The sequence below is a fragment of the Eutrema salsugineum genome, unplaced genomic scaffold (assembly GCF_000478725.1).
Source record: "Eutrema salsugineum unplaced genomic scaffold, Eutsalg1_0 scaffold_16, whole genome shotgun sequence".
Lineage (NCBI taxonomy): Eukaryota > Viridiplantae > Streptophyta > Magnoliopsida > Brassicales > Brassicaceae > Eutrema > Eutrema salsugineum.
In genome coordinates, this window is record NW_006256858.1 from 3,076,848 (window position 1) to 3,144,332 (window position 67,485).

General features: G+C 36.6%; 11 protein-coding genes and 1 long non-coding RNA gene across 16 annotated transcripts; 7 read left to right on the forward strand and 5 right to left on the reverse strand.

The window, feature by feature from the left end:
• Positions 1–8,338: 8,338 nt before the first annotated feature.
• LOC18021431 (stem bromelain) lies at positions 8,339–9,852 on the forward strand. The gene is made up of 2 exons (XM_006404092.2): positions 8,339–8,847; positions 9,107–9,852. The coding sequence occupies exons 1-2, from the start codon at positions 8,409–8,411 to the stop codon at positions 9,682–9,684; spliced, it is 1,017 nt and encodes a 338-aa protein (XP_006404155.1). The 5' UTR covers positions 8,339–8,408; the 3' UTR covers positions 9,685–9,852.
• Positions 9,853–20,378: 10,526 nt separating this feature from the next.
• Positions 20,379–24,319, forward strand: LOC18021433 (UPF0160 protein MYG1, mitochondrial). Of its 3 annotated transcripts, none has more exons than XM_024158080.1 (9): positions 20,379–20,734; positions 20,804–20,952; positions 21,899–22,023; positions 22,313–22,459; positions 22,535–22,633; positions 23,005–23,196; positions 23,518–23,637; positions 23,763–23,834; positions 23,907–24,319. In XM_024158080.1, the coding sequence occupies exons 3-9, from the start codon at positions 21,964–21,966 to the stop codon at positions 24,129–24,131; spliced, it is 915 nt and encodes a 304-aa protein (XP_024013848.1). In that variant the 5' UTR covers positions 20,379–20,734; positions 20,804–20,952; positions 21,899–21,963; the 3' UTR covers positions 24,132–24,319. The 3 variants fall into 3 exon arrangements, with proteins under 3 accessions (XP_024013848.1, XP_024013846.1, XP_024013847.1); XM_024158078.1 differs by having other exon boundaries at positions 20,619–20,734; positions 20,804–20,888; XM_024158079.1 differs by lacking the exons at positions 20,379–20,734; positions 20,804–20,952 and adding an exon at positions 21,778–21,811.
• A 323-nt stretch (positions 24,320–24,642) lies between these two features.
• LOC18021434 (molybdate-anion transporter) lies at positions 24,643–27,944 on the forward strand. Its single transcript, XM_006404095.2, has 8 exons — positions 24,643–24,878; positions 25,512–25,656; positions 25,747–25,915; positions 26,313–26,583; positions 26,722–26,987; positions 27,068–27,283; positions 27,382–27,484; positions 27,650–27,944. The coding sequence occupies exons 1-8, from the start codon at positions 24,728–24,730 to the stop codon at positions 27,709–27,711; spliced, it is 1,383 nt and encodes a 460-aa protein (XP_006404158.1). The 5' UTR covers positions 24,643–24,727; the 3' UTR covers positions 27,712–27,944.
• A 727-nt stretch (positions 27,945–28,671) lies between these two features.
• Positions 28,672–29,692, forward strand: LOC112087883. The gene is made up of 3 exons (XM_024158015.1): positions 28,672–28,791; positions 29,257–29,309; positions 29,495–29,692. Exons 1-3 carry the CDS (start codon positions 28,737–28,739, stop codon positions 29,591–29,593), a joined length of 207 nt encoding a protein of 68 aa, XP_024013783.1. The 5' UTR covers positions 28,672–28,736; the 3' UTR covers positions 29,594–29,692.
• Positions 29,693–31,938: 2,246 nt separating this feature from the next.
• LOC112087884 lies at positions 31,939–32,612 on the forward strand. The gene is made up of 3 exons (XR_002900292.1): positions 31,939–32,091; positions 32,222–32,274; positions 32,369–32,612. It is a non-coding gene; the product is annotated as an uncharacterized LOC112087884 (long non-coding RNA).
• A 554-nt stretch (positions 32,613–33,166) lies between these two features.
• Positions 33,167–36,294, reverse strand: LOC18021435 (protein ABIL2). 3 transcript variants are annotated; one of them, XM_024157750.1, is made up of 11 exons: positions 36,165–36,284; positions 35,417–35,509; positions 35,026–35,176; positions 34,739–34,821; positions 34,493–34,643; positions 34,260–34,359; positions 34,087–34,179; positions 33,933–33,975; positions 33,763–33,854; positions 33,554–33,678; positions 33,167–33,462 (listed from the first exon to the last, which is right to left on the reverse strand). In XM_024157750.1, exons 3-11 carry the CDS (start codon positions 35,101–35,103, stop codon positions 33,289–33,291), a joined length of 939 nt encoding a protein of 312 aa, XP_024013518.1. In that variant the 5' UTR covers positions 35,104–35,176; positions 35,417–35,509; positions 36,165–36,284; the 3' UTR covers positions 33,167–33,288. The 3 variants fall into 3 exon arrangements, with proteins under 3 accessions (XP_024013518.1, XP_024013519.1, XP_006404160.1); XM_024157751.1 differs by lacking the exon at positions 35,417–35,509 and having other exon boundaries at positions 36,165–36,294; XM_006404097.2 differs by lacking the exon at positions 35,417–35,509 and having other exon boundaries at positions 36,192–36,285.
• A 4,586-nt stretch (positions 36,295–40,880) lies between these two features.
• LOC18021436 (protein IQ-DOMAIN 1) lies at positions 40,881–44,900 on the reverse strand. Its single transcript, XM_006404098.2, has 7 exons — positions 44,792–44,900; positions 44,444–44,534; positions 42,751–43,074; positions 42,182–42,404; positions 42,016–42,101; positions 41,852–41,917; positions 40,881–41,676 (listed from the first exon to the last, which is right to left on the reverse strand). The coding sequence occupies exons 2-7, from the start codon at positions 44,519–44,521 to the stop codon at positions 41,038–41,040; spliced, it is 1,416 nt and encodes a 471-aa protein (XP_006404161.1). The 5' UTR covers positions 44,522–44,534; positions 44,792–44,900; the 3' UTR covers positions 40,881–41,037.
• Positions 44,901–47,753: 2,853 nt separating this feature from the next.
• LOC18021437 (protein DEFECTIVE IN MERISTEM SILENCING 3) lies at positions 47,754–50,100 on the forward strand. Its single transcript, XM_006404099.2, has 6 exons — positions 47,754–47,880; positions 48,263–48,542; positions 48,659–48,890; positions 48,978–49,169; positions 49,256–49,576; positions 49,682–50,100. The coding sequence occupies exons 1-6, from the start codon at positions 47,860–47,862 to the stop codon at positions 49,893–49,895; spliced, it is 1,260 nt and encodes a 419-aa protein (XP_006404162.2). The 5' UTR covers positions 47,754–47,859; the 3' UTR covers positions 49,896–50,100.
• A 1,165-nt stretch (positions 50,101–51,265) lies between these two features.
• Positions 51,266–53,554, reverse strand: LOC18021438 (pentatricopeptide repeat-containing protein At3g49240, mitochondrial). Its single transcript, XM_006404100.2, has one exon. It carries the CDS (start codon positions 53,330–53,332, stop codon positions 51,470–51,472), a length of 1,863 nt encoding a protein of 620 aa, XP_006404163.1. The 5' UTR covers positions 53,333–53,554; the 3' UTR covers positions 51,266–51,469.
• Positions 53,555–55,411: 1,857 nt separating this feature from the next.
• On the forward strand, positions 55,412–57,275 carry LOC112087822. Its single transcript, XM_024157832.1, has 5 exons — positions 55,412–55,429; positions 55,557–55,563; positions 55,663–56,432; positions 56,514–56,966; positions 57,027–57,275. Exons 1-5 carry the CDS (start codon positions 55,412–55,414, stop codon positions 57,273–57,275), a joined length of 1,497 nt encoding a protein of 498 aa, XP_024013600.1.
• Positions 57,276–59,048: 1,773 nt separating this feature from the next.
• Positions 59,049–61,426, reverse strand: LOC112087823. The gene is made up of 5 exons (XM_024157833.1): positions 60,566–61,426; positions 60,274–60,477; positions 60,052–60,124; positions 59,760–59,947; positions 59,049–59,444 (listed from the first exon to the last, which is right to left on the reverse strand). Exons 1-5 carry the CDS (start codon positions 61,424–61,426, stop codon positions 59,049–59,051), a joined length of 1,722 nt encoding a protein of 573 aa, XP_024013601.1.
• A 1,693-nt stretch (positions 61,427–63,119) lies between these two features.
• Positions 63,120–67,219, reverse strand: LOC18021439 (probable pectinesterase/pectinesterase inhibitor 34). The gene is made up of 3 exons (XM_006404101.2): positions 66,214–67,219; positions 65,906–66,042; positions 63,120–63,977 (listed from the first exon to the last, which is right to left on the reverse strand). The coding sequence occupies exons 1-3, from the start codon at positions 67,185–67,187 to the stop codon at positions 63,280–63,282; spliced, it is 1,809 nt and encodes a 602-aa protein (XP_006404164.1). The 5' UTR covers positions 67,188–67,219; the 3' UTR covers positions 63,120–63,279.
• Between the last annotated feature and the right edge of the window lie 266 nt (positions 67,220–67,485).

Consider the following 67,485-nt stretch of genomic DNA (forward strand, 5'->3'; position numbering starts at 1 on the left):
AGGTTGTGGGCTTTGATGGTGTATCATTTTTGAAATTGTGAATGAATTTGACCCATTTTAGATATACATTTATATTTTATGTTTAATTAATTCATCGGTTTATTGGCGTACCATTAGTTTGTTCTATATAATTGATAAAGTGTTGGGATTTCATTATAATATAACAAATGTTTGGTCAAAAATGTGATGGGCTTTGATTGTTTAACATCTTTAAAATTGTCATGGGTCTTTTCATGTGTGCACAATCTTAATGGGCATGTGTTATCAATATTATCCTCATACGCATTCCAAACTTAATATACATTCACATATTTCGTACTTTTGTTTAGCATTTACTCATAATCAAAATCATTTAATAATTGTTTAGATTTTATTTAATTACTCCATTAATTAAATATATAAAACAAAACAAAAAATCACGCCCGTCCACCAATGGACGGGTTAGAATCTAGTAATTATTATTGTTCCTTTATCGTCTTCTCTTGATGATGTAATGACATTTTACGTCATCTTTTAACGTTATTTAAAAAAATGATATTATGGTATATGCCAAAAATGGAAAAAATATATTAAAACTGTTGTGAAAACTTAGAAACTTTATTAATCACTGGAATGTATATATAGAGTACATAGGGAATCTAGGTTAAGTACAATGCCCTGATGGGCCTAATAGGCCGGTATAAGAGTCCATATATGATATGTGTTATAACACTCCCCCTTGGACGAGTGAACCGGGTCAGCTACTCAATCGGGATATCGATAATGCGCTGGGGAATGTTGCCTCATTAAAACCTTACCAGGAAAAACCCAGTGGGACAAAACCATGGTGAAGGAAAAAGAGTACAACACGCATTACTCCCCCTGATTGTAGCATCACTGCAGATCTCTAAGTCTATACATTCCTATCTGTTTGACGAGCTTCCGGTGTGTTGAAGTAGGCAATGATTTGGTGAAGAGGTCAGCTGAATTCTCACTGGATCGGACCTGCTGAACGCTGAGAGTACCGTCCTTCTGCCAGTCTGAGGTTGAGAAGAACTTCGGTAGAATGTGCTTCGTCCGATCTCCTTTGATATATCCTTCCTTGAGCTGAGCTATGCATGCCGCGTTGTCTTCATACATCACCGTGGGCTGTATGTCTTCGTCCATACCACAATCTCTGCGGATGTGCTGAGTCATGGAGCGCAGCCAGACGCATTCCCTACTAGCCTCATGAATGGCTAGGATTTCAGCATGGTTTGATGAAGTGGCAGTGAGTGTCTGCTTCATTGATCTCCAAGAGATGGCTGTTCCTCCATGCGTAAAAACGTAGCCAGTTTGAGACTTGGCAGTGTGCGGATCTGATAGATATCCTGCATCGGCGAAGCCGACTAACCCATCTTTATTTTGGTTAGTATAGAAGAGTCCTAAGTCTTGAGTACCTCGAAGGTATCTTAGGAGATGTTTTATACCGTTCCAGTGCCTCTGAGTTGGAGATGAACTATATCGAGCGAGGAGGTTCACGGCGAAACATATGTCTGGTCTAGTGTGACTAGCCAGGTACATTAACGCTCCTACAGCACTGAGGTATGGCTTTTCAGGACCAAGGATTTCTTCATCATCCTTTTTGGGACCAAGAGGGTCATCACTTAAGCTTCTAACTACCATTGGGCTGGTCAATGGGTGAGCTTGGTCCATATTAAATCGCTTGAGTACCTTTTCGATATAAGCCGATTGATGCACAAGGATTCCTCCTTTGATGTACTCAAGTTGTAATCCCAAACAGTACTTTGTTTTGCCTAGGTCTTTCATTTCGAATTCTGCTTTTAAGCAGTCGACTGTTTGGGAGATCTCACCAGATGTTCCGAGGATGTTTAGATCATCCACGTATACTGCTATGATTACAAATCCTTTGTTTGAGTACTTCTTGATGAAGATGCATGGACTGATGGGGTCATTTTTGTAGCCTTCTTTGATGAGGTAATCGCTGAGGCGGTTGTACCACATACGCCCACTTTGTTTCAGTCCATACAAGGATTTGTTCAGCCTGATGCAGTATTGATCTCGAGATGCATTTTTGTCTTTTAGTTCAATGCCATCTGGGAGTCTCATATATATTTCGTTGTCCAGGGGCCCATAGAGATATGCGGTTACAACATCCATTAACCGCAGATCAAGATTTTCTCTATGGCCAGACTTATGAGGAATCGGAATGTTGTTGCATCCACCACTGGAGAATAAGTCTCCTCATAATCGATTCCGGGTCTCTGTGAGAATCCTTGTGCTACAAGCCGTGCTTTGTATCGAACGACTTCACCGAGTTCGTTCCTTTTGCGCACAAAGACCCATTTGTGGCCCACTGGCTTGATGTGTGATGGGGTCCGGATGATCGGACCGAACACGTTTCTGAGTTTGAGACTCTTTAACTCCACGTTTATGGCTTCTTTCCATTTTAGCCAATCTGTTCGATGTGTACACTGTGTTATTGACGTGGGTTCTAGATCCTCTTGCGTGAGCGCAACATCAAGTGCTACTTTGTATGCAAAGAGTGCATTTAAGTCGACTTCTTTTCGATTCCATTGTATTCCGGACATATTGTAATTGATGGAGATCTCATTGTTATCTTCTGAACCTGGAGATTCGGCGTCCCGAACTTCCATTGAGGGTTCATTAGATTGAGTCTCAGCCGCGGCTATGTCTGATATTGCAGGAATCCCGGTTTCGGTTATTGCACCTTTTTTTGATTTCCGGGGATTCTTATCTTTGGAACCGAGAGGTCTGCCCCGTTTGAGACGTGGTGCAGACTCTGTAGCAACTTGGGTCTGTCCCGTTGGGACAGCTATTCGTACTGGTGCATTACAAGCTGGGATGTACGATTTGGTTACTTTGGTCAGGTCAGCAAAGGAATGTGGCAATTGATTAGCTAGCTTTTGATAATGAATAATCTTTTGGATCTCTGAATCACATTCTAGAGTCCGAGGATCTTGCCAATTTAATGATGTTTGATTCCATGAAAGATCTTTGACCAGCTTGTTTGTCTCACCACCTAAAGAGGGATATACCGATTCATCGAATTGGCAATCCGCATATCTGGCCTTGAAGAGATCTCCAGTGGTTGGCTCGAGATATCTTATGATGGTGGGAGAGTCAAAACCAACATATATTCCCATCCTTCTTTGAGGTCCCATTTTGGTTCGATGTGGTGGAGCAATGGGTACATATACTGAACACCCAAATGTTTTGAGATGGGAGATGTCTGGCTCATGACCCGAGAGTAGTTGGGATGGGGAATATTTGTGTTCACTAGATGGCCGGATGCGTATGGGTTCAGCAGCATGTAATACTGCATGTCCCCATGCTGAGGCCGGGAGCTTTGATCTCATGAGTAATGGTCGGGCTATCCATTGAATGCGTTTAATGAATGATTCAGCCAATCCATTTTGAGTATGGACATGTGCTACAGGATGTTCCACGGTTACCCCCATGGCCATACAGTAGTCATTAAACGCTTGTGAGGTAAATTCACCAGCATTGTCAAGGCGGATAGTCTTTAGTGGGAAGTCAGGGAAATGGGCCCGCAATTTTATGATTTGGGCCAAGAACCTAGCGAAGGCTTGGTTCCGAGAGGACAAGAGACAAACATATGACCAACGGGTCGATGCGTCTATAAGGACCATGAAGTACCGGAATGGTCCGGAAGATGGATGTATAGGTCCACAGATATCGCCCTGGATTCTTTCTAGGAAATGAAGTGTTTGTTTAGAGATTTTAACTGGTGAAGGCCGAGTGATCAATTTGCCTTGAGAACAAGCTGTGCACATGAGGTGTTGAGGATAAGCTCGGTTTTCTTTGAGGGTATGCCCTTGAGAGTTTTGAATTAGTTTACGCATCATATTTGCACCGGGATGACCGAGCCGGTCGTGCCAAATAGTATAATCAGTAAACCGGGCTTTGAGAGTGGTATTAGCTTCAATCATACTGACTTTAGCATGGTAAAGTCCAGTAGAGAGCGCGGGTATGGTTTCGAGGATTTGTTTATGGCCGTCTACGGTTTTAGTGACTAGGAGGGATTCTTTGTTCCCTTGACCTTGGGTTTCTATGTGGAAATCATTCTGTCTTATATCCTTGAAGCTCAGAAGATTTCTCTTCGAACTAGGAGAATATAGAGCATCTGGTATTTCAAGTTGTGTGCCATTTGATAGCAACACATAGGCATGGCCATATCCTTCGATAAGGTTTGAGGGACCCGCGATGGTGCTAATATTTGCGGTTTGATAGGTTAGGTTTATGAAGTAACTTTTGTTTCTTAAGATAGTGTGGCTGGATCCACTATCTACGACTATGGTTTCCATTTGCTGGTGTGCTTCATTATGAATAGAAGATAGAATTCAGTATTGAGGAATTCAGAAAATGTGATAAATCATAAAGTAAAGCAGTGTCTGAGGCAAATGGAAAAAAAAATGAAACAAATCCCAAAATGAAAAAAATAAAGAACAAAATCAAATTGTATCAGAGTTTCAGATGATTGAATTAATCGAGGAGATCAGCTGTTCCATAGTCCATGGGGTCGGTCTGCTCGTTTGTGGTGTTCTCATCATCAAGGAGGTCGTCACCTTCCAGGTTAGCAGCATCGACTGGCTGAGTCATGTTGGCTTCAGCAGGAGCTTTTCCGTACTTCTGGTATAGATCGCAGTGGATCTTGGGGGTGCGACATTGCTTTGTTGGGTGGTTGAACATCCCACATCTGGTACAAGCAGAGTGATCTGGGTTGGTGTGGCGGGTCGGCTTGGTGATGCCTCGACCACGACCAGGACCATAACTGAGGTTAGGTCGGTTGCCACGACCATGTCCGCGTCCACGTCTTCCACGTCCATGTCCTCGGCCATTACCACGTCCATTACCACGTCCACGGCGGTGATCTGAGGATCTATCGGGTTGAACATGGTAGGACTCTTGACGAGAAGCTGGGACAGGAGCCGATCCCGGGGGCCTCATAGCGCTGTTCCTCATAAGCAGCTGGTTATTCTTCTCAGCGAGGAGAAGACAGGACAACAAGTCTTCGTACAATGTGTGTTTCATTGCACGGTATTGTTGTTGGAGCACAACATTCTCTGTGCTGAATGTGGATAATGTTTTCTCGAGGAGATCATTATCTGTCACATCCTCGCCACAGAGTTTCCGGATGGCAACAATACGAAAGAGTTCGTTGTTGTAATCATCTACGGATTTGTAGTCCTGGAACCGAAGGTTCTTCCAGTCGAAATCTGCCTGAGGCAACTGGACCATTTTCTGATGGTCATATCGCTTTTTCAGCGCTTGCCACAATTCAAGTGGATTCTCAAGAGTGAGATATTGCTGCTTAAGGCTCGGGGCCAGATGATGGCGTATGTGACATATCGCCTGAGACTGTCCCTTACGGGATGCGGTGTTACCGTCGGTAATACACGCATCGAGTTCTTTCGATGCAAGGAACAAGCGCATGTCTAGGGCCCACTCGAGGTAGTTATCCCCGGAGACGTGAAGGGCCTCGAATTCACATTTCTGAATGTTTGACATCTGAAACATGAGATTGATTTTGTTAGGGATTGTTTTGAGAAAATTTTGAATGCTGATGATGAAACTTTCTATTTTGAGAATATTTCTATTTTAGGAAAGTTTCTAAATTTGGAAAGTTTCTAATTTGGGTAATTTTCTAAATGAAGAAAGTTTCTATGTCGGGAAAATTTCTATATGAGGAAAGTTTTTATATGAGGAAACTTTCTATTAGAGGGAACTTTCTCGGAAATAGTAAATTTTAAAGGGTATGGTTTTAGTTACCCCGAACATGATGTCGGTTTAATAGCTGTGATTTAATCGGTTAAAGCCGAATATAATTTCGGTTAATGAGAAGCAGGTTTAGCCGGTTTTAGGCGGTTTAGGAGGAACCCTAGGGGAGCCGAATATGATTAGGGTTTTATCTAGGGTTTTAACGGTTTGGAAAACATATTTTGGATGTGATTTCGAGATCTATAGGATCTGTGGTCGATGGTTTTAATAATTTCACAAGGACAACAAAGAAATCACGTGAAAAGGACTAGGGTTTAAGCATTATGACTTACGATTTTGAAGATTACAAAATCGTGAATCAAGCTTAGGATTTAGGGTTGATTTTCTTAGTTTATTCAATCAAGTGTTTCAAGCAAGAGAATCAACAATCAAATAAGCTGCAACAAGCTTATTAAACATGAAGAAAATCGAATAGGTTTATGCCATAAACATAGCTTGTTAGGTTTTTGTAGATTAGGGTTTTATAAAACGAGTTTAAAATCTTTGAACATGCATAAACTTGTAATTTAAACAATCAATCAAAAAGTTATCAATCAATCATCAGAGTATCAAACACTTTCAATCAATTAGAGATCGATTTTTTTTTTTTTTATAGGGTTTTGAAGTGTTTAAACAACAGGTTCTATGGCTCTCAGTTTTAGAAGATACCTTTTCCACCTTTGGATTTATGACAGGCTAATGAAACTGGGAGCTAATAGACCTCAGTTAGCCGCTACAAATTCCAAGGATTGATCACCAAAACTGGAGAAGCTGCTGGTTGAAGAAGGGAAAACTCGGATCTGGTTTTTTTTCGGTTGATCGTCGTGTACTGTAAGTGTGCGTGAGGGCGCGTCCGACGTTGGATCGACAAACGGTTTTCACCAGTAGATTTGTCTCGTCGAGGGCTTCGATTTGATATGTAGATCGTCTTCTGGTTCCTCACGGTTTGGAAGATATGCGTCTTTTAAGTTTCGACTTGCTTTTAGGGTTTTGGTGGTGGCCGAATTTATTAGGGTTTTTCGCTCAGAGAGTCTTATCGTGCTGATAACGTGTTGTGAAAACTTAGAAACTTTATTAATCACTGGAATGTATATATAGAGTACATAGGGAATCTAGGTTAAGTACAATGCCCTGATGGGCCTAATGGGCCGCTATAAGAGTCCATATATGATATGTGTTATAACAAAAACGGATTACACAAACTATACAAGAGATGAGTGGAGGTAAACCTGTGGAGACTAGTCAGTCAACCGCTGCTTGTGAGAAGAATCCAAGAGGCAAAGAAGAACGACCGACTCGTTTATTTGAAATCATGATTGTGAAAGAATGAAGATGAGTCAATAACTGAACCATAACCCATGGTTTTATTTACTTTTTTTTTGCAGTTAGTTAAACATTGTTTTTTTTAGAACCTATCAAATAATTTAAAATTCTAAACCAACTATTCAACTGAAAATTAAGTTGATTTGACCAATTATAACCAAAAATAGAGACCAATGACCGGATTTATCCTACCGATTTTAATAAAATTGGATCAGTTATAAATTTTAATAAACAGTTAAGCAGATATAGTTTTATCGACTGATCGGGTCGGCAACATGCTATAAAGTGAACTTTTCACTTTGATTTAACGATTCAACTGACATCATAAGTTCCAAGCGAAATCGAATCAACAGGCCATGAAATCCATGAGATTCAAATGAACCATCACACTATCTGTTCCAAATTTGAAATGCTTCCGACTAATGTTTAGGATAGTCAAATTGTGATTATCGTATAACCTATAACCTGGCCAAACCACTTCCAACATAATTATATTTTTTTTAGGGAATCAAAACTGGGTGAAATAGTCCTTCTACACAATCTTTCTTACCACTAGACCATAACAATAGGGATTATTGGGATCTAATTCTCCGTTATTATTTATCACTGTAACTCCATTAATAGTTTTTCAACTCTGTTCTGGTTATTTTTTTCCAAGTCTCCGCTCTTATTTTTTTTTCAAGTTTGCTCTCTTGTTTTTTTGTCAGATTCATTTTCTTTCTTTTTTATTACTCCACCGAATCAATGTTTGATAAATGGCTATTTAACGACAACAAAGATTTTTGTTTTGGGTTTAATGTTAAGAACAACAAAGGTTTCTATTTTCATTGTATGACCAATTCTGTTTTATATGCCCATTATTTATCAAATCTAAGTGTAAGAACAATTTTGTAAAAGTTAGAAAAAAATTTATACATAATTGCATTAGTAAAAAAACTAACTTCATCATAACATATACATAATCACATCGTCGTCAATTTCGCAAATACTATTTAATAGCTCTTCTCACACTAATCGAATTACGGGCCCAGCCTCGCGCGTTATGATTCATGAGATTCGATTAAAACAAAAAAAGTTTTATGTAATTTGATTGGCCATTTACTTGCGTATCGAATTTGGCAACCATAGCTAGAAATGTCGTTAGAATATTCAAAAGAAGAAAACATGCGACCATACACACTTCGAATTAAACCCCTATATAAACACCACCTTCTCATACTCGTTTCTTGGCAACCAAGACATATAAAACCCAAACAATCATATTAAAAAAAAAAAAAACATTTCATACATTTTCTCTTTAAACAATGGCTTCGATCATTTTCTTGATCCTAGCAATTCTTTTACTTTCCACAACTTCAGGAGCCACTTCTCGTGGGGATTTCTTTGAAGTTTCTGCTGCCACGGAGAAACATGAGCAATGGATGGCTCAATTCCATCGCGTTTACCCCGACGATTCTGAAAAGAAGAGTAGGTTTGAGATCTTTAAGAAGAACTTGGAGTTCGTGGAGAGGTTCAACATGAACACGAACATGACGTACAAGTTGGATGTCAACGAGTTCTCTGATCTCACCGAAGAGGAATTTCAGGCGAGGTACATGGGGTTAGTGATTCCCGAGGGTATGATCGGAGACTCACCCGACAAAACGGCGTCGTTTAAATATGAAAGTGTCAGTGAAACCGGTGAGAGCATGGATTGGAGACAGCTGGGAGCCGTTACATCCGTTAAGAACCAAAACCCATGTGGTATAATTAATATAATATAGTTTTTCCTATATCACATTTCAAAAGAAAATATACAGTAAAAATTCTATAAATTAATAATGTTAAAATTCTTAATTTATATTAATTTATAGAGATATTAATTTATAAAGAATTAATTAGATTAAAAATTAAATTTGGGACTAATTAAATTTATTAATTAATCGAATTTATTAATTTATTAAATATTAATTTAAAAAGTTTATACTGTATTAATAAATAAATATAAATTATGAAAAATCAGGATGTTGCTGGGCTTTCGCGGCGGTGGCAGCCGTAGAAGGCATAACGAAGATAGCGAAAGGAGAGCTTATATCGCTGTCGGAGCAGCAACTGGTTGATTGCAGCAGAAACGGCATCAACAATGGATGTAAAGGAGGGGCAGCATTGAATGCTTTCGAGTACATAATCAAAAACAAAGGAATCACAAGAGAGGCTAACTATCCCTACAAGGCATCACAACAAACATGTTCTTCGTCAACCAATTACGCTGCTGCTACCATCAGCAATTACGCAATGGTTCCTCAAAATGACGAGGAAGCATTGCTTAAAGCGGTGTCTCAACAGCCTGTTTCCGTGGCCATAGCCACAGGGCCTGCGTTTAGGAGTTACTCGGAGGGGATATTTGGTGGAGAGTACTGTCCGAGGAATCTGACTCATGCGGTTACTATTGTTGGTTACGGGACGAGTCAACAAGGGACTAAGTATTGGTTGTTGAAGAACTCGTGGGGACCAAGGTGGGGAGAAAATGGTTACATGAGAATCAAGAGAGGCGTGGGAGCGTGTGGTTTGGCCAGTTTTGCTGTATATCCACTTGCTTGAAGTCCTATTATCTGTTGTTCAAATATATATATGTAGTAGATGGTTTTTGTTCAGAGTAATTGACAACACCCATATCTAATCTTATGAAAATGCATGGTCCCACGTTGTCGTTGTTGGAGTCATATATATTGGAATAAAGTTACGTTTTACGTTGGTGTAATAATAATATACATAAAGTTCCTATATACATATATGCTTATTACATCTTATAGCCAAACAGATACAGAGGCAAACGTTACCAATGAGTTAGAACTTAGAAGTTAGAAATATTAAAACAGTAACTATATATATAGACAAGCATGTTTACACACTGATTAGCTTTTCTACCGGTGAATTTGAAATCAATAATTACGCTTAATTAACCACTTCATAAATCTCTTATAGAGTATTAATTAAACAAGTTTTATATTCATTAGAAGGCATCTAGATGCATAATAAATATGAGGATCCATTCACTTATATATATGGATATTTTTAGACATGTGCATATTTCTCTCTAGGGTTTAGAGCATGTCCAGATCCTGATGGGTCTTTACCTTTTTTTATTATTAAAATGTGTTGTTTTAGTATTAGAGAGTTAATAAGAGAAACCTGATTTTTTTTTAAAAGTTCAATGGGAGAAATCTGAATTTTGTCAGGTTAAAAAAAAAAAGAATGAGTACCCAAAACAAACTTTTTCTCATTCTTCTCTTTTATCCAATGAAATTTGGACATGTGCAGCTCAAGAGATATTTCTCTCATCTCGGAAAATTGGCTTTTTCAGGCTCGAACTTTCTGAAAATGGTAAATGTATATGTAAACTTATGCGCAATGCTTTAACATATTTAATCTATGTTAACATTTAAAGTTCATCTTTAAACGTGGTTTTAGTTTGAATTTCAACCTTAATCTTTTTCATTTGTGCTAAAAACAATTTCCGACCTAACTCTGTTAATTCTCCGTCAAGATTTAAATTGTTTAAGTTTTGCATGACGGAAAAAGTGGATTAGTATCTCTTGTGCATTGGTGAGAATTTTCTAGACTAAGTTGTGGATTGATGCACTATCTTTGGTCCTAGTTTAGCAGTTCATGTCTATGAGATTTGTGCATTCTCTATTTTTGTTTTCACTTAACCAGTTTAGGCTTTTGCTTTGTTTGAGGACAAACAAAGTTTAAGTCTGGGGAGTTGATAACACCGTATTTTGACCACTTTTATGGATCGTTTTGAAATATTATTTCTATGTTTTTAATTGCTTTTAAGTACTTTTATCACGTTTTTCTAGTATTTGTAGTTCCAAGACTCTTTTCAGGAAACTTAGGGAAAAGCTTAACAAAATGGATAGAAAACCAGATTTCAGCTCAGAGTCAAACCGTCAGAAGTTCACCCCTGATTGAAGGCCTTCTCACCGTCTGATCCAGCTCAAATTTGGAGACCTTAAAGATGGAAGTATCAGCTTTCCAATGCACTTTACAGCTTGGCAATCCAACGGTTCAATCAAAAGATACGCGAAGAGCAAGATGTCCCGTAAACCAGTTGACCAGCACTTCCACCCGCGGCCAACAAGCATTTTCCCGCGGTCAGGAGCATCCCGACCGCGGCAAACCACTCATCCACCGCGGTCACACTTGTCCCGACCGCGGCCTTCAACCTCCGAGCCCAAAAAGCCCATTTCTAAACCCCACATTTGGAGAAACCCTAAGTGACGTCCAAAGAGGTCTTGAGCACTATAAATACATGTCTTAGGAGCCCTAGAAATCGTGTAACCTATCACCACCGAAATATTTACTTCATATTCTTATTGTTTTTGCTTTAGCTTTTAGGGAGAGAGAGATTTGTTCTCTTGAACCCTTGTTCTTTCTTTTTCAATTTCGGTTTCTATTCTACTTCTTAATATTATGTCTTTGATTTCGTTCATTATGTCTGAGTAGTTTTATTGTTGGGATTAAGGGATTTTCGATGGGGATTTATATGTTCGGTGAGGATTCCATTGGCTTTTGAGCTGAATCTTAGAACTTTTTCTTCTGAATTCGTTTTTACTGCATGAGAGTAGCGTCATGAACTACAATCTGATCCAGATGCTTGGTGACACGAAAGTGTTCATCAGGTATCAGATCTAGTTTGGGAGAGCAAAACAAACATAGGAGTGGAAACCTACCTATGGGCGATTTGTGAATTAGGACGAGTCTTATACATAATGCATCTCTTCTCTTCCAGGGCCAGAGTGGAAACCTACTGGTCAGGGTTGAGAGAGATAGTTGTCTATGATCACGACAGTGGCGTATTCATACGTCCGTGACTCCAGTTCGAAAATTTTAAGCTAAGATCTTACAAAATTTCCTCTCTAGCAATGTTTTGAATCGTTCGTACCCCTGAGAAAACTTCCCTGAACCCCAACGCTTTCTTCTCCATTGTTTTACACCGATTTTCTTTAAGCTTTAATTCAATATGTCTTTCCTTTTTAGTTCATTTTCATTTAAGCATTAGAATATCCGTTTTTATCATTTTTAGTTATTTTCGTTAAGTTTAGTTATTACGCCATTTAATTTCCGTATTCTCTTTTAAGATTTCGTTTTTAGATTTTAAACACACTACCAAACCTCCACTAAACCGTTTTTGTTCTAGACTTCTTTACTTTAACTTATTTCAAAGGCTTTTTGCAGTAAAAGATCATCCTTCCCTGTGGATTCGATCCCTAAGTACTACAATCGATCAGCTGTGCACTTGCGGCTATTGATTTCAATTAGGGTAAAACTTGACAACCCTCGACACCACACATCAGGATCACCATCAATTTTTTGGCGCCGTTTCCGGGGAAGGCACGCATTTTCTTTTCTGCAAAACCCCAAGAAAGGTTAGTAAATCGACTCTAGAACCCCTTTTCTGCAACTTTCCATTTTTTCGGTTATTTTGTTTCCATTTCAGAAGATATGGATCCTATAAATCGAAATAAACAAAATGAGGAAGGTTTCTATAACACTCCTCAAGCCACAAGACGCAGAGAGAAGCATCTACGCGATCTCTACGAAGAAACTCAAAGCGAAGACAACAGAACGCCCCAGAAGGAACCCTGCGCACCTCAAATGGCCAACCCTGAACAACCTGCTCGTCGGTTGCCTCACAAGAATGAAAACGTCAAACCCATTCACCGATTGGAGCTACTAGAATTGGCGGTCTCGCACTTACTCGACGTTCAAGCAAGATCCACAATTGACGAGAGAATTGACGACTTGTCAATACTCTTTAACAGAAAGCTTGAAGATCTTTCAGCTCAAGTCAAAACCGTCGAAAGCAAGCTAAACGAAGGTGCTGAAACCGTCCAGGAGAGGATGAAAGCAATCGAAGAAGGAGTTGGAGCACACAAAGTTCGCATTCGCAAAGCCGGTTGGAGCATCCGCACCTTAGAGATCAAACTTGGTGAAGCAGAAGAGACTATTAACTACCACAACAACCAAACCTATTCCTATGTGGAAGAGATTTGGGATGGAGTACACAAGGTTCAAGAGAAAGCAGAGACAATAGACTCAACTATGGACGAAGTAGTCTATACCCTCAACGAAATCGAAAAGAAGGTCGAAAAGCTTATGCAAGGATGTGAAACGAATGGTTCGACGCTTCTCATCGAAGATCTTAGCCTAAAAGAGGAGAATACGGAGTTAGAAGGTGCAAAAATCAGTTCAGATGGCAGAGGAGTAGACGAAACTGAAGAAACGATTCGGAGCCCCATTCCCGCGGTCGGAACTCACGTGACCGCGGCCAACAAGCTTCCAGCCGCGGTCGTGAGCATCCTGACCGCGGCAAAGCCCTCTTCACCCGCGGTCGTGGAGCTTCTACCCGCGGCCAGCACTCCTTCAGATGCCCTTCAGCCCTTTTCAACTCCTACAGGTCAATACTCATTTGATACATCTGCTGGGATGGTCAAAACCCTTCTTCAGGAGCAGACGGTGTATGCTATCAACTCCAAAACATCTCAAGAAGAAAATAAGGTACTCCCTTGCAATATAGTCTTAGCATATGAAGATGAATATGAAGGGCACTACCTCGAAGATGAAGACTATCGTCTGTTCATAGAAGGAGGGAATCCAGACAAAATGGTGGAATTAGGAACACCAATCTCCAGAGAAAGGCTCATTGAATTCAACAAGTTTGTGAAATCAATCCCTCTTTACACAAGTTTCGATGATATATGGCATCTTGGTTGTTTGCAAGTTTTCTTTAGGTACAGCAAGGAGACAAAGGATGATATTCGAACCTACTTTGGGAGGGCCAGACGTCTGACTTTTCCCAGAACATCACCTGATGCTGCTGTTTATTCAATCCACCTCCAAAGACCGGAAGAGTGCAGCCACTACACCAACAGAATCAGCAAAGAAAAGCTCGATGAATTTAATGATGTGGTTCAAAATTTGCCTGAAGGAATCACGTTTGCTAGAGCTTGCAAGGACTTCATGATAAGCCACTACTTCTGTGAGAGCAAAGAATCAATCCCTGAGATAGAGGACTTGTTCAATCATGCCAGAAGAGGTAAACCTGTTCGAACACTTCATAAAATAGAAGGAAGAGGTCAGTTTCTTATCTCTTGTTCTATTAGAGGAGAAATGTTTAAAAACGTGCTATGTGATTCTGGAGCTTGTCTTAACATGATGTCCAAGGCAATTGCTTTGAGACTTGGTATTAGACACCTGCGCAGGACTAGAGCAAAGATTAGTCTAGCTGATGATTCTAATGCAACACCTCAAGGAATAGCTCATGAAATTCCTTTGAGAATAGGAGATTGCATAGTGCCTGTCGACTTCTACATTGTCGAGACGAGAGATGCAACATATCCAGTGATTCTCGGATGGTCTTTTCTAGCAACTTCCGGAGCTATAATGGACTGGCCAAACCGGAGGATTTTATTTGCTAATATCGACAAAGATGTCTTCATAGAAGCTGTTCTATACAACAGCAAAGCAGGAAAACGTCCTGCAACAGAAGAGTTTGAAGAAGAACTTTGGAGTGACGAAGAACCTGCTAAGCAAAGCAAGGAGATGTCGAAAAAGACTTGTCTCAGGACAAGGTCTTCTTCATTGGAATAAGTCACGTCCAACACCAAAAGTCGAGCTAAACGACTTAAAACAAAAGCGCTTAATGGGAGGCAACTCATTTAGGTATTGTTTTCTTTAGTATTTTTCTTTCTTTTTCTTTTGATCTTTTTCTTTTTCTTAGTTTCAAGTGTTTCTTATAAAACAAAAAGCCAAAAAAATCAAAAAACCAGAAAAAAACCAAAAAAGAGGATGGTACCTGACTGCTCGGCCCAACAGGAACCAAGGAGAAGCAGGAAGAGGCCGCGATATAAGCCCCAGCGGTCGCAGACGTTCTGACTGCGGGAAACTACTCATCGACCGCGGTCGCGTAGTCCTGACCGCGGCCAAGTGCTTGATTGCCGCGGTCGTGCAGCCCCTGACCGCGGCACTTGGTCGTTGAGATCCAAACCCGACCCAAACCACCCCTTTCACCCCATTCCACCTCACCAATCACCCTCCACCTCATTCATCACCTTCCACCACATTCATCACCACCTAATCACCTTCCCAAACCCCTTCGAATGAATCCGGTTCATCTCCACCAGCATCCCGGATCCAGGTAAGTTCTCTTTGTCCTTACCAATTCGATTATCTATGCATTTTTCTCATCCAATCTCGACTTGTTTCACACTGAGGACAGTGTGATTTAAGTCTGGGGGAGGATTTCATCCCTTTCTAACCACTTTTCTTTCATGAGTCTTGCATTATCTATACTTTTTGCATTTTCTTTAAAGTTTTTCAAAATCGGTTTTCAAAACAAAATACGTTTAAAAGGGAATGATGAACATGAATCAATGATAGTTGACTGTGTGCTTTAGACTGTTCCTAGTGATATGCTCATTCATGATTTAGGACTAGACTAGGCGGTAGCTAAGCACATTTGAAATGAAGTACCCCAGAGGAATTTGAATGATTTCGATTTAGATGAAGGGATACACTAGCTCTGTTTTATTTGGACTTAATTTGGACTTAATTTTCTCATTGAAGCATTAGACCAGGGAAACGAATCATACATTCAGGACTCCTTTATCCTTTTACCACTCTCTGTTGATCCTGAATGGCTAGTTCATCTTTAGCTAGTTCCCCACCTTAACCAATCCTCTTTCAAACCACATGCACCCTTGTTTTCTATTGTCTTATATGCAGATAAGTGCAAAAACGTTGGAGAGAAAGAGGAACGACGCAGTTTTCAGTCACCAAAGACAGAGACCTGCGATTTGCCGGAAAAGTTCCCGGAAGGATTCAACACAAGAGAAAGCTCAGCTTGCCTTAGAAAAATCTCAAATTTTGGTACAATCTCGTCCTCTAGTCTCTCTCTCTTTAAAAAGCATTTCCTTTCCAAAAAAAACAAAAAAAAAAAACAAAAAAAATCCGAAAATAAGAAAAAAAAGGAGATAAAAGCCTTAGAGAGTCTAGAGAGGTCGAATTTTAAGTCCCAAGGCAACTGGAGTTCGATTTTATGGAGTTTTGGAGATTGTTTTCTGATTCCCGAAAAGAATCTAAGTCTGGGGGAATAGCTGTTTACAACAAAGGAGGAAGGATTATGCAACAACATTTGGCAAGAAGAAGTGACTGAAAACTGTGGTCATCAACAGGTCCTTATCTCTCTTGCGGTTTTGCATATTATCTAGCATCCTCCAGATCTTCAGGTAACCCGAAACACTTTAACTCCACCACTTAAATAGCCCTTTAATGCCAAACGCCGTCTACCCTGGATGATGTCTTTAATGAGAACTCACTATTGAACTTAATGAATGTAGAGAGCTAGTTGACTGAAATCAAGATTTAAATTGTTTAAGTTTTGCATGACGGAAAAAGTGGACTAGTATCTCTTGTGCATTGGTGAGAATTTTCTAGACTAAGTTGTGGATTGATGCACTATCTTTGGTCCTAATTTAGCAGTTCATGTCTATGAGATTTGTGCATTCCTATTTTTGTTTTCACTTAACCAGTTTAGGCTTTTGCTTTGTTTGAGGACAAACAAAGGTTTAAGTATGGGGGAGTTGATAACACCGTATTTTAACCACTTTTATGGATCGTTTTGAAATACTTTTTCTATGTTTTTAATTGCTTTTAAGTACTTTTATCACGTTTTTCTAATATTTGTAGTTCCAAGACTCTTTTCAGGAAACTTAGGGAAAAGCTTAACAAAATGGATAGAAAACCAGATTTCAGCTCAGAGTCAAACCGTCAGAAGTTCACCCCTGATTGAAGGCTTTCTCACCGTCTGATCCAGCTCAAATTTGGAGACCTTAAAGATGGAAATATCAGCTTTCCAGTGCACTTTACAGCTTGGAAATCCAACGGTTCAATCAAAAGATACGCGAAGAGCAAGATGTCCCGTAAACCAGCTGGCCAGCACTTCCACCCGCGGCCAACAAGCATTTTCCCGCGGTCAGGAGCATCCCGACCGCGGCAAACCACTCATCCACTGCGGTCACACTTGTCCCGACCGCGGCCTTCAACCTCCGAGCCCAAAAAGCCCATTTCTAAAGCCCACATTTGGAGAAACCCTAAGTGACGTCCAGAGAGGTCTTGAGCACTATAAATACATGTCTTAGGAGCCCTAGAAATCGTGTAACCTATCACCACCGAAATATTTACTTCATATTCTTAGTGTTTTTGCTTTAGCTTTTAGGGAGAGAGAGATTTGTTCTCTTGAACCCTTGTTCTTTCTTTTTCAATTTCGGTTTCTATTCTACTACTTAATATTATGTCTTTGATTTCGTTCATTATGTCTGAGTAGTTTTATTGTTGGGATTAAGGGATTTTCGATGGGGATTTATATGTTCGGTGAGGATTCCATTGGCTTTTGAGCTGAATCTTAGAACTTTTTCTTCTGAATTCTTTTTTACTGCATGAGAGTAGCGTCATGAACTACAATCTGATCCAGATGCTTGGTGACACGAAAGTGTTCATCAGGTATCAGATCTAGTTTGGGAGAGCAAAACAAACATAGGAGTGGAAACCTACCTATGGGCGATTTGTGAATTAGGACGAATCTTAAACATAATGCATCTCTTCTCTTCCAGGGCCAGAGTGGAAACATACTGGTCAGGGTTGAGAGAGATAGTTGTCTATGGTCACGACAGTGGCGTATTCATACGTCCGTGACTCCAGTTCGAAAAGTTTAAGCTAAGATCTTACAAAATTTCCTCTCTAGCAATGTTTTGAATCGTTCGTACCCCTGAGAAAACTTCCCTGAACCCCAACGCTTTCTTCTCCATTGTTTTACACCGATTTTCTTTAAGCTTTAATTCAATATTGTCTTTCTTTTTTAGTTCATTTTCATTTAAGCATTAGAATATCCGTTTTTATCATTTTTAGTTATTTTCGTTAAGTTTAGTTATTACGCCATTTAATTTCCGTATTTTCTTTTAAAATTTCGTTTTTAGATTTTAAACACACTACCAAACCCCCACTAAACCGTTTTTGTTCTAGACTTCCTTACTTTAACTTATTTCAAAGGCTTTTTGCAGCAAAAGATCCTCATTCCCTGTGGATTCGATCCCTAAGTACTACAATCGATCAGCTGTGCACTTGCGGCTATTGATTTCAATTAGGGTAAAACTTGACAACCCTCGACACCACACATCAAGATCACCATCAGTGGTGCAGGATCTATTATCAGAACCTCGGAGACATATCAAAGCAGCTCTGTTTTCAGCACCATTGTCGTTGTTTTGATCCACACCATCATGCAAAGCAGCTCTGTTTTTCTGCAGGGATTTCATCATGCAAAGCAGCTCTGTTTTCAGCACCATTGTTGTCGTTTTGATCCACACCATCAACTCGTTCAACGAAATCTTTACGTTCCAAAAAAACATCTACAGCTTTCGTCCAGAACACAGCATCACACATTCTTCGAAAGTTTGTAGTCCCATCCCTAAGAACCTTCAGTTCCGTAAGTTCCTAAAACAGAAGTTTGTACCAAATCTTCTGTCCACTCAAAGAAATGTTCAATGATTCCATCAGATTAACAAAAAGTGATGTCGGGTTGCTTATGAGCGTGTGGACTTCTCCTCCGACATATGCTGTTCCGTTTTCGATCGAGATCTCAAACTTTCCATTGTGATAAACTTGAAACACACCCTCGTTCTCACTAAAACAACAGAGTTAGAACAAAATAAGAATCGAACATCATATATAGCCCTTGTCGAAGTCAACTAAGATACTGACTTAGAACAAATAACGTATCTACGTCGCGTAATTCTAAACCGATCTAATCGAAGCCACAAACTAGAAAACATTATCATGCAAGCCGTCTAAACCCTAATCGATCCAACAATAGAAAGAAAAATCATTATTTGAAAGTTTACCTCATGTTTCCAACCTGTAAGTGATGATAACCAAAAGCTTACACCACCTAAACACTGAACTCGATGTTTAGGGTTTCTAAACTCTTGATCGCTCTGTTACTTCACGTTGACGAAGAAGACGAGCATATGAAAGGTTGTCCCACTGTTTAAGTATTTTTCCAAGTTATATATATATATATTTTTATTATTTTTAAGGACCAAACGACTACGTATTTTTTTTTTTTTAAATCGATTTGTGATGAGTCAAACGATGTCGTCTGTGTTTTCTTCTAAAACTAAGACAGAATAATACGATGTCGTCACTTACGTGGACGCCACATAGACCATAGTTGACAGAATAATTAACAGAGTTGAGACATAAATTGCTTTTAGCACAAAAAGAAAAGATTAAAGTTAAAATTCAAACTAAAACAATGTTTAAGGATAAAATTCAAATGTTAACATAGATTAAGTATGTTAAAGCACCACACATAATTTTAGGTATATATTTAACATTTTTGGAATGTTTGAGCATGAAAAAGCCAATTTTCCCTCCCATCTCTAAATTAAGAAACGTCTTTCAATTTCTTTTTTGTGTTTTTCATTTATTTAATTTGGGAAAAATGGTAGAGACGGTGGTTAAATACCCCCATTGCACTTGCTCTTATGTTCTTTATTCTACTGATCATCGCTATTTTTCATTGTATGTAAGAAAAAGAGAGAGAAAAGGTTTTCAACTCTTAAATTTTAGGGAACATTAATGGAAAAAAATGCTTTACTTAATTTGCTTGAAGGTCAGATTTTTTTTTTCATAATGCCATATTTTTTTTTAACGTTTACGGTTCTGAACAAAGTTTTCCTTTTTCTTGTTTCTGTGTGTGCCTTTGGCCACCTCCGTCACAGTAGTAAGTTACGATTGTGGTGTTTCACTAGAATCTGATTCTTAATTATACAACTACATCGATCATCACTTACGACAATTACTTTTAACACTTACATTTAATAAGTAAAACACAATTTTTGCAGTTTTATACCCAAAAACATATATGATTAAGTAATTTTTTTCCACCAAGAAAAACACGATCTTGCTATTTCCTTCCAACGTTACAATTGAGCTAGAACTATTAACAAAAGAGCATACACAAACATGTCTACACACTAAAACAAGATTAAAAAAAAAGGGTATACAAAAAAATATGACGTCACAAAAATCATTTTTGAAAACTCGTTTTGAATAAATCTGACAAATACTGTATTAAATTCAAATATGATAAGAATTAAGAGAATAAAGCTCCGACTCCAAAATGATTTCGTTTCACGGCGTCTTCTTCTTCTTCTTCTTCGTAAGAGGAGGAGGCGGAGCGAGAATCCGGCTAGCATAAATCGCCATATCCGTCAAGATCCTCATGTTCCAATTCGCGTAAACCATCGGCGTCGGTTGAAAAAAACTCGTCCTGCACATGGAAATATTCACGAGCGCAAGAGCTTGATACGCTCTCATGAATCGATAATCACGGAGATACAAATACTTCAACGCGTTATCGAGATGAGCATCCACCAATTTATACGCTTTCCTGCAAGCATCGAACTCTGCTCTGCTTCTACGATCTTTCGCTCTCGGAAGAAGAGAGCTTTCGATGTTATCCAGCGTTTCTATGGCGTTGATCCACGCTTTCGCTGCGGTTAATTTCGCGATTGTTTTGATCGAGGTGCGTCGTCTGATTAGCTGAGAGGTGATTGTTTGATTGCAGAATTTGAAATCGATTGTTTGTTTGCAGATTCTGTTGATTAGCTCCTTTGTTGTTGGGTCAGGCACGACGGAGATTGAAGATTTGAAGTTAATGCAGACAAGAAGAGAGATGAGTAAGTGAACAAAAGCCATTGATCATAAGGTGTTTGATGATATGCGTAAGAGAAAGCTAATTCGGTAATAATCTCAAATATTTATACTCTTTTATCTCTACATTGAATGTATCGAATCTGTTCCAAAACGTAGTTGTTAGCCTTCAATGCATTATGATGTTGACATCTAATTTTCTGGTTTTTTTTTTTATCTTCTGGTCTAAATCTAGGTTTTGTGATTAGTGTAAGAAAAAATAATGATCATGAAAATATGTTTGGTGAATTTGGTTGAAGGGCAATGATGTGATGCTTATAGACCACATTTTCTCAAATTCCTTTGGTTTGAAGTCTTTCTAAAGTAAACTGGGTTGCATTTCTTTAATACTACTTACTATTTTTGCCATGTTAGTTTTGATCATTTTTTAAGAAACAAGAACAAACTTATCCAGCAAGTGAGGGTGATTATGTGTAAAAATATACAAAAACTGATATTCTGTTTGATGTATTGCTAGATGTAAACTCAATCGAGCATTTAGTCTGAGCCTAGTACGAATTAGATTAGCGTTTAAATGTAAAGGGTCCTACGATTAGAACAAAACAATAAATTTGATACATTGAATCAAGTAAAACAAATGTTGCGGAGTTTTGGAAACAATCAGCTTTGATTACCAGAATGTGAGTGTGGTGATCAACCATATTGGTAGGTCAACCAATGATCATCAACTCTATTAAAAATTCCCAATAAAATAGTAAAATATACAGTATCTCCGAAAAGGCAAAAAGTGTTAGAAATGTAACGTTTGAACGACAGCGTTTCCTAAAAGCCCAAAGTCCGTTAAACGGCGACGTTTAGTCGAGCTTAAACCCGCGACGTCAAGGGTTTAGATTTTGGTCGTCGGTTAACCATTTGGTTTCTCTTAGAGCCATGTTTGTTGGGTCGAGAGGTCTGTTCTGCAGCAGAATCTGGAATCATTCTCTGTTTCTGAAACGTTCTGCAAACTTTCGAGCTAATTTCTCTACAAATTCATTAGGGAAGCAGAAACGGGTTGGGACGCATAATGGAACTTTCCATTGCGACGAAACCTTAGCTTGCTTCATGCTTCGTCTTTCAAGCAGATTCTCCGATGCTCAAATCGTCCGGACCAGAGATCATCAGGTACTATTTGTTCTATATACCATGTAATTCAGGGTAGCTTTGTGCGAATCTTCTTTCTTTGAGTTTAATTTGATTTTCGAAATTTTGAGAAATGGTTCGAGATTAGCAAGGAGTGTCGATTTAGTTTGAGTTTTATGTGGAATTCATGGAATTTTTCAGAATTTCTCGTCGATTCTGTTTTTTTTGTGTGCTGTGTGTAGTTACGATTTTGCGCAGTAATTGATATATGTGTGCGATTTCACATTATCTCTGTCTTAGTTTCTACTTGATTTTGTGATGTAATCGTAAGGTTTTGGAGAAGCTTGATGCGGCTCTTGATGTTGGAGGTGTGTACGATCCTACGAGTGAACGTTATGACCATCATCAGAAAGGCTTCACTGAAGTGTTTGGCTACGGGTTTAATACTAAACTCAGTAGTGCCGGGCTAATCTATAAGGTAAGAGAAGATACTTTCTTGTGATTTTGGTGGCTAATTTGAGAAGATTGTGTTGATACTTATTACTTCATCTAGCACTATGGATTGGAGATAATTGCTAAGGAGCTTCAACTTGATCAGAGACATCCCGATGTGCATCGACTGTTTTTAGCTGTGTACAAATACTTCATTGAGGTAGTTCTTCTTGCTCTATAAATGTTGCTCCTTACGCTGCTAGTTTCTTAGTTATCTATTGAGTAAACTATCCATTCACGGCATTGAACAAGCTAAAGTTTGTGGCTTTTAGTGTTTGGTGGACAATAGTTACTGCATCTGTTTTCTGATTGGTCAAATATTCTATTTCCTAGCTGAAATTTTTTGTCATGTGTATCGAATGTCACCACCAAGTCATGGCTCTGTCTGAAATCTTCTTTTGAAATTGAGATTAACGGAGAAAGAGATTTCAGTTATGATTTTACATATAGTGGACCAGCTCTTGAACTATTCATATTCCGTCATGTTTTTACATGGTTCTAATGTAGCTCCTTGTTGTATACGGGTTACAGGCAGTAGATGCTATAGACAACGGCATCCATCAGTATGACACTGATAAGCCTCCACGATATGAAAACAATACAAGCTTGGCATATAGGATTGGAAGGTTGAACTTAGACTGGATTGAACTTGATCAGTCTAGTAGCAAAGAAGATGAAGCCTTTCATAGGGCAATGGAACTTGCTGGCTCCGAGTTTTTGGAGGTTTTTTCCCCCTTCTATATCTTATCTAATTATATAAAGTACTGAACCTCCTTTGAAAAGAGATGCAAATAGGAAAATTGCTAGTACCCAAACTAAATCTAGTGCTGGCAAAATTGCTTTGAATGAATCAACCTAATGGCATACTAATATTCTTATAACGACTGTTGCTTACTTCTGATAAACAAATGGTATTGGTTTCATTTCACTTGTTTCTAAGAACTGATTAATACCAGAATATGTTTGCCTTCCTATTTGAGTTAGATGTGAGAATAGAGAGCCAGAACAATCCCTGAGTCTACCTTATGTTCTGCCTTTTGATAGTGTATTCATTTTCACGCGAAATCATGGTTACCAGCTCGGTCAATTGTTATGGAGTGTCTTGCAGAACGACATGATATAGACTCCAGTGGAGAAATCATGAAGCTCAGCAAGCAATGCCCAGTAAGTTAAAAAAATTAGCTCTTTAGAGGTTCCATACATCATCTTTCGAATTTTCTAGATGGATTATAGTTGATTCTGGTGGGAATTAGTTTTGAACGTTTTAAAGAGTTTTGTGCAATTGACAGTGGAAACTCCATATATTCGAGCTAGAGAAAGAAATGAAGATTGATCCTCCCATAAAATATGTTATTTACCAGGTATGTATGCAACGATCTTACTATTGTAAGCTTAACGTCTGTCTGTTAAGCCAATGAGTGTGACTTGTGCAGGATGATAGAAGCGAAAACTGGAGAATCCAGGCGGTTTCGGTTTCACCAGACAGGTTTGAGAGCCGTAAAGCTTTGCCAAGTTCATGGAGGGGCCTAGAAAAGGAGAAGCTCTCTGAGGAAAGCTCAATTCCGGGATGTGTATTTGTGCACATGAGTGGTTTCATTGGTGCAAACCGGACCTTTGAAGGTGCCCTGGCAATGGCAAGAGCCTCTTTGATTGCTTAGTTTCTCTGTATAAACCAAAAATGGTTTTTTTGACCCCCAAAAACAAAGGAAAAAACCCAAAGATTGGTTATTTGGTTTGTTGAATCGGTTTTCTATACATAGAATCTATATCCAAGTAACTATACTGTAAACAAATCTGGATCAAGAATTTCTGTATTGAATTTTTTTTATATACATTTTTTAAAATTTCTAGTTTTCCATTACTAGGAGATAAATAGTTAAAAATAGCAGTCTAAATCATCGCAAAGGTAAAAAGCTTTGACTTCTCTTTTGTCAAGATTGAGATTTTAGATTATAACGCCAAAAAACATGAATCCCATTCCAAAGCATACTCTAATTAAGTAATTAGTAAATATAATTGATACATTATTTTAGTTATTCAAATTTTTATGTAAAATAGAATAGTGATACTCACCGACTCACGCTTACGTGTATCGTAACCGCGTTGTACCAGATAATTTCCATACTCGGTAAATTGGTTCGGTACAATCGCACACACCTTCTCCACTCCGTGACATTGCCTTCTTCTTCTGCTTCTTCTTCTTCTCCGTAGCTCTCTAACTCTGAGTGAGAGAGAGATAGAAGCAAAAGCAACAATGGAGGTCTTCTACTACTTGGTGTTCGGAGCCATGGCTGCCGTAGTGGCGGCGTTGGAGCTGAGCAAGACAAACAAGGATCGGATCAACACTTCCTCTTCCTTCAATTCATTCAAGAACAATTACCTCGTCGTTTTCTCTATTATGATGGGTACGTCTTTCCACCATTATTGCTCAGATGCGAAATCGTTTTTACACACGATTTTTGCTTTCATTTTGTGATTACTTATGAAATTGGATACCGGAATCAGCTCTGTAAAATTCATCGGCACCTGCAATTTCGATTGTTGTTTCCTGTTATGGATCTGATCTATGTAGTTCTGTGTCGGTCTTTCGTTATCCGAAGTTGCACGAGAGAGTAAATTTCTTCGAGTTCTTCTTTTTTGGTTTAGGCGTCGTCCACTTCTGTACTAGATCGAATCCAGATGCAGATACAATTTATGTATACGTTTTCTTCTGTTAGTCATCGATTGATGGATTTCTTGTTGTAGCTCATACTAAATCTGGCAAGTTCGTTTTATGCATCATCTCTAGGTTTGGTCAAATGTGTCGTAGATCAGAGATTTATTTGAGATTGATGGAATATTTATGGCGAAAGATTATCTCACCTGATACATTATGTGTTCCATTTTTTGGGGGTTTTGATCAGGTAAAGAAGATAATACTGTTATAACCAATAATGAAGCAATTATTGATGGTAGTATGATTGTTCTAGAATGCATTCATGTCAAATGGATCAATTTCATGCTGATACGCACTTATGTATATGATTATGTTGCTACAGCTGGGGATTGGCTTCAGGGTCCTTATGTGTATTACCTTTACAGCACTTATGGTTTCGGGAAAGGAGATATTGGTCAGCTGTTCATTGCTGGTTTTGGCTCCTCGATGTTGTTTGGAACCATTGTTGGATCTCTGGCTGACAAACAGTGAGGAATTTTATCCGTTGAATTCAACTCCATGTTATCAGAGTAGAACTATGTCTATAGGCTAATAATATCCCTGTGTTTTGGATTCAGGGGTCGAAAGAGGGCATGTGTTACATACTGCATAGTTTACATACTAAGCTGCATCACCAAGCACTCTCCACAGTACAGAGTTTTGATGGTCGGGCGTATCTTGGGTGGTATTGCTACATCTCTCTTGTTTTCAGCCTTCGAATCTTGGCTCATTGCAGAGCACAACAAGGTAAGCCTTAGCTTTATTACTCTTATCATCATGTGAATATCAGTCAGTCTAGGTATTGGAAATGTTTTTTGTTAGGTTGGTTCCTCCGTAAATTCCTCTAAATACTTCTTAGTGGTCCAATAGAAAGTAGAAACGTAGTCTTCCTCCCAGTCATGTCTGTTTCTCGTTGAGTGTGATGTGTCGCACAGTTAACTCAGTCCATACTCGATGGCTGTAAATTCCGTAGTACCTTGATTTCTGGACTTCAAAGCTTTCTATAACATATCAAAGCTCACTTGCAATCTTTATACAAAAATGATAAAAAAAAAGTAAAGACTGGGACGCTTGTAAAGGATTATCTTAAAGGATTAGCCATGGCTGATGTGAAATTTTTGCTTTTCTGAACAACTTTGCACAGAGGAACTTTGAGCAACAGTGGCTTTCACTGACGTTCTCTAAAGCTGTTTTCCTTGGGAATGGTCTGGTCGCTATTCTCTCCGGTTTGTTTGGAAATCTTCTTGTTGATACATTTTCCTTTGGTCCTGTTGCTCCCTTTGACGCTGCTGCGTGCTTTCTTGCCATTGGAATGGCCATCATATTGACAACATGGTCTGAGAATTTCGGAGATCCATCTGACAGCAAAGATTTGATGACTCAGTTCAAAGTCGCTGCCATAGCAATTGCTTCAGGCAGGTTCAAAGTTAACGTTAAACTTGTTGACTCAGATGCCTCTGAATATACTCTTGTCTCCATTCGTCCAATCCCGCATCAAATTTGAAAGCTATGTTTCTTCATTATCTCTAACACAGTCTATGGGGATTTCTCAGATGAAAAGATTGCATTACTGGGCGCTATTCAGTCACTATTTGAAGCCTCGATGTACACATTTGTTTTCCTCTGGACACCAGCTCTCAGCCCGAACGACGAAGAAATTCCGCATGGCTTCGTCTTTGCAACCTTCATGTTGGCCTCGATGTTAGGAAGCTCCCTTGCAGCTCGTCTCATGGCTCGCTCGTCTCTCAGAGTCGAAAACTACATGCAAATCGTCTTTCTAATCTCTGCTGCTTCTCTTCTTCTTCCTATTACAACAAGCGTATGTCTCAGATTCTGAAGCTACATTGTATATAAAATCTTTTTATATGCACACTGACCTTATAATAACGTGTGGCTCAGGTCTTGGTGACGCCATCAAAGGTGATAGGTGAAGGCTTGTCGTTAACTTGCTCCATTCAGCTACTTGGTTTCTGTGTTTTCGAGGCTTGTGTAGGAATTTTTTGGCCATCGATAATGAAGATGAGATCACAGTATATCCCTGAAGAAGCACGAAGCACCATAATGAATTTCTTCCGTGTTCCGCTCAATATCTTTGTCTGCATCGTCTTGTACAACGTAAGAAAAGTCATGTCTTTATAATCTTCACAAAATAAGAGAGAGAAAAAAACCTAATCTGTAAAATTCGATTTTGAATAATAATTGTGGTTCTGCAGGTGGACGCATTTCCGATCACAATCATGTTTGGTATGTGCTCAATCTTCCTCTTTGTAGCCTCTATATTACAACGGCGACTCATGGTCATCTCCGAAAAGCCAAGTACGTTTGATTCTCAATCGATACTCTTTATTTTTGGTCTTATATATGCATATATAACCCAAAATTTTGAAGACACTATTTTAAGTGTGGAAAAGTAGAGACCGAGTTGTGTTTGTTTGTGGTAAATGGTAATGTCCTATTAAGAGTTGGCTATGTTTATTGCAGAGGGAGAAGAGTGGAGTCCAATGAAGGAGCGAAACTCGGAAGTTGATCCTCTAAACCTCTGATCATGTTCCACTCCCGGCTCGTAATTCTTAATTTGATTTTTTTGGTGATTTTCTCTTTTTGTTTAACTAATTCGCCGAATCATTGGGAAATAGAAAAAGAAACAGTCAAAAGGAAGAAAGGTATTGTTTTGCTCTTAGATTTTTACATAGTGATGTTGATTATTTGATAGGTATGTAACTCTATATAACCAGTTACGCACAATTATCAATTAAATCTTATAGTTTTACGTAATTTTGGGTTGTGAAAGTTTGCGAATTTCTTGTTCACTATATACACAGTACTAGAAATTGATCCACTCGTTGCGCATGTTTAATGCTTTTTCAGTTGTTTGTCGTTGTTTATTACAGCCAACAAAAAAATGTTGATTACAATTTCAAAAGGAGAGCGATTAATAATTATGATCACAACGGATATGAACATGAATATCCTAAGCATAATTTTGTGCAAGTTCGTTTCCCTTTTTGAGCCTCAGTAATTAATCTCTTTCTCTGCTTTGCTTTGCTTTGGTTTTGAATTTCTTTTGTGAGATGCCCTGGTATCATTTTGTCTTAGTTCGTTTAATACTCTACTCTTGTAGTCTTTTCATTCATACAAGCGTTTGAATATGTTACTTGTCTGTAAAACCTAAAAAGATGAAAACTTTGACCAAAAGAACTCACGGGGAGTAGAATTTATGTTCATGAAGAAATTCAAGGTGTAATAATTAAGAGACACCTGACATATGGAAGAAGAAATACTTATTCAAGTTGCCCAAATAAGGCCACCTTGAATATGTTTTTTTGGTTAAAAGGCTTTAATAAATATGCTTAATGAGGTCAACAAAAAAGTAGATGCATTAAAAGACACATAATTTGCAAATACATAATGGTGAATATAGCTTTGCCAAATGCCAACACATTTATCTTCCCAACGGATAACTACGCGGGATACCTCATACCTGCGTATATATAGATGCATGCGTTGGTTTCAGACAACAACAAAATTATTTCTCTTGTGTTATCAGGAAAAAAAACAACTTTGAAAGATGAAGTTGGTGATTCTCATGTCGTTCTTGCTTCTGCTTCCATTGTGCTCTTCAGGTAGTTAAATTTGTGTATACAGTAGTGTAAATTACAGCGTACCCAAAATACAGTATTACAGTTGTATGACATATTTAAGATGTAAGAAAAAGTCATTTGATATTCGAAAACGTTTTGTAGATATTTAACATTTTAACATCGAGATCTAGGTTCTGAATGGTGACTATTAGAGAAACAATAAAAATAAGACAGAAAAGAATGAAAAAAAAAATTGCTTTATTTTTTTCCTCAAATTTGATAAGATATATTTTTGTTTTATTTTTCCCTTCAAAAATAAATAAAGAATAAAAAGGAATCATCTGTACATATATTTTTTTCAGGATTAAAGAGAGACTCATTATTCCTCCTCTTCATGTTTTTGTTACCATTCAACGCCTCAGTTTGATGGTTACGGATTTCACACCACGATAAGGATTTTACTATTAATAAATAATTACACATATGAAATCCGATATTTGTTTATAGGGTTTGAGGAGGATCATGGAGTTGCTCATACTGACCAATATTCCTTAAACAAGGTAGACAATCTGACAAAATAAAATGCTTATTTTTCACAGATTTTTATCTTCTCCCATATTATCATTGATTAAAGATAATATTTATATCCAGTTTAAAAATTCAATAGAATAATCATTGTTGTGATTTCTTTCAAAAAAAGGAAAAAAGAGTAATTGTTGATGATCAGGCATGTAATAAACTGTAGGTTGAAGAGACTAATCCGGTGATTATGGATTATCCGGACCCATGCCCAAATCCAAGACATGACCCAACAAAATCTCCGCCACCGCCGCCGCAGAACTGAAAGCAAAAATATGTAATATCACTACATTGGATCATTCCATCTTTATGATTATGATATGTACTATCAAACTAATCATCTAAATAAAGTAAAATACTATTATGAGTTGGTTTTTTTATTATCTAACTAAACTATAATTAGATAGGTCAACAATACAAAAAAGTAAAATATAATTAATTAGTCAAAGAATTGGTCATCTATATTCATCCGTGATTACTTTTTATAAGATAAATTACCAATAGAGTAAACTTTTGACTCGAAAATTTTTTGATCTACTGAACTAATAATCACTTGATCGGAAATATTACGCATCTTATTCTTACTATAACTTTGGTTTGAAAACACTTGACAAAAGCATTGATGATACAATGTCTACCAATATGGTAATTATCTTTCAGTAATTGACTGGACAAGACAGTCACAAACTGTTGTTTTTCGTTTGACACCCCAAAGATGGCAAGATTACAACTTAGCAAGAAAGCTCCCCATCTTTTTCAGTTTTCGAGATGATCATATCATGTGAATTCTTCTCTTGAGGTAACCGGGGTCGGCTCTGAGTCCGGTTTAGTTTTTCTTGGTTTGGTTCCTACTATTCACCGGTTTTGTTTGGCGAGTGTAGCGTATTATATGTGTTGGATCCTTCAAATTTTGTGTTGGGTTTGGTTCCATTTCAAAAAACAAAATTCTAAAAGTCGCATTCACATTTTACAATAACAGTCATATACCTCGTAATTTTGTTTACTCTTCTCTTCAATTTTTGATTTAGAACAGTTGCTTCGCACACCGAATCTCTTCAGGATTTTTAGTTCGTTTGTTATGGTTCTGGCTGGTTCAAGAATCAAGATAGGTTTGTATCAGAACTACGTGAGGAAATGAACTGAGCCGGTTAACACCTGGCTCAAATTCGACCTCAATTAGGTGTGTCCAATCCGATTTTCGGATTTTTTTGGTATAGAAACCAAAAGAAAATCAAACACCATTTGGTTTGTTTTCGGTTTGGAAACTGTTAATCGTTTTTTGTTCCATTTGGACCGGTTTAACTGGATTGGATCCCTATCCCAAATCAAATAGAAATAGATCGCATGAAACCAAATTATATTCCAATCATAAAAGTGCTGAACCAGAACCAAATCCGTATGATCCAGTAATCAAACGAAAACTGGACTTCTTCCAGATCTTTGAAGGTTTGATCTATCTATTTGTTGAATCAATGTGCAGAAGATCGTAAGAAGTGAAACGTGAAATGGAACGTAAAAGGAGAAGCTAGGGCTCTTTTTGTAGACAGGGCCGGATCTGAGATTTTGGGTACTTCAAACAAAAAGCCTAATTGGTTTTATAAAAAAAAAAAAATTTTAAAAAAAAAATATCGGCTAAATTGGACAAAAAAATTTGGGGATTTAAAACAAATGTTTCAATAGGCTTGGCCCAAATCCGGCCATGTTGTAGAGAACAGATATATATCTAAAGGAGAGCGGATATTTTATAATTACAATGAATGTCAACATGAATTTCCCCCACACATCATTTTGTATAACCCTAACCTCAATGTAAATTTTTTTTAAAAAAAATGTTAGAAAGATGGAAGTAATCAAATATTCAAGGGGCTTAACGTTGTAAGTATTCAAACATCCAATATATCCAACGTTTGTAGTGACCGGGAATGTCACTAGTGCAACGTATACGTAGATAACACATAAATTTTAAGGGTTTTATTTGTCCAAATTCCATACATATATGCTCAGTTACAATCTACAAATTATATGATACACGATTCACGAATGATGCAACGTGAGTTTCTCCAACGAATATATCTCTAGTTCTTCTGTGAGCATGTGTACGTTTTTCCTTCGGACTTTATCTCTTTGGGGAGTTTTAAAATGCTTAAATTGCTTTTGTTTCTTCGTAGTCTAGGATATTGATTTCTATTTCTTATTTAAGCTATGCAGTAAGTTGTAAGAGGAAAGTTTTGATTGATTTAGAACAAAAAACAGAAAAGATTGACTAGTAAAGATCATTTTTAAGATTTTTTGATAAGAAGAGAACATAAAAACAATCCAAGAGGAATTTTGATGATAGAAAGCTAGTCAATATTTTCTAATTAATCTGATTATTCTTTTCTAATTATGATTCAACAGTTTCTTGGAAATAATGATTTACTGTATTACAAATATCTTACGTGTCTTTATACTAATATTCAAACAAAATCTTTGATTTGATTTGGATTGTATTAAATATGAATGGTCAAAGTCTCAAAATTAATTTGTTAATGAAATTTTTAAACTAATTATGGTTATGTATGGCACATTAGGAGGGTATAAATAGGATATCTTCTCCTTGACAAAGACCTCCATAAACAAAACATACTTACGTATAATTAAACAAAATATAGTTCCAATTTCATATTCTTTCAAACCGAGTCACAAAAGGGACTCTCGCATCTACAAGGATGAAGTTGGTGGTTTTCATCACGTTCTTGCTTTTGTCACCATTGTGTTCTCTAGGTAATCACAAATCAAAACTCATATGTTATTTGGATTTTTAAACCGATTAAATATGATTTACGTTATCTCATCAATCGATATATTAATAATATACACCTTATATTCATATGTATTTTTTTTTGTTCCTTAGGGTTTGAGGAGGACCGTGGAGTTACTCATACTGATCATTATTCCTCAGACAATGTAAGCACTAAAAGAAAATCTGCTTAATTTAATATTTTTATTAATAAGAGTATTAGACAGTATTGAGAAGCTTAACGTGCAAAAATATGTAAAGGTTGTAGACAGTATTGAGAACCTGATGGACTATCCACCAGTAGGTCCCAACGTACCTGGTGGGCATCGTGCCAGACCTGGACGTCCTCCGCGTCCCATGATATGATGAGGATGTAGAACCAAAAATATTCACTCTTAATGGGCTCAATAATTTCGGCCCAACAGAGGAACCCTTAATTTAGAAGAAACAAAAAAATCTATGTATGGAAAAGAAAAAAACACAAAAACAACATCTATGTAATATTGGATCAATACATTACATCCTTCTCTTTCATTTTTTTTTTGGTCGAAGTAATACATTACATACACTCTAGTTATATATCCATGACTAGAGTGTCAAAAGTTTATCAATCCAGTAATCTATGATGTTCGTGATTCGATCAAATATTATCTACTACTTGTCCTGTGATTTCTACGGTTTTTACTTTTAGCTCGATTTTAATACGCTGAAAATAAAACTATAATTGATGCAATGCAACATCTATTAATGGCTCAGAGTCAGCATAACCAATGTACCATCACCAGTTCTTGGCCATTTTGGCACCGGCTCAACTTTTTACAGTCCGGTTTGAATTTTTTTTCGTTGAGTTGTTCTACTATTTACCGGTGAAGTTTCGCAAGGGAGGATAAAAATAAAAAACCGTGTAAACCCCGAAATAACCGACCTTAATTTTGTGTCAAGTTCGTTCAAGCTAACAAAAAAAAAAAAAACAAAATTGCTGTATCGCATTCACATTTAATAGTATAGAGTTCGGTTTACATCATCGATTTTTTTTCGCAACAACAAAATATAAATAGATATAATTTTCTCTATTATATGATATTTTTTAATTTTTTGATAAAGATCTTGGAAAAAAGAAGGAACTTGTCAATCATCCGGTTAAGTAAACCCGCTTCCACAATTAAACCGATAATTGTATTTCAGTATTCGTCCAAGAAAGTGTAAAGAGTGTCGTCTTTCTTGGTTTTCCGTCGACTAAGCAAAGCCTTGAGCAGTCGTTTGCTCTTGCTAGGTTGTTGTTGCTCTGTTTCTTTCTGGTTTTCTTTCTCGCACGCAACCCGAACCGAAGCCGATCTTCTTGGTTCTGATGGGTACTGGAAAAAAATAACATGCAAAAGAAGAAGAATCAATTCAAGAAGACAAAATTTTTGATGAAACAAAATCCTTTTTTGGTTGCTTTTTTACCCGTATAGGAGTAATAGCTCTGCTCTTGCTTGGTGTAGTTGGCCGGCTGATTGATGCTGATTTCCGAGTAGCGACTGATCCTGATCTTAGCAGCGGAAACCGATGTGGTGAAACTGATCTCTTATCTGATTACAAATCACACAAAAACATGTCAAAAAGATCGGTTTTTTAAGACTCTATAAGTTCAACGAAAACACCAAACTACTCACCTTGCTCTTTCTTTGGCATGGTGGACGTAAACGAAAAGGTTGCTGATCGTTGAGGTGGTTTCCGTGGAGGTGGAGTATGAGATGTTGATTTTCTACAAAAGGGAATTAGATTGTAACGCAAGTTTAAAAGTCATCTGGTTTCAAAACTTGTTTTGGCAAGGAGTATTTACCTAGCAGGTGGTGGAGGTGTTTCTCGGATTGTAGCACGCACAGCTTTAAGAGAGTGAGACCAACCAAAAACCAAATCAAGAATCCAGGTTAGGGAATGAAATCTTGAATCTTGGATTGTACACGACTAAGAAACATAGGATAATATTAAATTACCATTTTTGAATTGGTTCCAATCATCTGAATCTTCCAAACTGCTTCCAAAGTACTTAACTTTTTCAAGATTGGTAGCAGTCATAATTTCACCCGCTGATAAAGAAGTGCAGCTTTAGCTCGTGAGTCTCGGAAACTTCTAACTCGAGTGCGACAGAGAGAAAGAGAGAATTTACCGGGTAAGATGTATCGTTTATGGAACTTTGGAGTGTCAATAACAAGCGATTGCTGTGAACGCCCTTCATGATCCATATACTCTTGGCACATCCTTAGCCTCTAAACCACCATCCCCATTGTTTATATCACGACATAAACACGAAAAGAAGAAAACAAATCAGTAAGCTGAACAAGAACCTAAAGTAAGGACCTTTACACATAAAGACAGCTTTGGTGAGGAACTTTTATGTACCTGTTCAATGCAAGATACTCTTAGTTCGGTCTCTGATACTACATCGACCTTTTCATCGATAAAGTCGTTTACTTTATACGTAATAGAGCCTAAATGGTCAACTGTATTAACCAGAGCCTTCACCGCGTAATCTTTCAGTGTCTCTACAACTCTGCATTTAACTCGGAAAAACAATTTGTATTGAGAAAAAAGGAACAGTTTTTATGACACAATTAGCCTTAAGCACTGCTGAGTACTGTAACTCACATTTGCCTCTTGTCGTCGGTTGTGTAAGATAGTTCGAAATACTCAGCTGCTGAATACAACTGCGTTCGCAAATTCCTCAAGTCCTGAGAACAAAAGAATAAAAACAGAGAGCATTTCCCATATTAACATTCACGGATTTGAAAAACGAGATATGAATGAAAATTTTAACTGATGCTTAGATCTTCAATCGCAGAGACAATTATCATTTCACTGATCTATCGCATAGAATGAATGCTACAAAATATCTGTGGTCGATAGAGCAAAATATATGCAAATACAGAATCTACCTTAAGACCATCAGAGAAGAGCATGCTTTGCTGCATAGAGACCTCATCGTAATTCGATGCTTCTTGAGACTCGGGCATTGTAGCCGCCGCAATCTTCTTTTCTCCTTCAAGAAAGGGACAGTGGAATCTCTCAACCTTGTTTTCCTTGTCACTGTGGAAAAAAAAGATATAACCAAGAATGAAGATAGATAAACCCTCGTTCTGTATAGCTATTTCTTTCTAGATTATCCAAGAACACTTAGCATACAGTATGAGCATAAAAGATGACGATCTTGTTCAAATTGCTATTCTCAGACGATGAAAGAAGATCAAACCAATCTATTCTTAATAAGGAGAGAGTAATCTTCAAACTGTAGGATAACAGCAATCAATAAGGATAGTGATGTTCAACCTTAGATTGAATTTCTTTTCAAGAAGAGGGTAGATCTTCTGAGATAGAATCTCTAGGAACAAATAAACTCTGTTGCGCAGAAGTTGTTACCATCTTCAAAAACAAAACTTTTACTTTGATCCATATCTCTAATCTGATAATAGAAAAAACAGAGAAAAGTAGAATCCATAGCTCTCTAAAGCAACTTAGAATTTGATCTGAAGCAGATAGATAATCTTTTATTACTACTCTTCTAACTCTAATAGAACTTTTATAAAAAATTCCCAAGAAGGAAACTATGGATTAAACAACACAAAAAGAAAAAGGGAAACTCTGGGAGAAGGTGCAATTGTTTTTGTTTATGAGAAAGGGAATAATTTTTGAAATTCAGTAATACAATTTTCAACAACCACAGATCAATAATACTTCAGACAATATCGTCTAATTTACCATGAGCACCTCAAGAACATTAGAGAACTACAATTTTTTATCATAGCAGATAAACAGGCAAGCAAAACCCAGGTCAAGTTAAGTCCTAAACTTTTTTAGAACAAAAAACACTAAAACCCAGAAACCCTCAAGAACACTAAAAAAGCTTTAACTCTTAAACCATGAGAGTAGAACTGGCATAACCAAACTCGAATTCACAAGTTAAACCCTAAGGAAGTCGATAACTTTCTTGAAAATGAAAAAGAAAATCACTCTGCCAAAAAGTTTCGACCTTTCCTAATTGCAACCAAAATTTAAGATGATGAGAGTGGAATCAAACCTACAAAATGTGATTACTTAACCTAACCTTCTCACTCTTGTTCCTCGCTGGTGTTTTGCTCGAAGGAAAGATTCAATTCGTTTGAATCAATGAAATTTGGAAGACAGTAATAACACAGAGAAAGCTGAAGGGAGTGGCTTTTATTCTCTCGATTGGTTTTTTTATTTCCTTTATTGCCATAGATTTCATTTTACCGATCGAAAATGAACTTTTAAAAAAGTTAATGAAAAAAGATTTGCAAAAATATATCAAAATAAAGGTATCACATTTTGTTATAATAAATTTTCTTGTCACTTACAAAACACGAATGAAGTTCACAATATTTAAATAATTATCGTCACAAAAAAGGTATGATCTAGAAGTTATATAGGTATAAAACGTAAAAAATATATATATAATATCAAGCATACATATGTAAGTTTAAATGTAACTTTAAAAAAAAAAGAATAAAAATCAACAAAAAAGTAACTAGAAAGAAAAAAAACTATTTTAGTTTAAATGTTAGACAAATGTTAGACCGGGATTTATTCTTAAAAGTCAGACCAAACGTTAAATATATATATAACTTATATATATATAAAAAACAGTAAATACATGTACTCCGTTTTTTTACTTCTCCTTAAAATTAATGAATCAAAGCTTAAACAAAACGATATACATGAATGATGAAGACATGATAATTTTCTGTTGTTTTTGTTAACGAAATACGTATGAGTTTCTATGTAAGTAACAAGCTTATGATCATGTCGTGCGTGCTTCAAAGATAACAATTTCATGTTTAAAACCAAAAAAAAAAAAAACAATTTCATGTAAATTTTTAACGAATTAATTTTAATGAAAAAAAAGGAGCAAACAAAATGAAGAGCATACACAATGATTTTAGGGAAGCACGTCTCTGGACAACAATGGAATTGTTTAATATATTATCTAATTAAAACTATATAATTCCATGAATGTTTTCCTCTGTGTCATTCTTCTTTTACTGAGAAGTTTTTAGAATGGCTGATCATCATTTTTTGCTCCCCAAAGTTATATCATCAATTATTTCCTACCACCAACAAATTTTTTGGTGCAACCAATTAAATATGGGATTCATTTTTCTTTCGGTTGCATTATTTTAATTTAGACATTCAAACTTTGAGTCACATATTTTAATTTACCTTTTTTTTTAATTTTCAATCTAATATCCTCAAACCGGTTTACTTCGAATATCTATTTTTAGAATCTTCTCATAATTACTCTTTTTAAAGAGAGTATAATTTTGACACTTTTTTGTTACATAAAGAGTGTCATTTTTTTATTTTAATACAAATTTAGACAAAATATTTATTTTCTAATCTTGAATCTTATATATAAAAGACAATCAACTCTCTCTAGCTGAGTGACACATCAGCAATGGAGAGAGTGATATGTGGCACATCCAAAAATTGATAAAATAAATAATTAATTAAATTTAAAGCAAAACACATTAAAAACATAAATAAAGATTAATATATATATATACATTAGAATGCAATTCAAATTTAATTTAAATATAGAAAAACTTATAAATTTTATATAATACAAGATTTTTTAGATGCACTATTCTATTTTCTTCTTTCAAATGATTTAAATTTCATTTTCAAACTAAAAATATATTAAATTTTAATGCAAATAAAAAAAATTAAGACTGAATAAATTACGAAGTTTCAAATATTCTTATATAAAACTTCAACTAATAAATTAAAAACACACAAAAATATTTAATAAACGATTAAAGAGATAACAATTATTAAAAAAAAATTAGTATAAAGAAAGATGTGCACGTAAAAATGTCATACATGAATTTAAATTAAAAAATAGAATCAATAAAATATATATAACTAAAAAATTCAAAATGGTAAATTGAAGAATTTAACAAGTATTATATTAGTAAGATTTACAAGAATAAAAAGAATATGAAGATCGAAAAACAAAAAAATATTCCTCTCTGATATTAAACGTATATTTATAAGTGAGTTATTACGTTTTCATACAAAATTTAAAATAGTTTATTTTTAATCCCTTATTATTTTGGAAGAAAAATTAGACTATTTGGCACAACCGGTGTAGAAGAGATTACAAATAATGTATCATCAAAAAGAAATTAAGGAAAATATAAATATTTTAAACGCAAAAACATTGATAATAAACATAAAATTCAAACAAATTTTTAAAATATAATATTTAAATATATATTAAAACAAGACGCGCGTATATACGCAGGTTTTCTCCTAGTTAAAGTAATTAAATATGATAAAATTCTAAAAGCCACTTAAAAAATTGTCTAAGAGTTTAGTGATTGGTGTCGATGCTAATTGCATTTAATTATCATAATGATTGTTGTTGACTCAATTTAGAAATAGTGTAACGGTTGAACCATTGTTATAAATAATTATTTGTATCTAGCGGACTATATTGGTAAATATATTAGATTGATAGCTGACTATAGTTGTATATAAATACAAAGATTTACATTCACTTTCTAATTAATAAAGTATCATTTTTATATATAAAAAAACATCTATCAGTTCTTTCTAAATCCAATTATGGTATCAGAGTTTTAAAAATTGGTCGTTGGTGAAAATTATATCTTTTGTGTTAATTATTTTTAATGGACAGGATAAGGGAAAGAAAAAGTGGTGGAATTGACATATCCCATATTAACTCAAATGTTCATTGGTTCCGCTTTGTTGCTAACTTGCTTATAGCCTTTTAAAAATCTCATGACCTATTTTGCTTTCAAGTCTTTTTTTTGTTTGTCTTTTGTGAATCCAGGAAGGAAGATATGAATTATCACATCTGGATATATGATTTTGATATGGTTCAAAGTATTAGAGTTGTATCTTCCGAGGTTTCAGATTGGAGACGAGCCCAATCATAAAACAGAAGGACTCATTAACTTGTCAAAATATGATTATGTGACGAAGCTTGAAAAAAATACTCACAAAGCCTTTATTCTAATGGCTGACAGATAGTTTTTTGTGCCTAGTTATCAACGTCGGGTTAAGAAAAAATGGTGGTGCTCAGAAACGAGATGGGTTAAATTTTTCTAGTCAATTAGTTCATTGTTTATTATCCTGACAGATTATGACAGAAAAACCTAATGAACTATGCATGATTTGGGATCTTTGCCCAGGGTGATGATACATGATTTTGTAAATTGACGACTGAGAAACCACAAAAGGTGCAGCAGAATGAGATTTGCTTTTTCGGTCTTATAGATCCTCTTCCTTACATGTTATGTCTCATATATTTACTTTTTCCTAGATAATTTTTCATCAATATAGCATAGAGTTTTTGTTTTTCTTGTGAATGGGCCTATTGGCCAGAATTTTGATTTCAATGTAATAGAAATTTGATAATACCCGGTGAAATTAGTTCTTTCTTCCTACTTGGTGATTAACTTTTGTTTGAGTTATCTGATAAGTGATAACCTTGTGTTTGAAAGCTCAGGTTGTTTGATATACATGTCATATGAAAATGATGGATAAAGGAACATTAGTTCATATTCATTGATAACCTTGTGTTTGAAAGCTCAACTTGTTTTCTCTAGGATGTCTCAATGGTGTTGATCATGTTGCTTGGGTGTGACACGCTATGTTCTGTTGCTTATCAATCACGTTCTTGAATTGTTTACTGTTGATTTTATTTCGCAACCATGCATCTACCATTCATTAATCACAGATGGTTTGTGTTGAACTTTTATGTTGCTCAAGTGGATTTTTTTAAAGGTTTGATGAATGCATTAAGCTTAAAAGTAACAACAGTTGTTGTTGGGATACCAGGGTTGCTGGCCACATCAAGGATCATTTATTAGTGTTGTCACTCCAGATACTTTTATCTTGTATAGTGTTCCCAAGCTATGATTTCTCGTGATATATTATTTTTTAGTTCGAAAACCCCATGGTGATTTGTTGTTTCTTCTTCTCAGTTCTCAGTGTAGGTTGTGCAGAAACATCGAATGACTACATGTGGTGAGTTGTTCTCTAATATCTTAACGAGTAAATAGCTTTAATTTGTCAATTGTCGAACTGTACTTAGAGAATGGATATTCATATTGACTTTGGTGATAATGTTTTGGTAAAGACAAGGACGAAGCAGAAGTTTGGGTTGTTGGTTTTTCATAATCTTAAAAAAAATTGAACGACCACCTTACAGTTTGGAGCATCATCTTACCACAGGTTCAAGTTATTCAACCCTCTACTGAGACTTCTGAACCAAACTGGTTGGGAAAAGTTCTCTTGATATACGGAATCCAATACTATCAAGCTACCTAATGATTTGATGGTTCAAATTCTTCCCAACTATTATTTTTCTCGACCAGTTTACGTTTACTACCATTGTCGGTGTGGAGACAAAATATTTTTTAGAACACATGGAAAGGTACATCTACCAAAATAGTTTGCAAGATATCCATGAGCTATCTCTTTTCTAAATTTCCCTTTATTTCTTTTTGTTGTTTTCTTTTTAAAAGTAAAAGTGATTGTGTACTCTGTTACCTGTGCAGTTTCGGCTTGGAATGTTTCCATGTTTCGACTGTAAGTATAGCCGACAAAGAACTTGATCTTTAGCAAAACTCATTCCAAAATGTTTATATTGAGCTTAATTTGTTGGTTTATATACTTCTGGTGGATCGGTTTAACCAGACCAAGCCCTATTCAAGGAAATCAAAGTAGACCGTGACACACAAAAAACTCGAGAGTACATACATATATATTCACTTATTAATGTCATATACAATTAGTGGATGTAACAAAGAAGATATATTCAAACAAGATAATTAACCAACCACACAAATGTAAGTTTTTATTCAAGAAACCAACAAAAAAAGAAAGAGATTAAAATACTTCTTCTAGTGATCATGTCTCCAGCTTCTCTTCCCAAACCCGGTAGGACTTTGACTAGGACTAACCGGTTTACGTCGAATATCCATTTTTGGGTTAGGACTCCTAGGACCGGGATAACTACTTGTTACTGCTCCACCGGAACTTGATGAATCACAACCCGATCCGTTAATAGAACCGTTTTTGGTGGAGGAGTTCCAATACGGCATAAAAGATGTTCCTTGAAGCTTCACGGTCGTGCCTTGGTCACGAACTTTAGCCTTTGCAGATGCAGTTGGAGCCATATAGCTCGGTATATGGGTTGGGCTTTTACGTTGCTTATGGGCTTGTCTATATGATCCTAAGTCTATATACTCTCGATCAATCATACCGATTATCTTGTCCTTGAGGCTAGTCGGAGTGGTCACGTCCATTTCCACCGTCTTCTCCGATACTTCATCAGGTGTGGTTGTACCAGCTGTGGTCGCCACGGCCGTGGGGAAAGGTGGATATGGAGGAGGATTATATTGTCCAGGGTTGGTTTGACGGCCTGTGTATGGTTGTGTAGACATCCAATGGTCAAGCCAATTCCAAGCCCATTGGGGTCTATCAGGCCCATTAACAGAAAATCCAATTGCATCATCATCATTTGTGTGTTGCATTTGCCGCTTCAATATGAAAACAGTAATCAATCATAAGGAATGATGTCAAGTATAAGTAACTAATACATAGATTTCAAATTTCAAATTTTCATGTGTAACAATAATTTCCATATTAAATTTTTTAACGAATAAAAACCTATTTTGGGAGAAAAAGTCTTTAGGAAAAAGAGACATGACCAACCTGGTAGGTGTACGCATAAGCAAGAGCCCTCTCTCTTTTCATCATTCCCTCACTCCTCTCTTTTTCCTGTATATTAAAATTTACAGTGAACTAATACTTTGTCATTTCATCTAAGAGAATACTAACAGTGGAACATAGTAGTACGTAAGATTTTTCCACATTACATTTCCTGGAGTTTGGTATACGCTGGTTCGGTTCACTTCGTGCAATTTTTTCGTTTTCTCTCGATCGGTTTGGAGATTCGCAAACCCTACAAAGCCATACAAATACTATGTTCACCATGCCATTATAATTTGTACTGAATATCTTTTCAATACGGTATGTACGTACGTTTGTTCGGTTTTTCCATCCCAGACCGCTTCTCTTCTTCCTCAATTTGTTTCTTAAACCGGTCATTGGCCACTTGGAGCCTTCTTGCTCTAACTCGGCCTTGGACACGAACCAGAGCTTGCATACATTTCATAGTCATCTGTGCCTGTTTTCGTACGTGGTTGCCACGGACTAATGCTTGAAGCCTTACTAGTCCTTTCAAGGCACGCAGTGCTCGTCTTGCCTACAAAAGAGAAGAACAAAACCACGAATTTCAAACCGGCCATTATTTTGGGTAAACCGGACTACTTAAGATTTCTGGTTTCGCATTAGCTTACAACTACATCTATATATAATAGAAAATGAAATAAAAGAACTATGCCGCCAGTCAATAATTTGTATACTAAACTCTAAATTTCTTTAATACCAGTTTAACGACAGTACTCAAACTGAATTTAGTTGTACCGGATTCTAACCTAAATGCATTTCGATATTAGAGGTAAAGATAACCGGTAAAAGTTTGTGATTAAGTGGTAGATAAAATTTGTTAACCAAACAAATAGGAGTAATATTTAAGGGTCGAAAATTACCAGATAGCCCCTGTAGTGTGATTGGATGAGCACGGCGGCACTATCTTCCTCCGTCCGGTGGTTGTAGCCTGCAAGCCGAACGACTTTAGCAGCAGCTTGTGCGGCTGCAACGGCTGCTTCGGCAGCAGCTGCCGTGGCTATAGCCACAGCCATGGCGTGTTTTCTCTCTCCAACGTTGGTTGCCGGAGTAGAAGCTGTGCTCTCGACGTCATGTGAGATCTCCGGCGAACTTTCCGCCGGGAAATTTTCAAAAGATACGACTTCTTGCGTGTCGTGTTGCTGCTGCCACCTATCGGCGTCGTTGTTGCTAACGTTGCTCTCTCTCTACAAATAGTAATTATCATTTTAAATATTTCTATCTTTACACAAGTTTGTTCGTTTATGATTACTTCCTTTTCGTTCTATATTTTATACTTGAAAGTGTGTAGCTTTTTTTTTACTATCATTACTGCTACCACTAGCTAGTATTTCGTTTTGTGCATGGTGACTTTTATGTTATATTATAATCTAATTTGATAAAAGACGAATTCAAACTAAAAATGTAGAAGCTAGTCTATATATATAATGATATATTGTCATTGTTAGTCGCAAACTATAATCCAATTTTATTAAACGCATTTTTATGTTGTCAACTTATTAAACGCATATTTAGTTATCAAAGGTAATATTAGTCCAATTTTTTTCACAAGATCACAGAGAATCAATAAGGAATTAGATCAGTTGAGATCCAAAATAAATAGAAATTGACAAAAATAGTGGGGCTAAACTTTGGATACTGGTAAAAAAAAGGACATATACTATAGTCATGTTAAGATATGCCGATCTATACTCTATAGATACAAGTTGACATGAATAAAGATATATCTATAGGTGGGGAAATAAATGGGTGGAGTGATGGCGAGGGAACAAAGCAATGCACATGAAATTTGGGAGAAGATAAAAGATCTTTTTAGGTGTCATGAAAATCATATTTCAGTGCTCTTATAAGGTGCTCTTATAGTCCATCTCTTTCAGAAGGGGACCAATCTTTTTCGGCTTTTTATTCATAAATATATATATAGATACATTAATTTCTGTAACTCAACTTGTCATGCATTTATAAGTTAAACGGTCATATTATTTTCCCCCTTTTTAAGCTAAAACATAAATATATCTTACGGACACTCATTAAATAGCGCAAACATAAGGAAACAACAAAGTTTAATTTGCAAAAAGATTAACTGAATTCTCTCTCTCTCTCTCTCTCTCTCTCTCTCTCTCGATCGATAGTACAATGTAGTGAGTTAATTTGTTTTGCAGACTTTCACAGGTTGATAAAACTGAGTTGAGAAAAGTATAAAAACTCTAATAAAAAGTGATATTTGAGGAAAAAAAAAAGTGATATTTTTTGGCCAACCAGTAATATCAATATTGCTTAATTTAAGAAGAAAGAGACATTAAACCAAAATTGCTTATTAGTTAAGAAATAGTTATGGGCTCATTATAGTATATCTTATTCTTGAAGTTACGTTTGTTATTTACTGCTAAACTAATTAAAACTTTATGTATCAATTCTTTCTTTCTTTCTTTTTGGGTAAAATGACTTTAATGTTCTATATTAAAAATTTAGATCCCAATACTCTAAGTTACCCACCTAAAATTCTAATTTTCCGTAATATGTTTAAAATACACATAGTAATGATGTTGTAATTACCTTTGAATCTTTAGGAGAGGATTTAAAGACTTTCTTCTTCACCGTTGAGAACCACCCAGTACTTCCTTTCTTCCCCATTTCCAGCAAAACTCTGTGATCATAAGCTCTATTAATACTGAACAATTATATTAAAAGTACTTATAATCAAAGTTCCCAAAAAATGGCTTTAAATTTGACATTGCAAAATCAATTCCAAACGTAGCCAAAACCAGAATGTATCAAAATGAGTAAATAGACATGCCTTAAAACACATTGTAATATACATGCGTTTATATATAACATTGCCATATATCTCATCATGCAATCAGTATACAAAAATTAGACATAAATGTATATATGTGAACTTACATGTTTGTGCGATGTGATCAAACCATTGAAGCTATTTTTGAAGTTTTGAGAGAGAGAGAGAGGGGGACAGAGAATGAGAGAAAGATGGGAGGTGTGAGAGAGAGAGAGAAGTAACACAGAGTTAAGTTGAGAAGGAAGAGGCGTCATTTCACCACCGATAATGAAATCATTAACGGAGTCACGTGGGGTTCGGTTAAACGCCGTTAAGTGTTTTTACGAAGTTCACGAGGTTTTCTACTTTTGTCTTTTTCTTTGAGATTTTATTTTTAACGCCAATCACCTTTTTTGGGTATTATTAAGTCTTCTGACATTTGTGATGATCGAAAACAAAGAGAAAGAAGACAAGTGAGCCCATCATTAATATATAAAATAATATTTGACTTTTCGTAACTCTGTGGACTTGTATGGACCTAATTCCATATATACATATTTCTGATAAGAAGATGTATACTTCGACGTAAATATATTTTTATAGTTATCAGAGAAAAGCTTCAGAACTGGCTAATCCTCAGAATAATTAGAAAAAGAATTGTACATTTCGTAAGATATATTAGCCTAGCTTGATCACATTCGAAAAATATTTTAAATTATATTGTATGTTTTTGGTAAAATTAATTTGTATGTTGTTGGTAAAAAGAATTGTATCTAGAAGACTAGATATGATATTCTCATGCTTAAATACTTTTTTCCTTTATCATATAGGTTTGTGAGATTATGAGTGTTTTATTAGCAATACTAAAAATGTATATGCTGGTCCCATATTGTTTGCATTGATACATAAATTTACGGATTGTTTTATTACAATTGGGTGATATGAACTTAGATCTATTGGAATTGTTTTTGAGTACGAATGAAAAATTAAAAAAAAATTATTTCCCATTGGAGTGTAATCTATAAATTGGTTGATGAATTGCAAAATTTGATATTTCAATGGACTGTAATATCAAATGACGCCGTTAGTACGTATTTTAGTTTTGTAGATGTCAATTAAATAAGAATGGAATAAAACAAAAATGACAATGTGAAGTTGTTTTTATAACGACGACCTAACTTCTTTAGGCGGACCCAAGACCAACACCACCTCCAAGTTGGACCACCTTTCGATTTCACTACTCATTGAGTCTCTCTCACACACACACACACACGAATAGCTATAAAGTTTTTTATGCACCAAATACTGTGAGATTAGATCAGTAGATCACGAGAATGGTAGAGATATGAGATCTGTATTAATAATAATAAAAAGGCTTAAACAAAACAATCCTTCGAGATATGCTATATTGTACTTATTTTTCTTCATATTTATGGTAATTGACATCTCTTATTTTATTATTTATGCAATTGGATCATTTCAGTCGTTTTGAGGTTTGTACAGTATTTATACAAAGAACACAAAATGAATCATTGAATCTCATGGACTTGGAAAAGTTAAAGAATGTTTGTATTGACATTTGAAGAAAAATGTCGGATTTCAAGTTGACTTTTTTGTGTCGACGGATTTCAAGTTGACATTGTCAATGTCTCACGACTCTCATCATTCAGCCTTTCCGAAGCTTAATGGGCTTTCTAAAGGAAAAATACAAACTCATTTAGCAAAAAAAGGCAAAATTGTTGAACTTCTCCCTTGTTGTTGGAACACTCTTGACTTTCTTCACTCTTATTAGCTAACTCAGGTTTTTTTTCATTTTCTCTATTCTCACTCTCTTCTCTCTCTCTAGTTCTCTGTTTCACTCATTATTGTTGTTTGGTTGTTCTAAGTGAAAACAAGAAGAGAGAGATAAACTTTAAAGACTACATTTTTATATATGGGATCCAAAAGATCATTCTACAAAAACATAACACACACATACTTGTACTACTTGATACAACTCTAGCACTTGGACTCTAGTCTTAACCACTTCTCCTAGTCCATACCTCTAATACAAGCTAGACTAGTTGTACAAGCAATCTTACTTCAAACATCAAAAACTCTAACAACTCTTAACCACTCTAACAACTCCTAATCCCTTCTAACTCTAACATAACTTAGTTAGCTTTAACCAAACTAATTTCTGGTTCACTCTTGGGCTGTAGTAGAAAACATATGCCCACTTAATTCAGTAGCCTAAATTTCTTTCTCTTGTTGACTTCTTTTCTGTGGCTTTTTCTCTTCTTCTTTCTACGAGGCACGATCTGTGCTTTTTGAGCTTGCTTGCTCTTCTTCTTTCTTTTCCTTTTTATCGATATCTACTTTCTCTTCTTGTGAATGTTCAATCAAAGAATTTAACTTCAACAAAAATACATCCTTGCAGACGAAATTAGAATGAAAAAAATGATAATACAATAAAAATCCTCCGTTCATTGGATAGTTATGAAAGAATGTGTGTTACTAGAAAGAAACGTGTATTGTGGTATCCCAAAATGAAGAACACATGCTTAAACCAATCTTCAAACAAGTAGATGTGAAAAGTTTTTGATACCCAAACCAGAACCATAAAGCTGGTCAAAGAATAACAATTCAGAGAAAAAAGAGCCCTGAGATTTAATTAAACTAGGCAAAAATAGGTAAAAATATAGCCCATACAAGTTCAATTTGTTGCATTGGAGAGAGAGTAAGAAAGAATCTTAAATATGATAGTCTTATATGGAATGAGATCAATATCAAATGAATAAATGAATGTACATCCAACTCAAATATAATGTAAAAATTCAACTCATTAGTACAATCAAATAAATAGAATGTAAAAATACTATCATTATCGAATTCTAAACATAGTCAAATTTTAAAATACCAAATACGTTCACACAATAGAAGAAAATAAATTAAATGTAAAATTTTGATATTGGGTGGGAAATTACCTAGTATATTTTTAAAAATAAACTGATTAAATCAATTTGAAATATAATTGCTGACGTGTCTAGGCCCAAAAAGAAAGGAAAAATATTTGGCTTTTATCTCCAGTAGAAGACCTTGCATTAAAACCTCTGTGAGACCAAAGAAGAAGGCGAATCAAGCACCGAGAGAGAGAGAGAGAGGAAGAGAGTGAGAAAGATAGATTCTCCGATTATAACATTGAAGCAGAGCAGTAATGTATCCGACCGGTCAACAGGTTAGTTCAAGAATTTTTCAGTTTTGTTACCTAGAAAATTGCAAACAAAAGAAGATTTGTCGGACTGTAATCTCTCGTATGCGATCAATCTCTCTGGCGATTCTGGAGAAAAAGACTCGTAATTGTATCTTTCTGGTGAAATTTCTCGAATTTTGTTCCGTCGATTTTGTTTCTTTCAATTTGCATGCGACTACATTGGATGCGTTTTGTTCATTGGTTTGAATGCAGTTGCTTATTTGTTCATTTCCTCGTTAACCAGATAAGCAAATTTGAGAGTTGCGAAAAGAGGGTTTATATTTCAGTCAGATTTTTACGAATTTGAAATTTAGGGTTTTATGAAAGGCATGGACTTTTTTAATCAGATTTTTGCATCCAATTGTAGATTTCGTTTCAGACCTCCCATTCGGCAGTTCAAGATCCACCAACGAGGATGCTTGTGGATCCAAGAGAAATGGCGTCACCAGTTCCAAGAGTTGTAACCCAGAATAATGGAGGAGGAGAAGGGGGAGGGATGTCTCAGGCCGAGTTTGCTATGTTCAATTCCAGGAGGCTTCAGTCTGATCTTGAAGCCATGGGCAGAAAAATCAAACAGCACGAGGATAATCTGCTATTCCTCAAGTCTCAGAAGAACAAATTGGATGAATCGATCCTCGATTTGCAAGGTTCTAGCTTTGCTTCCTCCTACGTTTTAGCAGAGGAAAAAGTTTGTTCATTTAGAGTTCTGTGAGAGAATATAGTCTCCGAATGTGAGGTCTTTTTGTTTTCTTTACTTTTGCAGTTCGTATGAGCCAACTTCAATCATCGGCAACTCCTATAAGCGAAAACTTTGGTGACAATCATCAGGGTGAAGATGTCGATGAACAGATCCTCCGGTATGAAAACTCAGCTGCTGGAGTTTTAGGTCTTGTTCAATCTCGCCATGGCTCGCAGGTTTCTCAGTTGACGCTGACAAAAGGAGTCGTTGGAGTTGTAGCGCAACTGGGGAGAGTCAGTGATGAAAACCTGAGCCAGTTAGTCCCATTCCTCACTGTCACAGTATGGTTTGTTTTTTTAATCTGAAACTGATTAGTTTCTCTTATGGTACATTGAAAATGCAGGGCTTTGTCGGATTATCTAGGGACTCGCTCGATGTTGGCACTTGTATGCAAGGATTACGAAAGTGTCAAGGGTTTAGAGAGTTATGACAATCAAGGCAACGTTGATAAGAATGCTGGCCTTCACGGGCTTGGCGCTTCGATTGGCAGAAACATTGAAGGCCATTTTGATGCCATCTGCCTTGAAACTCTGAGGTACTTGTTCTTGTTTAGCTCCAAGTGTTTTAAATACTCTTTCATCTGCGATCCTTTTCTAATACCTTTATTTGGTGACCTTTTAGACCGTATGTTGGCCAGTACATAGCTGATGATCCGCAAAGAAGGCTTGATCTTCTGAAGCCGAAATTGCCCAACGGCGAGTATCCTCCTGGGTTTCTAGGATTTGCTGTGAACATGATACAAATCGTACCAGCTTACTTGCTCTGTGTCACAGCAAATGGATATGGTCTTCGTGAGACCTTGTTCTACAGTCTCTTCTCCCGCCTTCAAGTTTACAAAACAAGGGTTGATATGATCAATGCCCGTCCTTGCATAAGTGATGGTGCTATATCTTTGGATGGAGGAATCATCAGATCAGGTGGGATCTTCACGCTTGGAAGCTGGTAAGATTCTCACAACTCTGTAACCTGGAAACTTTATTTCCCTCTTCGGGTTGTTTTCATTTCTTCTCATGTTTTCCACTGTTCTGAAACCAATGCCAATTTCAGTGATGAGGTGAACATAAGATTTGCAAAGCCAATTGCTTCACGTGTGATGGACAATTATAGTGAGACGGAGAAGCAAATGAGAGAGATGAAATGGAAGAAGGATAAAACGCTGGAGGACATAAAGCGAGAGCAAGTGCTCCGTGAAGAGGCTGTGTTCAACTTTGGCAAGAAGAAAGAAGAGTTTGTTCGATTCTTGGCTCAGACCGCATACTAAACATGCATGTGCTTCTAAAGGAATCCTATATTGACTTTAAGAACTTGCTTCCAGTCTTTTAGTTTTTGATAAATTGCTTCCATAACCAAAAAACCGTTAGGTGTTCCTGGAAAGCTTAGTTGACTGGTTTGGTTTAGATCGGTTAGCTTTCGGTTATGTATTTCTAGACTTTTTTTCGGGGTACATATGATGGAAATTTGTTATATAACTCATCTCTCTTTCTAGTCTAGTCTATGTTTCTAGTTTGGAAATCAATGTTCACCAACCATCTCACTCACCATCTACTTCAAATCATTGTCTCAAATGGTTACAAATCTTTAATTTCTTGTTGCATATATATGCACATCAAGTGGATTATTCTTGCTATAAAATTTGAAACAAGAATAAAACTTGAAAAAAAATATTGCCAAAAGCTTATTGTCTCAACCAAATCAGGTTAAATAGTGAATATAAATAGAAACTATAATGAACTCGAGCAAACGACAATAAGATGGAATGTGGATCCAAACCGAACTGTTGGATCCACCTACTTCCTCTCTTTGAATCACCTGCTTCTTCTCCTACCTCTACCTAGAACCTGTCTTGAGATTTAGAAAGCTAAAAGTAAAACTTTTTTTGTGTGTATTAAGTTTGATCGTAAAATTTTGATTATTGTACTACTTTATTAAACCATATAAATCATTAAATCTTTAAAAAAATAGATCCTCCAAAAAATTATTAACTCGAAGACTCTAATCATATATTTGATGAACTTATATATTTCAACCAAATTTAGCATTGTATTTTAAAATAAAAATTACAGCTAATCAATAGGATTGTTGACAAAAAAAAAATTAAAACATAATTATAATTGTTCCACTAATGTCAATTTTCTCCACTTATGTAATTTTTTCTATGTCAGGTTAGTGTTTGCTTTAAATTTAATGACAATTTTATTTATAATAACTAGAAAAAATCAATCTTTCATTCCATAATTCGTAGCTTGATAATCAGCATGTATATTTAGTATAAACAATTTCGATAAATACACTTACTTGCCAAAAATATACATTTGTTTGACAAAGCATTACTATAATTTATGCTATTAATAGATGTGTTTATTTATAATTTTATAATATGTTATTTAGATCTCTATCATGATATTTTGAATTTTGATATTTCTTGTATTTAGTTGGAATTTCATCGTATCTTGAAATATATATTTAATACTATAAAGAGAAAAAAAATTGAATATAAGCAATACTATACTTATATAATCACATTATGTGACTTATATAATCTTGTTATGGAGTAATTTTGATATTTGGCCTCTTATCATTTATTTAAAAATATTTTCAGTTTTAAAAAAAAATATCACAACAACAAAACAGTCTCAAAGACTCAAAAGAAAAACAAGGAGAAAAAAGTGTTAAAAAAAAGAGAGAACATTTGCCAACTTGTTCAATTAAAGCAAAATGATAAAGAAATCATAGCTTCATAGACTCGAACTTTAGACCTAGATATTAAAAAAAAAAAAAAAAAAAGCCTCGGCCATTCACAAATATTTTGAACTTATGGGCTCCCAAGGACATGCTTCATGAGCTTCGGCCCGGCTCCGCCTCCACCACATTTGCTTCTTCAACATCATTGTTATCCCAAAGCATCTTTACCTTCTCTTCCTTTTCTTCCTTTTCTTCCCCTTGTTTTGGAGGAATTAGTGAAGCTATGCTGATTTGTGTACTCCTCTTCTTCGCTTCTGCTGCTTCTAACTCTTTAGCCTTTGCCTCCGCTTTCGATCTCTCTTTCTCATCAATAAGTTTCTGCAGATCATCCTCTCTTCCTCCTTTCCTCAGCTCTTCTTTCACAAACTCCTGCAATTCCTCACTCACTCTGACCGTTTCGTCGTCCAGCATCTCATCCACAATCTTAAGCATCTCGTCGAGTCTCCCAGCTTCACTTAACGCCCTCATGATAAATTTATAAGCCTCATCGTCCATCTTGAGCTTGTTCACCATCATATCGAAGAAGGACTTTGCATCGTCGAGTTTACCGGATTTAACCAACTGATCTTGCAACCGGTTATACACTGCCAAGTTTGGTCTTAGACTCGACTCAACCATCGTTTTGTAATACGCAGCTCCTTCGTCTATCTTACCTTCCTTGAAACAAGTATCCATCAACAGACCATATGTGTACTCATCAGGCTTCACCTTCTTCTCATCCATTTCACCGTAAAGCTTCTCAGCCTCGGCCAACAATCCGTTATCGCACAGCTGATTCATCAGATTGTTGAACGATAAAGTATCTGGACTACACCTAAAATCACCCATTTGCCTGAGAACTTCCATAGCTTCCTCAAACCTTCCTTCTGCACAATACCCATTAACAATCACATTAAAACTTCCCAAGTTCATAGCCAAAAGCCTCGGTGGATTATGTTCCTTCTTCATCGCATCAAACAACTTCAAAGCCTCATCGAACTTCCCATTTTCGCTTAAAGCCTCCAGCACGTAATTATAAGCCATAGCACTCATCTTAACCTTTGAGTTCTCTCCAATAGCTTCATCATAACACTCCATGGCTTCTTTCTCCATCCCTTTCATGAAATATCCTTTCATCAGTTGCCCATAAACCACACCATCTTCAACAAACCCACCAAGCTTCTCCTTCAACTCCTCATAAAGCTTAAAAACACCATCTGCATCAGATTTCTTCACACACCCAATCATCAGATGGCTATAAACAACAGGGTCTGCAACAAAACCTCTAACACCCATATCCTCCTTAATCTCCATCGCCTTCTCAAGATTATCATTATCAACTAAACCCTTTACCAGAATCCTAAAAGTAGCAATCGAAGGATTCAATGGCGCACCATCAATAAACAGCTTGTACTGTTCAAGAGCAACTTCGGGTTTCCTAACATCAAGATAAGCCTGGAAAATTAAGTTGTATGTGATGATATTAGCGGCGATACCAGCTTGATTGATGAAACCATGCAACTGCAGAAGCGCTCCGTATTTGGCTTGCCGGAGCTGCGCAGCCAAAACGGCGTTCACGGTGAAAATCGTCGGCCGGCAATTTGAATACACAGAGTGACGAGTGTAGAGAGCTGCTTCTTCCAGATCGTTCTCCCGAATCAATTTCAAGATATGATTGTGGAGATCGAGGCGTTTCCCGGTGAGAGCCGACACCGATTCTGGCAATTTCGGGACATTTGGGTTCTGGATAGGTCTAGGGATTTGAGGCTGCTGCTGCTGTTGCGGGGATCTGTTGAACGAATTAAGCGGTGGCTCCATGCGAAGACGACGCTTACGACGGCGACGTTCCGCGGCGGCCTCTTCCTGCGTCGCGAAAGACATGTGCCGGACGGCGAACAATGGCGACGGAACACGGGGACGGCAGGCTCTCGCGATTGTTTGCAGGTGGTTCAAAAAGACGGCTTTAGAAATCGACATGGTTGAAATGTTCGTTCTGGAGATTTTCTCAGTGGGAGTATGGAAAAAATGTTTCCAGAAAATGGGAGATAGGGTTCTTGTTAGGGTTTTAGAAGAGTTTGGGATTTTGGAGATGATGAAGTTGTGGGCTTGTTTGGGAACTGGGTTAAGTTTGTTTATGCGTGGGAGTAGAGAAAGACAGTGATGGAATATACGTGCGCTTAGGGCTTGTGGCTATTCATATCCGGGCTGTTTTGGGCCACACACCCGATTTTTAGAGTGATCCATTGTTTTTTTTTTTTTGTATGCAACAATTGATATATTTTTGTATTAGATTCTCAATTTGTGTAAACTTGTTTATTCGAAATCGCATGAGATATACTTGAATCCAGGTTAACAAAAACTCTCTTAAATAACAATATTATAAGTTTAGTTACAATATACCCACATACAAGACCCCCTGATTCGGGTGTATGAAATGCAACATAGATTGAGACATAAGGCGGACTCCCCTGTAAACCTTTAACCGGTTGGGCTAAAGCGGATAAAACCTTTGCTTTAGGATGCCAAAAATTATATAAAAGTTAAGAGCATCAAATTTTGAAATTTGTAGTGTAATGTAGTAGTTTATATAAGAAATTATATCATATTGATCGCAGGTTCGAATCTTAAGCATGTTGTTTATGATTTTTTTTAACTATGAATTTTTTTTTGTTGGGTTTTAGACGGCAAAAACTCATGGATCGGTCTTCCTAAATAAGTTAGACAGGTTAAGTGGATTAGACCAAAGTCATTGAACAAATATCCGTTGGGCAGGTTAAATAGATTAGACCAAAGTCACTGAACAAATATGTTGATTAGGAACCAATAATGCATAAGAAAAACAGAATGGTGATCATACTTTTTTGTTGAATCTTTAAACAAAATCACATTTAAAAGCAGCTGCATCAGAACAGTAGCTTAAGGATTACTTTTAGGGAGATTTACTTGAATAACTCTAATTTTAACTAAAATTACTAGACTAACTTACAAAAAATATAGGTTATTCTAGTAAAATTATTACCCAAACTGCCCTTATAAAACAGTTATACGAAAAAATATTATAAAAATGCCATTATTAATTTATTTACACCTCAGCAAAAAAATCGAATTAATTACAGTTATGCCACCACACGTTTCGTATTTAATTATGTCTATTATGTTAAATCTATCAGTATAATAATGACAAAGTTATGAGCGTTTGGTAAAATTATTTGCGTTTGGTAGACTTAAAATGAAATCATAGACTTAATACCATAAGTTTATATCACGACACCACAAACTTATTCGCGATGACAGATTTTAAGGACAAATCATAGATTTTTTACGTAAAATCTATCTTCCAACACAGTAGAAATAATTTTAGTCGGTAGAGTTTTTGTCAAATGGCAAACTTAATAATTATTGGTAGATATATTTAATAAATTTACCAATAGACACGTCAAACTTATTTCAAATATGGCAGTTTTAATATTTAATACTTTAAATTTGAGACAGATTTAAGTTATTTGACAGAGTTATGCATCCAAGTGATGATATATTTGTTCTTATGGAAGCAGAGTTTTATTAACATTTAATAAGTCTATTAGTTAGCAGATTTATTTGGACATTAATTTTGTTTACTAGATTGACTTTTACGTTACGGTAGAATTATGTTTACGTTACAATAAACTTATATATATCTGTCGTTTGGTAACATATTTACAGTATTGTAGTAATGACAGACATGTACTCTTACTAGATTAACCTTTTTATTGATAGAAAATTTATTTTCAGCAGACATATATATTGCAGTTATGATAGATAAATAAGAACAGATTTAATTATTAGTTATGAAAGGTTTACTTTCTTTGACAGATTTAATTATGGAAATTATCCATGTCAGCATGTTTTTTTTAGCACATGCAACCGAGGATGATCTAGGGTTGCCGCACGTATTATCGAACATAAGAGTTTAACTTTTAGAGAACGATGTCTGTATCTACCTCTTTATCCTCCTCTTAAACTAATTATCGATATTTGTAGTTTGCATGTTCTCTTCTTATACTCTTTTCTTCTACGATGGATCAAGTGATTCTGGTATGTGGTCACTGGCGATTTGACAATTGCAGATGGCTGTTTGGGGTTGACAATTCTAGAGGATGCAAAATTCTGAATGCTAATAAGAGTACACGGTATGTTGATTTTCTTTGGATGGTGTTTGAAGATTACGGGTTAGATAATAATACACATGAGGTTAAGCTCAGTTACATGCTTCCAAAGAGGGTTCTTTGTAAGCTTACGCTACCACCTGTTTTTGTTGGCAATTGTAGACAATTTCAAGGTTTTCTTGGACAGTTTAGATCTGATACAGTTACTGTGCGTTGAAATAACGGAAAAAGTTGCCGGAAATGGGAAAGGAATGTGCTGTGAAGAAGGAAGACGTAAGATGAAGTGCAATGAAAATGATGTTGGTTGTAATACAAATGAAAACAATAAGGGTGGCAATTCTGGGTTTAACGAGGACGTATTTGACGACGATGAGGAGTTCAGATTTGATTGCTGTGATGATTCTGATGGAGCAACTTCTGATGATGAGGATTTTAGCGTATACGGAAGGCAAATCGAAGACGAGTCTGAGAAACAAAAGTTACCTCTAAAAAGAAAAGGTTCGAGTATGCCAACCAAGGACGTAAAAGAACTTGAACCGCATGTTCAACTAGAACTAAATTCACTTAATTTAGTTGTCGGTCAAAGGTACGACTCTAAAGGTGCATTAGAGACAAGATTGAAAATTTTATCTGTTTTGAAAAAGTTTGATTTCGTTGTTGATAAATCAACGCCAAGCCTTTTAGTTGTCAAGTGTTGGGTTGAAGAATGTAGTTGGAGAGTCCGAGCTACACCCGTCGGAGATTCTGCATCATTTTACGTTCGAGTATATATTTCAGAACATACATGCTCTGTAATGGATAGATCTTCTCGATCACGAAAAGCAAGTCCTGACATTCTTGCAGTTTTGTACAAGGATTATGTTGGTGGAATTGAACCTACTGTTCTACCAAGTCATGTAGCAAACTTGATGAGCTTTCGTTTTGGAATTCAGGTAGTTTACTTTATAGTTTCTTATGTCCACTTTTACTTTGACGAAGTGGAAGACTTGTTACTTATTTTTTTACTCGTGCAGATGAAGTATTGGAAAGCTCATCGCACATTAAAAATTGCTCGAGATCTGGTTAGAGGAAGTCCCGAGAAAGGATATGAAACATTACCTGCGTATCTGTACATGATAAAAAGAGATAATCCTGGAACATTTACCCGTCTTGAGGTTGATGGTAGTGAAAGATTCAAGTACCTCTTCATTGCATACGGTGCTAGCATGTCAGGGTTTCCTTTCTTGAGAAAAGTAGTTGTTGTTGATGGGACTTATTTACAGGGTAAATATAAAGGGACGCTCCTCATAGCAACGGCTCAAGATGGCAATTTTCAGATTTTTCCAATCGCATTTGCAATTGTTGACACAGAAAATGATAATTCTTGGGAATGGTTCTTCAGACAACTCAATTCTGTGATCCCGGATGATGAGAGACTTGCCATTATTTCTGATAGACACAAAGCAATTGGTAATGCAATTGGCAAGGTATATCCCATGGCAACTCGAGGAATTTGTACTTATCATCTATATAAGAATATACTCCAGCGATACAGAGGTGGTGATGCATTTGGGTTGGTTAAAAAAGCTGCAAACTGTTTCAGACTTTCCGATTTTGAAACGATATTTGCGCAAATTGGAGAGTTAAATCCAGTATTACATAGTTATCTTCTGCGAGCTGATGTGAAGATGTGGGCTCGGGTTCATTTTCCCGGTGATAGGTACAATCTAACTACAACCAACATTGCTGAATCCATCAACAAGTGCTATCAAAGTCCAGGAGTTTACCAATTGTAAGACTTTTAGAAGAAGTTAGGCTAATGATGACTAGATGGTTTTCTGAAAGAAGAAATGAAGCAGAGCAATTGAAGACAACACTTTCACGTGGAGTTGAGAAGCTGCTAGAGGTATAAATATTAAACTAGTTACATCTTCTATTTAATCAAACATTATTCGTGGTTCTAAAAATTCAAATTATTTGTACAGTCTCGGGTGAATTATGCAAAGCAGCTTACGGTACAAGCGATTGACGATCATCAATCACAAGTGACTGGTAGTTCATCTCTCCATGTTGTAAATTTGACAGAAAAAAAATGCTCTTGTCGTAGAATTGACTTGGAGAAGTTGCCGTGTGTTCATGCTCTTGCAGCAGCAGAGGCTAAAAATAAGTCTCGCATTTCACTTTATCATCCTTATTATACCAAATATTATTTGTACAACACATACAATGGCGTTGTGATGCCAGGAGATTCTGCTTTACCTGTTCGAGAACATGTCGCTATGAAAATCTGTCAACCGCCTGAGGTACGTCAACCACCGGGAGGGCCGAAGGCGAGTAGGATAAAATCAGCTTTGGAAAAAGCGCTGGATAAGAAACGGCCAAGAAAAGAACACAAATGCTCAATCTGTAACCAAAGTGGTCATAATTGCAAGACATGTGTAGCAAACATGTAATTGAGAACACTGTTTACGTTTCTTTATTTTTAGAGTGCTTTCATAAGTTATGTCGCTTATATTGTGTACAATTTCTTCAAAGTTTTATATGTTTTGGAACATTAATAGCCTATCATGGATTTCCTGCTCTCCTAAATTTGTGTTGCCGTTATCAGATGATCTTTGTCTTTGCCATGAGGAAATGGATCAGTCCTTTCCTTTTCATGTTCATCCAACTCATCAAACAACTCTGATGCTATCTGATCACGAAGACGATCTACATTTTTGTCACAAATGCCATCGAAAGTACATCCCAGAGCAAGGCATTCAATGTACTTAATAGAAAAAACACCACAATCTCCAGGGTTGAGGTTCTGTGGTACCCCTTTCTTCCTAGTTACCTTGTATTGATTGTTATGCTTCTTCCGGAGGTTCTCAGGCATCATAATGTTAAGCAACTGGGGAAGCATTCGAGAAAATTGCCGACATGCAATATTAATCTCCTTGTCGTCGGAATGGGACATTATGCTATCGTAAATGTGAATGGTCTCTTTACGCAAGTTGATGTCCAAAGCAATCCAATGGTCACCTTTAATGAAATGCGTGGCGTACAAGTGATCAATGTCAAAGAACCACCTCTTGTTTGTACGCAGATCATGCTAATATTCACCATTGAATGCCTCCAGGTAAATTCTTCCGAAAGTAAACGACTTTGGGTTGTAGCGGTTGAAGTCAAGAGTCCATGCAGCTATGAAATTATTGTCCAAAAACGCGATTCGTGGTTATTGGAAAGGAGATTTTGGACGTGTAGACCGTTTTGTGAACATCTTCATGACTGCTGCCATGTGCTGCATCACAATAACAAAACTAATTAGCAACAATACCTCGGATACTTATTAATGACATATATATAACCTTGTCTCTTGTAACAAAGCAGTAAAAGCATAAAGAACAAAAACTAACATCTCATTCAGCCAGCATACTTGGCTCAGCCAATCTGGCCTTGCCAAATAATTTTCTTGTAGAATAACAACGCTGAATGGGTGGTTCCTAGTGGTAGTTGACTGCAATGTACGATGTCATGAGCTAAGATAATAAATTTTTCAATTAAAAGTTACAATGAATACATTAAACTTACTAGTCGTCTTCAATGAAGTCCATCATTGCACGCCGTTTGCTTTCTGGCACTTTTGATATTGGATCATAAATTTCAGTGGACCTCGTAGTGGTAATGATGCGTTTCATGTCTGAACTGCCTACGTAAGGCCATCTCAGGGGCGGCGCCAATAGAGGTTGTCTTTTATCTGTAGGATCATCATCATCTAAGCCTTTTATACCGGCTAAGAGAGAATTCAAAGTATTACTAAACGCTTGTTCTCTTCGAACTGACTCGGTAGAGGCTTCTTCCCCCAAATCAACAACGTATTTTCCCTTTTCAACATTGACACCTTGTTTTCTGTCTTGAGGCTTACCAACATCTTTTTTACACACAGCCTTAACACCACCCTTACTCCTTTGTGCATGTTTTGCAGCCTTTACAACACAGTGGACAGGCATATTATCTTGTGATGATGCTTTAGTCTCTACCAAAAACCAAAAAAAAATTGACATACTTAACTAAATAATGTACCTTGCAAAGCAAGCAAGTGAAAAAAACATATATATATATATATATGTCACATAATTCAAAAAAAATTTGTCATGTTTTATGAAAGAGCTACGACATAGTTACCTATTTAGTACAAAACAGAGACAAAGAAACCAAATTTAAACATGATTTAAGTTTTCAAATACAGACATGACAACACAAAAAGAAATACACACAAAACATGGGAACTTTTAACATACCGGAGTTTGGCTTGATGCGTCATCATCAACGTTAACATTTGAAACCGCCACTTCTCTCTTTTCAGTGGGTATAAGTTTCTCTTTAAGCTCCTTCATGTCATTCTCAAGGGACCTGATCCTTATATTGAGTCCACCCTCAACGCTTGTGCAACGTGCAGCAATAGTAGCATCAATTGCACCATCTCTTTCTTCAATTTTTTTTGCAAGACTCTCCATCATCTTCATAAGCCCGCATAATGTAAGATCATCATCCGATTTCTTTTCTAAAGTGAGCTTCACGTCATCAACTTACCAGAAAGTGTCTCCACCATGTTCACAAGCCCAGCAACGTTTGAATCAAGTACACGCTGGTCTTCCGATGCAACCTTGATACATTAAGAAAAAATAAAATAGGTGGTCAAAACAATAGTAAAACATTATGAAAACAACAAACAGATAGGTGGTTAAAATTTCTTATCACCTTTGAAGTGTCTGTCCCCACGATTAGTGTAGTCTCTCATCGTTTCTTCTTTACGAAGTCTTTAACGTTGGTAACTTTGTCATCGTCATCCTCACCGGGTTTGCGTTTTTTAATAGGAGGAAAATCCCAAGCTTTTGTGTCCAACTGATCATTAAGAATGTCCTTGATCATATTGTCTAAGTCCTCATCATGTTCATCACCCTCCCACTTAGGGTATATATCCTCGTATGGTTTGATAATCATATGGCGAACACGTACCTAATAAAGAAATAATCTTTAACTAAAAAAAAATATCATATTACTACAAAGGATCAGTGAATTTGATATGAGTAAGGTTAAGTGATACCTCGCCATGTTTTTCCTGCTCTTCCAAAACGAACCGATCGAACTTGAATCTCATCCGTGATCCACCCCATGAGAGTAGAGGCACTTGCGGAGTCCCTTGTATCTTTCTACCAGATATCTCACCTATTCCAACAACTGCCTCACACGCCCAGATTTGCAAGACATGGACGAACCCACGAATTATGTAAGTGAGCTTGCCTTCGTAAGTTACACATTTAATGGACTCTATCAATTGCTTAAATCCAACCCGACCCCAAGGATATGTATCAAACTTCTCTCGATCCATAACCCTTTTTGCAGTCGGCAATGGGATTCTGCTAGTTTGTGATATACCATAGATTCCAATAGAAAGAAGACAGAGCAAGCCGACCATTCTCCTTTTTTCAAAATCCCAAGGACGACATCTGCCCAAAACCGTCAGCAACTCTTTCAAATTAGGTCCTTCAATTGTAGACACTCCCATTTCTCCCCAGAGCTCCTTATGGTCAACATCCCAGGTATCTTTGGCCTCAAATGGATCAATATTCAAGCCGGTGATATCTCCATACTCATACAATGAAAATCGTATTGGTTTGCTTCCAACCAAAGACCACATTTCATAAGTCCTCTTTGTAGCCAGCTGATTTGTGAGAAAGTAGTGAACATGCTTCGCAGACCACACATACTCGATTTCATGAAGCTTAATTATCACCCCAATGGATGATTCTTTCAAGTCGTTCCATACAGCATCCCCAAGGGATTCTTTTATGAAACTGAGATTGGCCAAGTGGCAGTTGTGATTCATGCTCTTCTTTTGAATCGGTGCTTTTCCCAGTTCATACTCTCGTTGAGGGTACTTTCTTATTGAAAGTGAAGAAGCCATACCTGCAAAGATATACAAACTAACTCAGTAAATTTGCAATAATTAACACGAAGATTTACTCCAAATGAAAAACAGATGCATGTTAAAAAAATTCAATGGCGCCAAGATGCAAAACAAAATAAATCGATTAGAGTGGGAAACAACTTACCGGTAGTAAACTCTTACCTGGAAATGACAGGAGCAGATTTCTAGGTCACCAGGACAGACTGAAAACGGATTGCTACTTCGACTCTGAGACAACAAGACCGGCTTACGTTTTCCAATCGAAAATCGCTTCGGCACAAAGGTGACTTAATGGCAGCTAGATTAGAGGATTTCGTTTCTTTAAGAGATTTTTTGTTTAGGAAAATAAAATCGTGACTGAGAAATTTAGAAAGAAAATGATGACTGAAGGGGATTTAGGAAACAAAATCGTATCATTTTGCACAATATTAGGATAAATTTTTAAAAATTTAAAATAACTGGATAAAAACGTTTGATGGGGGAAAGTGAATATTTTTCCTTCAAAAATTAATTAAAAATGGCAAATCCGTGATTAGTAAAACAAGTTACGATTTAAGGGTCTTATTAGCATAAAATTAGAGTTATTCTAGTAAAAGTCTGGAGAGGAAGTCAATTTAGTAATTTTTAAAAAGATTTGAGTCATTTCAGGTAATTTCTCTTACTTTTATTTTATTTCATAAAATGTCCGGGATAGAGGCACAATTAAATAATTGTTTGTTTTTTTCCAAAATAAATACATGCGGATCATATGTTAATTAATTAGAGACAATAGGACGGTTGAAAGAAGATAAAGGTAGGCGATTTTATTTTTTTATTTAAGGATTTGGAAGTGCGATTCCTCTCCAAACAAAATGCTTGATTGGATTTTAGATCCAGCAAAGCTTATTCTGCGTTTCTATAGCAGATCGCAAGAATGTACTTAAGCTACCAGATTACTGATTAAATTTTTCTTTTTGGTCACGTTCAATTGTTTACTGATTAAATTAATCTTTGAGATTTATATTAAACACTATTTTTGCCACTCAAAACGTTTACAATAACAAAGATGGTAGAATTTGATCCCTTACCCATATGACGGCCGTCTATTTCTTCTAATAGATACTAGTTCTTGACGTGAAGTAAATGGAACAGTAACTTATATCAGTACTTATAGGTTCTAGCTAATGTTAGGTCATCAATTTGTCATATTTAATTATTTCTCAGTTTAAACTAAAATGAATGATAACACATAACGTAAAAGAGCATTTTCTTGTTTGGTAGTATTGTCGAGTGATGAGTCGGAACATAGAATTATTAGAACCAAAGTTCCCAAAACCGTGGACCCCACAGTCAGTGTCGGTCGTGGGCCGTGACCTTATTGACTTCGGTCACATTGGTTCGTCTCCGTCACCGACACATCCACTTCAGTTTTTTTTGTAATGTTTGAATATAATATAATATAGATATAATTTGTTACAGCTTTCATAACATTCAATGGGTTCAAATATAATGTCGCAAGAGTTTTAGTCCTCTTATTGACACAAAAATGACCTTAAAGTAAATTTTGTTGGAGTATTATTTATTTTCTAAACGGAAAAAAAAATCGATTCAAAATCTAATGTAAAATCAAACTAGTTTGTATATTTATATAGACATCAGTCATCGATTACCTCATCGCACCGAATTGAATGATCTGTATTATCAAAAAAGATATTATAAAATTATCCTCACGTCACGATCTTATTGAATAATACCTTTGGAGAGAATACAATTAAAAAAGTTAAAATATATATGGGATTAATCATATGTCCATTAATATAAGGACGTAAGAATGAAACAAATCATCAGAAACAAAAGCATTTTTTCTCTACCTAAATATTTAATCCGGCCAAGAACGAAACCCCGGTTGAAGGCAACCACGATGAACCATATATAAATTCCGCCACCGTAAACCGGTTTGCCTCTGCCGTCGAATTGATGACCCGATAGCCTGGCCAATTCACACGTTGCGTAATATTCGACCCGGGTCCAGTGTTCAAATACTCTCCATAGTATAAAGTTTCCAAAGCAAATGTTGTGTTCCACTCGAGCCAACCTCTCGTGTGTACATGATTTCCAATATATGATAACATGTAAACCGCCCTAGAAAATTGCTTCCATGGTCGACCTAGAAACGTCTGGATAGTACCATTGGTTGCTAGGAGATCAGGTGTTGCAAGAACTCTAGAGGCGTGTATCGATATTCCCGTGTTTTGATTCGGGTCTTTTCTGTTTTGAGCTGTGATTGTGTTTTTCTGAAGATCCATGGGTTTGCGCGCATAAATGCTACAGTTTTGTAACACTACCGCCGCATTACCGAAGATGAAATCAACTGTACCGTAAATATCGCATTCGCGAAAAAATTGGCGATTTGAATGAACGTAGAGCGTGTCTTGGTAACCGATTATATTGCACCGGTAGATCACTGCGTGGTCAGCTCCAATGCGGAGTGCAACAGCTTGGTGCTTTGCTGGACCAGCCCAATTTTGAAATGTAATGTCCCTTGCAATAAACCCGGCTCCAGTTGCGGCTAAAACAATAAACAAAACAAGAAAAACAAGAATTAATTACTTTTGTGTTATACTAGCTAGCTCCTTAAATTTAACAGGCATATTAATAAGTTAACTCATCATCAATAAGTGTTTGATATCTAGATATAGATGCAACAAATGTAATCAGACAAAACTTAAATTTGATTTATATATAATTAAAATCAAAGACTAGTATTTGAGAAATGTCTTTACCTAATAATGTTAATGCGACTAGTGGTGGTCTCTAACGCGTCCAACCACAAAATTAGCCATGACCCACATCCAACTATATATATATAAATAAATGCAACTCTTCTCTGTCTCCCATCATGCATGTATATATATACACAAATATGTGTCAGTAATTGCGCGGCTTACCCCCAACTTTTTAAGATACGTTACATGTGAACGCGTTTATCCTTCTAGATGTATATATAATTATATAAATCTCCAAATGTGATATATCTATGATGATATGAATATGCATGCATTTACGAAACATGCGTTTACTAATGTGGTGATGTACGTACGTGGATGAGGGTATACAGGAGTGAAAATTAGATGAGTGTGATGTTGAACTTTGTTTTACGAAAGAATGTTTTTTATTTGTCGAATTCATTTGGGTAGTAATGCATTTAATGCACATTAAGAACCACAACAACATGCATGTGAGTTTAGTTGGATTATTGGATAAGCGGCAGCATCACATAGGATGTCCGATTCGGTGTAAGTATGTATAGCCTAACCAAATCCAATCGCAAACATATTGAAAATCAATCCAAAAACAGAAACCGAACTACAAAGCATTAAATCATCAGATCAAATATAAAATTCTGTAAAAAAAATAATAAAAAATCTAAGTATGTACAGAGGAAGAAAAAAGGTGATAATTTAGTTTCTATTGCTAACCAGAAATTTTTTTGGTTAAAAATAAGTAAATTTGTTTGGATATAATATTGAAAGGTTTTTGAGGAAGCGATCATGGTATTCTCTAAGTTTTTAACACACAAACAAGCAAAATGTACCTAAGAAGAACGTACAAATTAGGTATGAACTACCATGAGTGAGAAAAAAGTTGGTAGAAAATTAAAGTTAGTCTGTGATATGGTGGGTTTGGAACCGAATCGGTAGAGAATGGGTAAATGACCGCGGTATATAATGGGTAAATGACAACAACAAAAAGAGTAAATGACAACAAAAAAGGGTAAATGACGTTTCTTTTTTAATTTCTTTGTTTAAAAAAGATGATTAAAAACAAAAAAACGATTACTTACGGTCTTGGCAAAAAAAAGCTTTAAAATATTCCAATAAAAATCAAAATTTAGTGGTCCATAATATTGACATTGTTATCTGGTCCGAGTACATATTACTATTACAAATTTTACTTAAACTAGCTTTCTTTAGTGGTCCATAATCCATATGAAGAATAAACACTAGTGGTAAAAGACAACTAGTTTTGTAAGTGATTCTGACTTTAAGAGAATCTGTCGGACACTCTTAACCTATCACTCCCAAATCTATACAGCTAAGCTCATGGCCCCGTCACGAATCTGATTCCAAGAACTTTCTTTTCAATATTTTCTTTTTTCTTTCGTAACTTATTAATACACCACAAATATCTTCAGTCAAAACATATTTTATATGTATATCACAAATTAAAATCAGTGGGAAAACGATACTATATTATTATATCATAAATGTTGACCGCCATTAAGCTCTTTTCATGATTGTATTTCTGTCATTACCACAAAATGAGCTTTAAATTTTTCAATCATGGTGCTAAAAAATATCTTTGGTTCGTTGTATTTGTTTAATAATGTTGTTTTTACGTGTTTTTACTGTTTAACTATTGATCATTATTGTTGTATTATTTTCAAAAAGTTGAAAGTGCTAAAAAAAAGAGAATCGAGGGAACCAAAAACCTTACCAAATGTCGCCGTGTGGAAAGTGGTAATGTTGTCAAATATACTTTTCCCTCCGGAAATGACAGTTTTACCCTTTCCATCCCCAACGAACATCAAATTAATTTTTTTTCTACCGACCTTGAGGTTGTTCTCTTCGTACCTTCCAAAAACACACACACAGAAGATTTCACTGAGATATAACGCAATTATTACCACATTCCGTACAATGTGCTACTTTCGTCATTATCACGGACGTCACAGTAAAAATTTCTTTTTAAAAAAAAAAAAATCGGTAAAACGCGAAATGGAAGGGGTAAAACAGTAAAATTACCTTCCGGCTTTGACGTAGATAATAGTCCGGCGAGTACTGTACTGAGGAGCTTTCTTGATGGCTTCCGATATGGTCTTGCACGTGCCGTTGCCGTCTTTCGAGACGATAATATCAGCTTGTATCTGAGATACCGGCATTTCCAATATCTCACGCTCTCTTCTCTTCGTCCATCTCGGGAATTTCTCGTCTCGCTCACTACCCTCCACTTCCAAAAGCCTCCGGTTCTGTATCGGCACTCCGGCGAAATCGTTCCCGTCGCCGTCGCCGCTCGCCGCGAAAATCGCTAAACAGTTGCTAACAAGCTCCGAGAGATTCTTCAGCGCCGCCGTCATCTGATCCTTCACGCCGCCGTCGTCGACGCCGTCGAATCCCTCGGCGCAAGTGTCCTGGTTCGTCAGAGCCGAGCTCAGCCACGTCGTCACGTCTTGCGGCTTCGTTTTTCCGCCGGAGACGACGGAGGAGAGAGCGCGTGAGAGCGCGTCGACCGAGTCGTCGAGTAGCTCGATGCAGGAGTCGTAGGCGGAGCGGACACGTGGCGGCATGTGGAGGAATGAGAAGGAGGAAGAGGAGTAGAGAGCGTGGCTGAAGTGGTGGAGCGTCATGTTCACCGTCACGTGGATCAGGTCTTTGGCGGAGGAAGCGGCGAGTGAGCCGGGAAAGTCCATGAGTGAGTCAACGCATAACTCGGGGAAACGAGTCAACTCGCAGGCTTTGGAGATTGCTTGGCTTGGTTTTCGAGCTAAGCCTGGGACGTGTTGGGACGATTTGAGTTGTGTTCTGATTCCGGCGAAGATCGCGGCGGCGAATATGAGTGCGAAGGCTACGATTATTGAAGACACAAGAAGCTTCTTTCTTCTCCGGTTAATATTCTCCGGTTGTGCTGAAGTAGAGACTTGGTTTAGGTTCGGAGACGGAGCTGTGGTTGTGGTGACCGAACCACTTGGTTTGGATGGTCCGAGCCTCTCGTACCCCATTTCGTTCTCGTTATAGTCTATTTTCTTTCTTGTGACTTAACATTCCAAATAATGCTTTGAGTTTATATACATGAGTGAGTGAGAGAGAGGCTTGTGAAGTAGAGAGTGGTGGTGATTATTTGTGGGACACGCGTCATTGATTTGTTCATTTAGAAATTAGAATAAAGAATAAAACTGCTTTTATAATATTTTCTTGTGTTCCAGTTTTAATTGCTTGTGTTAATCATCGGTTGTTAGTGAGCTTTTTTATGTTTTTTTCGTCGACGTTTGTTAATCGTTAGTGAGTTTTTTTGTTGCT

What these genes read in the sequence shown, in the direction of transcription:
- LOC112087883 (XM_024158015.1), top strand. Translation starts at nt 28,737, where the DNA reads ATGAAGTTGGTGATTCTCATGTCGTTCTTGCTTCTGCTTCCATTGTGC. An exon ending in GCTTCCATTGTGCTCTTCAG is followed by an intron (nt 28,792 to 29,256) that starts GTAGTTAAATTT and finishes ATTTGTTTATAG; the next exon opens with GGTTTGAGGAGGATCATGGA. An exon ending in ACCAATATTCCTTAAACAAG is followed by an intron (nt 29,310 to 29,494) that starts GTAGACAATCTG and finishes AATAAACTGTAG; the next exon opens with GTTGAAGAGACTAATCCGGT.
- LOC18021437 (XM_006404099.2), top strand. Translation starts at nt 47,860, where the DNA reads ATGTATCCGACCGGTCAACAG. An exon ending in TGTATCCGACCGGTCAACAG is followed by an intron (nt 47,881 to 48,262) that starts GTTAGTTCAAGA and finishes ATCCAATTGTAG; the next exon opens with ATTTCGTTTCAGACCTCCCA. An exon ending in ATCTTCACGCTTGGAAGCTG is followed by an intron (nt 49,577 to 49,681) that starts GTAAGATTCTCA and finishes TGCCAATTTCAG; the next exon opens with TGATGAGGTGAACATAAGAT.
- LOC18021433 (XM_024158078.1), top strand. Translation starts at nt 20,663, where the DNA reads ATGTTATCCAGCGTTTCTATGGCGTTGATCCACGCTTTCGCTGCGGTT. An exon ending in GCAGACAAGAAGAGAGATGA is followed by an intron (nt 20,889 to 21,898) that starts GTAAGTGAACAA and finishes CAAATTCATTAG; the next exon opens with GGAAGCAGAAACGGGTTGGG. An exon ending in TAAAATATGTTATTTACCAG is followed by an intron (nt 23,835 to 23,906) that starts GTATGTATGCAA and finishes TGACTTGTGCAG; the next exon opens with GATGATAGAAGCGAAAACTG.
- LOC112087822 (XM_024157832.1), top strand. An exon ending in GCTTTCGTTTTGGAATTCAG is followed by an intron (nt 56,433 to 56,513) that starts GTAGTTTACTTT and finishes TTACTCGTGCAG; the next exon opens with ATGAAGTATTGGAAAGCTCA. An exon ending in TTGGTAATGCAATTGGCAAG is followed by an intron (nt 56,967 to 57,026) that starts GTATATCCCATG and finishes AATATACTCCAG; the next exon opens with CGATACAGAGGTGGTGATGC.
- LOC18021436 (XM_006404098.2), bottom strand. Translation starts at nt 44,521, where the DNA reads ATGGGGAAGAAAGGAAGTACTGGGTGGTTCTCAACGGTGAAGAAGAAA. An exon ending in CACACTACAGGGGCTATCTG is followed by an intron (nt 42,405 to 42,750) that starts GTAATTTTCGAC and finishes TCTCTTTTGTAG; the next exon opens with GCAAGACGAGCACTGCGTGC. An exon ending in CTTATGCGTACACCTACCAG is followed by an intron (nt 41,677 to 41,851) that starts GTTGGTCATGTC and finishes TTCATATTGAAG; the next exon opens with CGGCAAATGCAACACACAAA.
- LOC18021435 (XM_024157751.1), bottom strand. Translation starts at nt 35,103, where the DNA reads ATGCCCGAGTCTCAAGAAGCATCGAATTACGATGAGGTCTCTATGCAG. An exon ending in TAAACGATACATCTTACCCG is followed by an intron (nt 34,180 to 34,259) that starts GTAAATTCTCTC and finishes CTTCTTTATCAG; the next exon opens with CGGGTGAAATTATGACTGCT. An exon ending in TTGGAACCAATTCAAAAATG is followed by an intron (nt 33,976 to 34,086) that starts GTAATTTAATAT and finishes ACTCTCTTAAAG; the next exon opens with CTGTGCGTGCTACAATCCGA.
- LOC112087823 (XM_024157833.1), bottom strand. Translation starts at nt 61,426, where the DNA reads ATGGCTTCTTCACTTTCAATAAGAAAGTACCCTCAACGAGAGTATGAA. An exon ending in TTACCAACGTTAAAGACTTC is followed by an intron (nt 60,125 to 60,273) that starts GTAAAGAAGAAA and finishes TAATGTATCAAG; the next exon opens with GTTGCATCGGAAGACCAGCG. An exon ending in CATGGTGGAGACACTTTCTG is followed by an intron (nt 59,948 to 60,051) that starts GTAAGTTGATGA and finishes AAAAAATTGAAG; the next exon opens with AAAGAGATGGTGCAATTGAT.
- LOC18021438 (XM_006404100.2), bottom strand. Translation starts at nt 53,332, where the DNA reads ATGTCGATTTCTAAAGCCGTCTTTTTGAACCACCTGCAAACAATCGCG.
- LOC18021431 (XM_006404092.2), top strand. Translation starts at nt 8,409, where the DNA reads ATGGCTTCGATCATTTTCTTGATCCTAGCAATTCTTTTACTTTCCACA. An exon ending in TAAGAACCAAAACCCATGTG is followed by an intron (nt 8,848 to 9,106) that starts GTATAATTAATA and finishes ATGAAAAATCAG; the next exon opens with GATGTTGCTGGGCTTTCGCG.
- LOC18021439 (XM_006404101.2), bottom strand. Translation starts at nt 67,187, where the DNA reads ATGGGGTACGAGAGGCTCGGACCATCCAAACCAAGTGGTTCGGTCACC. An exon ending in ATCTACGTCAAAGCCGGAAG is followed by an intron (nt 66,043 to 66,213) that starts GTAATTTTACTG and finishes TGTTTTTGGAAG; the next exon opens with GTACGAAGAGAACAACCTCA. An exon ending in TTTCCACACGGCGACATTTG is followed by an intron (nt 63,978 to 65,905) that starts GTAAGGTTTTTG and finishes TTATTGTTTTAG; the next exon opens with CCGCAACTGGAGCCGGGTTT.
- LOC18021434 (XM_006404095.2), top strand. Translation starts at nt 24,728, where the DNA reads ATGGAGGTCTTCTACTACTTGGTGTTCGGAGCCATGGCTGCCGTAGTG. An exon ending in TTCTTCCTATTACAACAAGC is followed by an intron (nt 26,988 to 27,067) that starts GTATGTCTCAGA and finishes CGTGTGGCTCAG; the next exon opens with GTCTTGGTGACGCCATCAAA. An exon ending in GGTCATCTCCGAAAAGCCAA is followed by an intron (nt 27,485 to 27,649) that starts GTACGTTTGATT and finishes TGTTTATTGCAG; the next exon opens with AGGGAGAAGAGTGGAGTCCA.